This window comes from Ranitomeya imitator, chromosome 5 (assembly GCF_032444005.1).
Source record: "Ranitomeya imitator isolate aRanImi1 chromosome 5, aRanImi1.pri, whole genome shotgun sequence".
NCBI classification, from domain to species: domain Eukaryota; kingdom Metazoa; phylum Chordata; class Amphibia; order Anura; family Dendrobatidae; genus Ranitomeya; species Ranitomeya imitator.
The window spans coordinates 346396081-346468169 of record NC_091286.1 but is presented as its reverse complement, the minus strand read 5'-3'; positions in this window follow the sequence as shown (position 1 = coordinate 346468169).

Here is a 72089-nt window from a genome sequence, read left to right as displayed (position 1 = left end):
AAGTGCTGGAATTGGCGCATCTTAGAGATGCGCCATTTCTGGAGCGGCTGTGGATTGGTATTTGTAGCCGGGGGGGGGAAGGGAGGGGCAATATCCATGGCCCCCCTCTAGGCTATGAATATCAGCCCGCAGCTGTCTGCGTAGGCTTTCTGGCTATAAAATATAGGGGGACCCCACGTCATTTTTTGGGGGGTCCCCCTATTTTAATAGCCAGTAAAGGCTACGCAGACAGCTGCCGTCTGATATTCATAGCAGGCTACAAATATTGGCCCTCGGGCCTTCGGCTTTCCCCCTCTGGTGCAGAAAACTGCGCAGGAGCCCACGCCGTTTTTTCCAATTTTTTTTGTTTTTTTTAAAATTCAACGCTCATTAGAAACATCGGCCTTTCTGTTATATATCTATGGATATATCTATGCATAGATAAATTTATGGATAGATATATCTATAGATACATAGATGTATCTATCCATATATCTTGCTGCTTTCACACATCAGGTTTTTGCCGTCAGGCACAAACCGGCAAGTTTTGAAAAAAAACAGATTCGGCGGAAAAAACGGATCCTGCGGAAAAAATCGGATCCAGTGGAAAAAACGGATCCGGCAGAAAAAAACTGATCCGGCGTAAAAAAAACAGATCCAGCGGAAAAAACGGATCCGGTGGAAAAATGGATCTGGCACAAAAAAAAGGATCCTGCGGAAAAAAACGGATCCTGCAGAAAAAAACTGAACTGGCGGAAGAAAACGGATCCGGTGGAAAAAACGGATCCAGTGCAAAAAAAGGATCCTGCGGAAAACAACCTGATCCGGTGGAAAAAAACGGATCTGGCAGAAAAAAAACTGATCCGGTGGAAAAAACGGATCTGGCAGAAAAAACGGATGCTGCGGAAAAAAACTGAACGGGTGGAAAAATGGATCCGGCGGAAAAAACGGATCCGGTGGAAAAAACGGATCTGACCGGAAAAAACGGATTCTGTGAAAAAAAACTGATCCGGCGGAAATAAACGGATTCGGCAGAAAAAACGTATACTGCAGAAAAAAATGACCCGGCGGTAAAAAACAGTTCCTGCGGAAAAAAAACGGATCCGGCGGAAAAAACGAATCCAGAGGAAAAAAATTAATCCTACGGAAAAAAAGGATCTGGTGGAAAAAAACGGATCTGGCGGAAAAAAACTGATCCGGCGTAAAAAAAACTGATCCGGTGGAAAAAACGGATCCTGCGGAAAAAAACAGAAAAAAATGCATCCGGCAGAAAAAAACTTATCCGGCAGAAAAAAATGGATCCTTTTTTTCAAAACTCGCCGGATTGTGCCTGACGGCCAAAACCTGATGTGTCAAAGCAGCCAGATATATGGATAGATACATCTATGTATCTATAGATATATCTATCTATAAATACATCTATGGATAGATATATCCATAGATATATAATAGAAAGGCCGGTGTTTCTAAGGCTACTTTCACACTTGAGCTTTTAACAATCCATCGCAATCCTTTGTTTTGGGAAAAAAACGGATCCTGCAAATGTGCTCGCAGAATGCGTTTTTTACCCATAAACTTGAATTAGCGACGGATCGCGACGGATGGTCACACGTCGCGTCCGTCGTGCAACGGATCCGTCGTGTTTTGGCGGACCGTCGGCAAAACGTTCAAGTGAAGGTTTTTTTGTCCATCGCGTCCACCATTTTCTACCGCCCATGTGCGGCTGAAACTCCGCCCCCTCCTCCCTGGACTTCAGAATGGGAAGCGGATGCGTTGAAAAACTGCATCTACTGCCCATGTCGTGCACAAATTTCACAACATGCGTCGGTACGTCAGTCCGACGCATAGTGACGGACCTGTACCGATGCAAGTGTGATAGAGGCCTTAATGAGCGTTGAATTTTTTAAAAAAAGCGGAAAAAAACGGCATGTGCTCCCGCGCAATTTTCTGCGCCAGAGGGGAAAAGCCGACGGCCGGGGGCCAATATTTGTAGCCTGCTATGAATATCAGCCCGCAGTTGTCTACGTAGCCTTTACTGGCTATTAAAATAGGGGGACCAAAAAAAAATGACGTGGGGTCCCCCTATATTTTATAGCCAGAAAGCCTACGCAGACAGATGCGGGCTGATATTCATAGCCTAGAGAGGGGCCATGGATATTGCCCCCCCCCCCCCCCGGCTACAAGTACCAGTCCGCAGCCACCCCAGAAATGGCGCATCTGTAAGATGCGCCATTTCCAGCACTTAGCCCCTCTCTTCCCACTCCCGTGTAGCGGTGGGATATGGGGTAATAAGGGGTTAATGTCACCTTGCTTTCGTTAGGTGACATTAAGCCGGGTTAATAACGGAGAGGTGTCAATAAGACACCTATCCATTATTAATCCAATAGTAATAAAGGGTTAATAAAACACACACATTAGGAAAAAAGTATTTTAATATTCTTCATTTAACCATACTTATCATACTTCAGCGCCTGCAAAAAACATAAAATAATAAACCGTATACTACCTGTCCGCCATAGTCCAATTAATAACGAGTGTCCCACGACGATCTCCCCTATAGAACAGTGACATCGGGTGATGTCACTGCTTTATAGGACCCTCAGTGACACACTGACAGGAGGCAATGGCTCCTGCAGTGCATCACTGAGAGGTTACCTTAGGACAAGGTCTCACTTTATGGCAATTGCTGCCTGGGAAAATTTCTCATACAGCAATGCCAAAAGTGAGACTAGGGATTATTTTTTTTACAGCTGCGGAGGAATACAGTGCGGAAGGATACCTTCCCCCCGTCATTGTGTTCCTGGAGCCCCTAGAGAGTGGTCGCATTATCTGATGCTGCTGCTCTCCACGGGAGATCGTCGTGGGACAGTCGTGGATTTCTGCGGACAAAGAGTATATTGGTTGTTTGTTATTTTCATTTTTTTTTTACAGATGACACTGGCTTCGGGGAACAAAGTGACAAGTAATGGTGAGTATGAACTCTATGTTTAATGTACTGTATGTCTATATGTATGTATTGTATGTACAGTAATGTATGAATGTACTGTATGTAGTATGTATGTAGTATGTATGTTTTTTTATTTTCATTCAACACATTAGCCAGATGATGGGACTACTACTGTCCCATCATTGGCTAATGCGTCAATTACTGTCACTGTAGTAGGCATCGTCCAATGGGACTTGTATTTATCTCTATAGCATTCACTGCAAGTTGGCAATCATTTTTAGGCGTAGGTTTTTGAAGTGTTTTGACTGACTTCATTGAAGTCAATGGGTGAAAGACTCAATGAATTGACATACATTATTTTAAGCACCAAGTCTGAAGTTAAAAATAAGCAACATGTGCATGAGACTTCAGGATTTTCATTCATTTCGCTGGCATCAGTATTCCTTTGTGGTTTTTGTGACAAATCCACAGGGAAAATATGGGGCAAAAATGCAGCGTGTGCACATGGCCTAAATCTGCAGGTAAAAACACACATGCATTTGCATTATGGAAATGCACTAAAACACATGTAATCTCAACATGACTGTATCAATAAAGTTTTGTAATAGCCAAATAACAAAAAGTGTGAAAAACAAAGCAGGTTTAGCTAAAGTATGATATTCCAAGAATAGACAAAACTGCAGTCTTAAAAATGTATTAAAATGCATAAAAAAATAGACTCAAAAACACAATGAAAATATGCAAGTAATGTTATTTAGGTAATACGCATAGAAATGCTACAGAAAATAAAAAAGTCACCTAAAGCTCATCATGGGAACATAGTCTTAAAGTATATCATCTCTGAAACATTGAGGCGTTTCAGAGAAATATATACTTGGCTGCCCCTTGACAAAAGCTTCAGCCGAAACGCGTGTCGGGGTGGGCGCACAGACATCCTCTGATCCCCGTGTCCCATATGGCTACATTAATTAAGGTAATTTTGGCATTCATTATTACTTCACCCATATTTTGGGATTTCTGCTTACATTATCTGCTTACATTATATGGATATCCATGTAGGCCACATGGAATGTTGCAATAATTGTATAATAGCAGTGTTTCTATAACCGCATAGATTGCGTCTGCAGTAACGTGCGTTAATATTAACATGTAATCCCTGTATGTGCACCCAGTGTTTGTATATTACAGTAATACCTGGGATGTTGGTTTGTTTCTCTTCCTTTAAGGCTATGTGCACACTTTGCGGATTTTGTTGTGGATCCGCAGCATTTTTGGACATGCAGAATTTCACCAAATCCACAACGTAGTGCAGCTGTAGTGCTGTAAAGTGAGAGCACGAACTCCAGTGAACTACACTGTGAGAGTATTATCTTCGGTCAGTGTATCATCAAAGGCCCCTGTAGAGTGGTCACATCTCCCGATGTGACAGCTCTACACGGGAGATCGGCGTGGGACAGTCGTTATTAAATGGATTATATCGGAACAGGGAGTATTTGTGTTGGTTTATTATTTTTTTTTTTTGCAAGAGAATGAGGGCATCTTAGGAATTAAGCGTATAATAAATATGGGAAACTGTGTTGTGTTTTATTTCTTAAAATACTTTACTCTGGCTGTGTCTTTATTTAACATGTAACAACTATAGGATTAGTAATGGATAGGAGTCTTATTGACGCTTCTCCATTACTAAGCCATGGGCTTGATGTTACCTTATAATACAAAGGTGACATCAACCCCACAAAAATTACCCCACTTGCCACGGCTACAGGGCAAGTGGGAAGAGAGAGGCTAAGTGCCGGAATTGGCATATCTTACAGATGCGCCATTTCCGACATCATTTTTGGGGGGTCCCCTATTTTAATAGCCAGTAAAGGCTAAGTATACAGCTGTGAGCTGATATTAATAGCCTGGGAAGCTCCATAGGTATTATCCCCTTCCCAGGCCCCAGTCGCTAGTTTTCCCTCTCTGGTTTGGAAAATTGTGTGGGAGCCCACGCCATTAAACAGATATTGTGTTTAAGGCCGAGGTCGTACTTGCGAGAAACTAGCTCGAGTCTCACACCTCAATACCCGGTACTGCCGCCGGCACTCAGGACCGGAGTGGGCGGCTGCATGTATTTCTATGCAGCTGAATGTTCCGGTCAGAGTGCTGGGTATTGAGGTGCGAGACTCGTGCGAGTTTCTCACATGTGTTATCCCGGCCTAATGCAGATTTTGTGTGTATGTGTGTGTGTCTTTATTTAACTGTTTATGTACCATTTTATTATGTTTATTACTAAACATCAGGCCTGGTATTATTTATCTATCTATATATAGATATATCTATCTATCGATATATCTATCTATCTACAGTTGTGGCCAAAAGTATTGACACCCCTGCAATTCTGTCAGATAATGCTCAGTTTCTTCCTGAAAATGATTGCAAACACAAATTCTGTTATTATTATCTTCATTTAATTTGTCTTAAATGAAAAAAAAACACAAAAAGAATTGTCCTAAAGCCAAATTGGATATTATTCTACACCTAACATAAAAAAGGGGGTGGACAAAAGTATTGGCACTGTTCGAAAAATCATGTGATGCTTCTCTAATTTGTGTAATTAACAGCACCTGTAACTTACCTGTGGCACCTAACAGGTGTTGGCAATAACTAAATCACACTTGCAGCCAGTTGACATGGATTAAAATTAACTCAACCTCTGTCCTGTGTCATTGTGTGTACCACATTGAGCATGGAGAAAAGAAAGAAGACCAAAGAACTGTCTGAGGACTTGAGTAACCAAATTGTGAGGAAGCATGAGCAATCTCAAGGCTACAAGTCCATCTCCAAAGACCTGAATGTTCCTGTGTCTACCGTGCGCAGTGTCATCAAGAAGTTTAAAGCCCATGGCACTGTGGCTAACCTCCCTAGATGTGGACGGAAAAGAAACATTGACTAGACATTTCAATGCAAGATTGTGCGGATGTTGGATAAGGAACCTCGACTAACATCCAAACAAGTTCAAGCTGCCCTGCAGTCCGAGGGTACAACAGTGTCAACCCGTACTATCCGTCGGCGTCTGAATGAAAAGAGACTGTATGGTAGGAGACCCAGGAAGACCCCACTTCTTACCCCGAGACATAAAAAAGCCAGGCTGGAGTTTGCCAAAACTTACCTAGAAAAGCCTAAAATGTTTTGGAAGAATGTTCTCTGGTCAGATGAGACAAAAGTAGAGCTTTTTGGGCAAAGGCATCAACATAGAGTTTACAGGAGAAAAAAAGAGGCATTCAAAGAAAAGAACACGGTCCCTACAGTCAATCATGGCGGAGGTTCCCTGATGTTTTGGGGTTGCTTTGCTGCCTCTGGCACTGGACTATTTGACCGTGTGCATGGCATTATGAAGTCTGAAGACTACCAACAAATTTTGCAGCATAATGTAGGGCCCAGTGTGAGAAAGCTGGGTCTCCCTCAGAGGTCATGGGTTTTCCAGCAGGACAATGACCCAAAACACACTTCAAAAAGCACTAGAAAATGGTTTGAGAGAAAGCACTGGAGAGTTCTAAGGTGGCCAGCAATGAGTCCAGACCTGAATCCCATAGAACACCTGTGGAGAGATCTAAAAATGGCAGTTTGGAGAAGGCACCCTTCAAATATAAGGGACCTGGAGCATTTTGCCAAAGAAGAATGGTCTAAAATTCCAGTAGAGCATTGTAAGAAACTCACTGATGGTTACCGGAAGCGGTTGGTCGCAGCTATTTTGGCTAATGATTGTGCAACCAAGTATTAGGCTGATGGTGCAAATACTTTTGTCTGGCCCAATTTTTGGAGTTTTGTGTGAAATTATCAATGCTTTGCTTTTTGCTTCATTCTCTTTTGTGTTTTTTCATTTAAGACACATTAAATGAAGATAATAATACCAAATAATTTGTGTTTGCAATCATTTTCAGGAAGAAAATGAGTATTATCTGACAGAATTGCAAGGGTGTCAATACTTTTGGCCACCACTGCATATATCTATCTATCTATCTATCTATCTATCTATCTATCTATCTATCTATCTATCTATTGATATATCTATCTGTCTGTCTGTCTGTCTATCTATCTATCTATCTATCTATCTATCTATGTGTGTAAACATTATTCTTCAATGGAGTATGTAAAAGAAGAAGTTGGACAAGGAAATTACATCACAATTCTTTTTTTTGTTGTTAAATAATATATCTTTATTTAGCCTACAAAAACGCATACAAATCCATGCAGATTTTCAACTGAGTTTTCTGCCAAGAGAGAGGAAGAATCCACGCAGAAAATTCCACATGCAAATCCGCCACGTGTGCACATACCATTATTGTTCCTGTAATCATGCAGCATGGCTCAGATTCATGCTGCCCACGGTTTGGGCAGCATGAATCATATGACAGGCTCCCTTTAAGCAAAATATCATCAGCTCCTCACAAGATAAGTAGTAAATCTCCTTTACTTTGTTATTTGGTGTTGATAATATCCATGTCTTGTTGAATAGGACTAAACCATGGCAGTTGTATAGTTTGGAAGTATGCCCAGGCTGTCATCCACATTGTCTTCTGAGGATTGGGGCTTGAACTTGGCACTGCAACTAAATACAACCTTAGTCAAAACTCTGCTATGCGAAAAGCATAATTTGTCTGTTATTCATTTGTGGTAACCTTAGATGAACACTCAAATAGCTTTGATGAGACTCAGTATCTGAACCAGTGGTGAGCCCCGATCAAGGTTTCTTCAAGAGACTGTGTTATGGAAAGTGAAGTCATATAATACTTGACATGAAACCACAGCTAGCAAGTACTTTAGATACTATTGCAGGTTAAAATGATGTCTTGGAACCATATGATACTTACAGTCAGGTTTTTGGCTATATATAAGCATTAATAGGTAATTGACACCAAGGCACTCTGGTAAAATAAATAAATAAAAAAGCTTTTAGCAAATAGAAATAAATTATATTTTAAATATGTTTTTAAGCCGTGAGCCAAGACTTGGTTAAAATAATAAAAAGAGCTGTGATGCACCCTCCCCAAGCCCAGCACTGCCTCTACGCCGCGGCTCCAGTTATTGTTTACAGCCTGCATTGAGCCTGGAAAGTGTAAAATCTATTTTTATTATTTTAACGAATTACCGTTGTTTGTGTAAAAAACACTATTCCTGGAAAACTTAAATGACAATGTCACCTAATTTGAGAGCAAATATAATGCAGAGACAGAGACCCTGATTCTAGTGATGTATCACTTATTGGGCTGCCGTCTGTAGTTTGTAGTTTTGATGAAATCGCTGCTTTATCACCAGAAGATTATCAATAGAAGACTAGTAAACTTGGTGCCTAGTAGTCCTCCAAATTCATGAGCTCTGTATAACCCCACACCAACTATTGATTGATTTCTGTCTATGCACAGTGTACACAGAAAGTATTCAACCAGTGGTATGGGTAGTTTATACAGAGATCAGCATTCAGAGAAGTGCTAGATCTGCAGCAAATAAAACTGTGACTTTATAAAAAATATAATACACAGTCTAGTGACTGATATATCACTGGGATCAAGTTCTCTGCTTTCAGACTGGGTAGCAAAACCTGGTGACTTCCTTCAAGTTCTGATCAGATATGTTCTTAAAGCCGTTTTTGGTACAATTGTGATGTAGCTTTGAAACTTGTTTTTTAATTGCAGCCTTTTCATTTCAAAATTGTAACATTCAAAAAGCGTCTGCAGCAAGGAAGTGGATGTTACTACTTTAATCTACCGTATATTAAGGTTTTCAAAACCTTGCCAACAAAAAACTTGTTCAGCAATGAAGATTTGCGATTGAACTCAACTGGAAGTGTATTTGAAATTTTTTTTAGCAGCTCCCCATCATAATCCACATAAACTACATGTGACCGAACACAAAGGCTTCCTTCACAGTCATAATGCTGCAAAAAAAAGCCTAAAACAGTCTGATTTTAAAACCTCATAAAAAACAACATAGATTTTTTATGTGGATTTCTGTTGAAAATCATGTTGCATTTGTCATACCAAAAATACTCATAAAGGCTAGTGATGAGCGAATATACTCATTACTCGAGATTTCTCGAGCATGCTCGGGAGTCCTCCGAGTATTTCTTAGTGCTCGGAGTTTCAGTTTTTCTTGCCGCAGCTGAATGATTTACATCTGTTAGCCAGCATAAGTACATGTGGGGATTCCCTAGCAACCAGGCAACCCCCACATGTACTTATACTGGCCTGCAGACGTAAATTATTCAGCTGCGGCAAGAAAAACTAAAACTCCGAGCACTAAAAAATACTCGGAGGACCCCCGAGCGTGCTCGAGAAATCTTGAGTAACGAGTATATTCGCTCATCACTAATAAAGACTCATGTGGTTTTTAAAGTGCTGGCCACTTTTTAGAAACCCTTCTCAATCCCTATGATTCCCACTGGTGAAATAACAATAATTATACTCACCTCCAGAACCGGTGCCAATCCGCAGAGTCGGCACTGGCTCTTCTCAGGATCACAAATCATTAGCCAGGCACTAGCCAGGTTCAATTTAGGAGACAGTCTGGGATTAGGCACATGATGGCTGTGGGAGAAAGGACCTGCATACGGCGTTACTGAAGCTTAGGGACAGGCACAGGTTGCAGTCAGGAGGAGTCTTATCTCTCACTCCCTTCCTGAAGGGCTTTTCTCTTCTTTATTCATCCCATCATATTTATATGCTGTGCCGTTCATCGGCCTTACCTGTGCCCAATCATGACATTATAACCGACCTGCACCATTTTCCAGAGACCCTATGGCTCAAGGTGAAGTTTTTCTGCTCCTGATTAAGACCCTATCGGATGAGGTTACTGAGTTGGGGTCACAGGTGTGTGAGCAGTTTCAGCAGATGTCTGGGTTCTTGGTCTCAGCTCATGTCCAGGCTCAACTGGAACCCAATATATCTCCCCCTGTCAAGTTCTCTGGAGGGAGTGATAAATTTATGGTTTTTAAGCACGCTTGTAAATTATATTTCAGGCTCCGCTCTCGTTCCTCAGGAAGTGAGGAACAACAAGTGGGGATTGTAGTCTCCCTTCTTAAGGGTGATCTCCAATCCTATTCCTTTTCCCTGCCAAGAAACTCTCCATCTTTGCGCTAGTGTATGGTAATCCTGATGGCATCTCCCTGGCCTAAACTGCATAAGATCAAGCAGGGCCCAGTCTCGCTGAGATGTACTGCTCGGAGATAAGGAGATGGGCCACTGACGCTCAGTGGAATAACCCTGTCCATAGGAGTCTTTTTTGTCAGGGTGTGTTAACTAGGCTTCAGGGTGTGTACATTTCCTTCACTTTTACGTCTCCATTTTCCATTTCGCCTGAAATAGTGATTCTGAGACTATTCCGGTTCTTGTGGATAGCGGAGCTGGAGTCAGTTTGGTGGACTCTCACTTTGCTCAGACCCATGGTCTAATCGGTAGGACGCTAGCAAGATCCATTCCTATTCATGCTATTGCTTCTGCTCCTTTCAGCCAGAAGAATTTGACCCAAGTTGTACATAATGTGAACTTGCGGATAGGAACACTTCATTAAGAGTACCTGTCATGCTACGTCTTGGAGGGTATGTCTTCTCCCATCATCTTAGGCCTTCCCTGTCTGAAGAAACACAATCCGGTCTTTGATTGGTGGTCAGTTGGGGCAACTTTTTGTAAAAACAGTGTCTGCTACTATTTCTGCCATCTTTGTTAATTCTACCTCTTCTTCTCCGGTGTATGTAGCTAAGGTGCTACCAGAGAATAGGGGAAAGACTCAGACCCACACTTCAGTTTAACTCCGAATCTGGATGTCCTCCCAGGAAGACTGGTCAGGGGAGGGTGGTGGTTCCCTCGTAGTATCCTGAGGATAAGAGTTTGGTGACACGGGCAGAAGCCTCTGTTGTCTGTCCACGGAGAATACAATTGTGTGCCAAATATACATGTGGTAATAAATATTCAGGTCCGGACCTGTGTATGAATGAGTACATATGGTTGTCCACTAAAAACATCAGGTGGAAGTACGCATCTGGGACTTGGAGTTTTAGAGAGATCGGGCTGTATAGGGTGGTGACCATTCTCAATCATGGGACCTTCCAGTTGGAGTTACCCCCAATGATGCATGTACATAATGTCTTCCACAGGTCATCGCTCTGGAGATTTGTTGTGCCACTGGAGCCTACATTATTACCATCACCATCAGGCTGTGTTTGCTATGATCTTGAAAACCAGGTGACTACATAGGTGAATACTAGTGGTTTGATGCACCCTTGCCATACATAATTTCCAGTCAATTCCAGTCTTAATGGTCCAGAGCCCCCTCGCAGAAAGGGAGGTACTGTCACAAATCATTAAGGGATTTGTTTTTTCCTTTTTGTCCAGCAAGAGTTAATGTCAGTCTCTTGGTGGCAGTTCTTTTAGGCTGGTTAGCTGATGTTGGTTGGTAACCACTCCCACTTTCCTTAAATTAGTCACATGATCCATCTGCTGATCGTGGGTTTCAGAGTTTTTTTCTGTGCGGACCAGCGCGGGGTATGACGTTGGTGTTGCTGCTGTGGGAGTTCTGCTATCCTGGTGCCATTTTTTCAACTTCTGTGGAGCTTAGCAGCAGAGCCTGAGCTGAGTATTTTTTACACTAGCCAGGATCAATAGAGGTGACAGTCAGGTATTAGGCATGTGACAATGGTGGGGGGAAAGACCCACATAGGGCGCTAGGGGAGCTTAGGGACAGGCACAGGTTGCAGACAGTAGGTGTACTCCTTTCCTTTTTCCATCCCATCATATTTATATGCTGTGTCGCTTGCCAGACTTACTCAACGCAGAGCGTGACACCCTGTGGCCAACCAGCCTTCAGACGAAACACACACATCCAGAGGAATGGAGGGAACAGCAGCTCTCACTTCCTCCACATGTATGTGATTTGTCTGTAAGAGAAGAGACTGAAGCCAGCAATGATTAGCCACGGAGATCACATGACATAACAATGTCACGAGATCCCCGACAGCCAGTGCTAACATCACTGGAACAGCGCTGGTACTGGAGGCTAGCATAAGTGTTATTATTTTACAAGAGGACAACATAGAGATTGAGAATGGGTTTTCTGAGTAGATGACAACTCATTTAATAAGGTTTTTAGAGTTGACACTGTTGTGAAGAGATTTTAGAAGTATTTTTCATGGTTTTTTTTTATAGTGATACTCCATTTCACTTTTCTTTGCAGAGAGGTTTTTGAAACCTTGTTGTGTAAAAATCTCATAAAAAAATAAGCCCCATGGGACTAGCTGGGCACTGCGGCATTCCTGAGTTGTTCAGCTCCCAGGCTCTAACTGAACTCCCAAACTGGAAGACACTATATTTATCAAAGACAGCCCCTCCTACCAAACTAAGTACAAAGTGGAGCCCCATCTAGTGTCTTACGATAGGCTCTACACTTGCCCTACATTATACAATATTATATAGCAGCATAACACATTTACATTTAAAGGAGTTTTCTCATTTAAAGGGTTAGAAATGATCCACCTTCTACATTCCCCCTTCCTTTAACAACGGTCATCCCAGACCATTCACTAAAACTTGAATATTACAATAATTACTCCGCGCAGTGAGATACGTAAAACGAGGTAGAGTAAAATGGTGCAGAAACAGCGCGTGAGAGTCTGGTCTCTGAAGAGGTGCCTGAAAAACAGTCCTTCCATTGCAACGCTGATGACACGAGAACCAACATATAAGCAAGCATATGAGGTCAACAGTTTCATGAGCTCAACAGTTCTTTAAGGGAGGCGGCCCCATCCCTTTGTGCATGGCACTGTCCTGTGTGCCAAATGTGCGCTGCCTGGCCATAGAGCACAGTCTGTTGCTGCAGTCGCACCCGGTCGATTAGTCCAAGGACCCCCTTTTTTTTCTGGAGGTAGAGTTCCTGCTAACCAGCAGAAAGGGCGCAACAGGAGCAACAAAACTTTAATCAACAACAGATCCTCACTGACCGTACCGGCCACATTACTCTCGCTTCTGGGAGTTCTATCAGGGCTCACTCGCCCGCAGGGAAGCAGAACAGTCTCATGAGTTCCTTAGGTGCAACAAGCACAACTTTTTTTTTCTAGCAACCAAGTTCTCGTCTTCCAATGGTACTGATCCCATGCAGCTCAATCAGGGTGGTCCCATGCCCTCATTCAGTCGGAAAGGGACTCTGCAGCCGCAAAGTCCAAGGCTGCCAGGATGCAGCTGAAGCAGAGCTGGACTGGGAGGTGGACGGCATAGTCCTTGGTCATCATCCTCAGTACAGAGGGTCACTGCTACCACATAATAACCCATGGGGCAGTCCACTTTTATAAAATAGACCCATTCTCGCAAATTTATTTGAGGTGGCATTCACATAGATTTTGTCCTCAGTTACCGACTCACGAATTAAACTTAACCCCTGTCCCACCTTTGTATATACGAGATGGCTGCGAGTACAGCGACAGGCCATCGTACTTTCTCCATGTCGATGCAATTCGGCCCATATTTGTCTCTCTCGGTGTTTCCTTTTTTCAATGACCTCAGCAATCCAGGTGGACTGCCGGGGAGAGGGGACTGTGTTGTGAGTTCTGTTTTTGGGCTCCCTCTGGTGGTTACTGATGGTACTGGGTGACTTGTGTTCTCTGCGGTCTCTGGTGTCCACCTGTTCCATCAGGTTATGGGAGTTTCCTATTTAACCTGGCTTTTTTGTCATTTCCTCGCCGGCTATCAATGTAATCAGCGTGTCTTTTTACCTCTGCTCCCTGCGTCTGTTATCTTCAGGATAAGCTAAGTTTTGATTTTCCTGTTCCACGTTTTGCTTTATTTTTGTCTTAGTCCAGCTTGCAGATATGTGATTCCTTGCTGCTGGTTGCTCTAGTGGGCTGAAATTACTCCTCATGTTCCATGAGTTGGCACATGAGTTCAAGTAATTTCAGGATGGTTTTTTGAAGGGTTTTTCGCTGACCGCGCAGTTCACTTTTGTATCCTCTGCTATCTAGTTTTAGCGGGCCTCATTTTTGCTGATTCTATTTTCATAACTACGTATGTGCTTTCCTCTCATTTCACCGTTATTACATGTGGGGGGCTGCTATTTCTGTGGGGTGTTTCTCTGGAGGCAAGTGAGGTCTGTGTTTCTTCCGATAGGGGAAGTTAATCCTTCGGCTGGCGCGAGACGTCTAGGAATCATCGTAGGCACGTTCCCCGGCTACTGCTAGTTGTGTGTTTAGGTTCAGGATCGCGGTCAGCTCAGGTTCCATCACCCTAGAGCTTGTTTTGTTTTTGTGCTTGTCCTTTTGTGATCCCCTGCCATTGGGATCATGACAGTATAGCCGGCCTAAAAAAAAAATTGGTCATGGTTTTGGCTGAAGTAGGAGGAAAAGTAGTCTGAGGAAGTTTTTTTTTTTTTTTTTCCCCTCCTCAGTGTTTGCTGCCTAGCCTTAATTGCAGCTTGGCTGCTTCTTTCCTCCTCTTAATCTTTGAATGGCTCTGACCTCAGTTGTTTATCATGGACGTCCAGAGTTTGGCTTCCAGCCTGAATAATCTTGCTGCTAAGGTTCAAAATATACAAGATTTTGTTGTACATACGCCTATGTCTGAACCTAGAATTCCTATCCCAGAGTTTTTTTCTGGAGATAGATTTAGTTTTCTGAATTTTAGGAACAATTGCAAGTTGTTTCTTTCCTTGAAATCTCGCTCCTCTGGAGACCCTGCTCAGCAGGTCAAGATTGTTATATCTTTCCTGCGGGGTGACCCTCAGAATTGGGCATTTGCATTGGCACCAGGGGATCCTGCGTTGCTCAATGTGGATGCGTTTTTTCTGGCATTGGGTTTGCTCTATGAGGAACCTAACCTAGAGATTCAGACTGAAAAAGCTTTATTGGCTCTCTCTCAGGGGCAAGATGAAGCAGAAATATATTGTCAGAAATTTCGGAAATGGTCGGTGCTTACTCAGTGGAATGAGTGCGCTCTGGCTGCAAAATTCAGAGATGGCCTTTCTGAGGCCATTAAAGATGTTATGGTGGGGTTCCCGGCGCCTACAGGTCTGAATGAGTCCATGACTATGGCTATTCAGATTGATCGGCGTTTACGGGAGCGCAAACCTGTGCACCATTTGGCGGTGTCTTGAACCTGAGATAATGCAATGTGATAGAATTCAGTCCAGAACTGAACGGCAAAATTATAGGCGGAAAAATGGATTGTGTTTTTATTGTGGTGATTCAGCTCATGTTATATCAGCATGCTCTAAACGCACTAAAAAGGTTGATAAGTCGGTTGCCATTGGTACTTTACAGTCTAAGTTCATTCTGTCTGTGACGCTGATTTGTTCATTATCATCCATTTCCGTTGATGCCTATGTGAATTCAGGCGCTGCCCTGAGTCTTATGGATTGGTCATTTGCCAATCGCTGTGGGTTTAGTCTGGAACCTCTGGAAGTTCCTATTCCTTTGAAAGGAATTGACTCTACACCTTTGGCTATGAACAAACCTCAGTACTGGACACAAGTGACCATGCGTATGACTCCCGTTCATCAGGAGGTGATTCGCTTCCTGGTACTGTATAATTTACATGATGTCTTAGTGCTTGGTCTGCCATGGTTACAAACTCATAACCCAGTCCTGGACTGGAAAACAATGTCTGTGTTAAGCTGGGGATGTCAGGGGGTTCATGATGATGCATCTCCGATTTCTATCGCTTCATCTACTCCTTCTGAGGTTCTGGTATTTCTGTCTGATTATCGGGAGGTTTTTGAGGAGCCTAAGCTCAGTTCGCTTCCTCCTCACAGGGATTGCGATTGTGCTATAGATTTGATTCCTGGCAGTAAATTCCCTAAAGGTCGTTTGTTCAATCTGTCAGTGCCAGAGCATACTGCTATGCGGAATTATGTTAAGGAGTCCTTGGAAAAGGGACATATCCGTCCATCTTCGTCCCCTTTGGGAGCAGGTTTTTTTTTTGTGGCCAAAAAAGATGGTTCCTTGAGGCCTTGCATAGATTATCGTCTTTTGAATAAGATTACAGTCAAATATCAGTATCCTTTGCCATTGTTGACTGATTTGTTCGCTCGCATTAAGGGGGCTACATGGTTCACTAAGATTGATCTTCGGGGTGCGTATAATCTTGTGCGGATAAGGCAGGGTGATGAGTGGAAAACCGCATTTAATACGCCTGAGGGCCATTTCGAGTATTTGGTGATGCCTTTTGGACTTTCTAATGCTCCTTCTGTCTTCCAGTCTTTTATGCACGATATTTTCCGTGAATATCTGGATAAATTTATTATCGTGTATTTGGATGATGTTTTGGTTTTTTCTGATGACTGGGAGTCTCATGTTCAGCAGGTCAGGAAGGTGTTTCAGGTCCTGCGGGCCAATTCTTTGTTTGTAAAAGGTTCTAAATGTCTCTTTGGAGTCCAGAAGATTTCTTTTTTGGGGTATATTTTTTCCCCTTCTACTATTGAGATGGATCCTGTCAAGGTTCAGGCTATTTGTGACTGGACGCAGCCTACATCTCTTAAGAGTCTACAGAAGTTCTTAGGCTTTGCTAATTTTTATCGTCGCTTCATAACTAATTTTTCTAGTGTTGTTAAGCCTTTGACGGATTTGACTAAAAAGGGTGCTGATGTTACTGATTGGTCTCCTGCGGCTGTGGAGGCCTTTCAGGAACTTAAGCGCCGGTTTTCTTCTGCTCCTGTGTTGCGTCAGCCAGATACGTCGCTTCCTTTTCAGGTTGAGGTTGATGCTTCCAAGATCGGAGCGGGGGCAGTTTTGTCACAGAGAAGCTCCGATGGCTCAGTGATGAAGCCATGTGCGTTCTTTTCTAGAAAATTTTCGCCCGCTGAACGGAATTATGATGTTGGTAATCGGGAGCTTTTGGCCATGAAGTGGGCATTTGAGGAGTGGAGTCATTGGCTTGAGGGTGCTAGACATCGTGTGGTGGTCTTGACTGATCACAAAAATCTGATGTACCTTGAGTCTGCCAAGCGTCTGAATCCTAGACAGGCTCGTTGGTCACTGTTTTTCTCCCGTTTCAATTTTGTGGTTTCATAAAGAAACCGCCTTCACAAAGAATGTGAAGGCGGATGCTCTTTCTAGGAGTTTTGTGCCTGACTCCCCTGGAAATTCTGAGCCCACTGGTATCCTTAGGGATGGGGTGATTTTGTCGGCTGTCTCCCCAGACTTGCGACGTGCTTTGCAGGAGTTTCAGGCGGATAAACCTGATCGTTGTCCGCCGGAAAGACTGTTTGTTCCGGATAATTGGACCAGTAGAGTGATCTCCGAGGTCCATTCTTCTGTGTTGGCAGGTCATCCTGGAATATTTGGTACTAGAAACTTGGTGGCCGGTCTTTTTGGTGGCCTTCCTTGTCGAGGGATGTGCGTTCTTTCGTGCAGTCTTGTGGAGTTTGCGCTCGGGCTAAGCCTTGCTGTTCTCGGGCCAGTGGATTGTTGTCACCTTTGCCTATCCCGAAGAGGCCTTGGACGCACATTTCCATGGACTTTATTTCGGATCTCCCTGTCTCTCAAAAAATGTCCGTCATATGGGTTGTGTGTGACCGCTTTTCTAAGATGGTTCATCTGGTACCCTTGCCTAAGTTACCTTCTTCCTCTGAGTTGGTCCCTCTGTTTTTTCAAAACGTGGTCCGTTTGCATGGCATTCCGGAGAACATCGTTTCTGACAGGGGATCCCAGTTTGTGTCTAGATTTTGGCGGACGTTCTGTGCTAAGATGGGCATTGATTTGTCCTTTTCGTCTGCATTCCATCCCCAGACGAATGGCCAGACGGAACGAACTAATCAGACTTATTTAAGGTGTTTTGTTTCTGCTGATCAAGATGACTGGGTTTCCTTTTTGCCGCTTGCCGAGTTTGCCCTTAATAATCGGGCTAGTTCTGCTACCTTGGTTTCTCCTTTCTTTTGTAATTCGGGGTTTCATCCTCGTTTTTCCTCTGGTCAGGTGGAGCCTTCTGATTGTCCTGGAGTGGACATGGTGGTGGATAGGTTGCATTGGATTTGGAGTCATGTGGTGGACAATTTGAAGTTGTCCCAGGAGAGGGCTCAGCAGTTTGCTAATCGCCGTCGCCGTGTGGGTCCTCGACTTCTTGTTGGGGACTTGGTGTGGTTGTCTTCTCGTTTTGTTCCTATGAAGGTCTCTTCTCCTAAGTTCAAGCCTCGGTTCATCGGTCCCTATAGGATCTTGGAAATTCTTAACCCTGTGTCGTTTCGTTTGGATCTCCCGGCATCGTTTGCTATTCATAATGTGTTCCATCGGTCGTTGTTGCGGAAGTATGAGGTACCTGTTGTTCCTTCGCTTGAGCCTCCTGCTCCGGTGCTGGTGGAGGGTGAATTGGAGTATGTTGTGGAGAAGATCTTGGATTCTCGTGTTTCCAGACGGAAACTCCAGTATTTGGTCAAGTGGAAGGGTTATGGTCAGGAGGATAATTCTTGGGTGATTGCCTCTGATGTTCATGCTGCCGATTTGGTCCGTGCTTTTCATAGGGCTCATCCTGGTCGCCCTGGTGGTTCTCGTGAGGGTTCGGTGACCCCTCCTCAAGGGGGGGGTACTGTTGTGAGTTCTGTTTTTGGGCTCCCTCTGGTGGTTACTGATGGTACTGGGTGACTTGTGTTCTCTGCGGTCTCTGGTGTCCACCTGTTCCATCAGGTTATGGGAGTTTCCTATTTAACCTGGCTTTTTTGTCATTTCCTCGCCGGCTATCAATGTAATCAGCATGTCTTTTTACCTCTGCTCTCTGCGTCTGTTATCTTCAGGATAAGCTAAGTTTTGATTTTCCTGTTCCACGTTTTGCTTTATTTTTGTCTTAGTCCAGCTTGCAGATATGTGATTCCTTGCTGCTGGTTGCTCTAGTGGGCTGAAATTACTTCTCATGTTCCATGAGTTGGCACATGAGTTCAAGTAATTTCAGGATGGTTTTTTGAAGGGTTTTTCGCTGACCGCGCAGTTCACTTTTGTATCCTCTGCTATCTAGTTTTAGTGGGCCTCATTTTTGCTGATTCTATTTTCATAACTACGTATGTGCTTTCCTCTCATTTCACCGTTATTACATGTGGGGGGCTGCTATTTCTGTGGGGTGTTTCTCTGGAGGCAAGTGAGGTCTGTGTTTCTTCCGATAGGGGAAGTTAATCCTTCGGCTGGCGCGAGACGTCTAGGAATCATCGTAGGCACGTTCCCCGGCTACTGCTAGTTGTGTGTTTAGGTTCAGGATCGCGGTCAGCTCAGGTTCCATCACCCTAGAGCTTGTTTTGTTTTTGTGCTTGTCCTTTTGTGATCCCCTGCCATTGGGATCATGACAGGACTGGTCCTGTTGCGGCCTGACAAGAAGGACCCAGCACTGCACTTGTGTCGGACATGGGCTAAGTCTCCCGCTCTGGACAGCTGCGAGACGGACAAATGAGCTCTGGACAGTCCGGCCTGGTGATGTCAAGGGTTGAGGTGCACTCACTGCTGTGGACTACAGTGATCCAGCTGTGCCTATCCTGCGAATCGTTCATCCGTCCGCGGACACTGCAGTGCACTCTGGCTCCGGCTGATGAAGTCCCAGCTGGGCTTTCATTTCTGGTACCGGCTCCTCCAGGGCTGTTGTTGATCCTGGTCCCCGCTGCAGTGGTGGGAAGCATTCCTGATGAGATGTTTCTGGTCTCTGCTGCTATCCCTACTCCTGAAGGCAGGCCCCCGCTCAGGAAGATAACGAGGCTCCGAATCCGCGCAATGTGGCTTGGGCTCCCATGGCTGATGCTCTGACTCAGGCAGCCGCCGGAGCCTCTCTTCCACAGGTATCAGGGATGTTTCCAAGGCATCATCTCTTGGTTCCCTGGGTCGGGCCCTCTCTTCCTCCTGCCGCCATTTCCACTCAATGCGGCCTACACCCCTGCTGTGACAAGCGCAGGAGTGGTGCATTGCAGCCGGTGCCGTGTCTCAAAATGACACCGTGCAGCTGCACCCAGGGTTCTCCTGTGGACCCCACCCATTCCAGTGTGGAGTCAACTCCAGCCTCTCCACTCATTTCCACGTAGCATGTGCAAGGGGGCAAGTCCTCCTTCTGCGATACACCCACCATGGGCGAGGCAAGGGACGTGGTGGGACAGATCTTTGTGCCCTTTCTAGGGAGTCACACCCACGAAGGGTGCTGTCATTCTCCCTGTTGTCACCAAACTCCGCCATCTTTACAGCAGCCATCTTTTCCACCACCACGTCAGTCACATCTTGTGTATTAGACAAGTGCATAAAATCAGTCTCATCCAGTATTTCAGTAGCAAAATCAGTCTCATCCAGTATTTCAGCAGTATTCATAATTTCTTCCTCTTGATTTCTTTTGGTCGCTTCAATAACATCTTCAGCGACATTCCCACCCTGCACAGTTGTGGGATCCTGCCGCACTAAGACAAGTGTAAGATGAAGGGCCAAAGCCGTAGTCAGAGATTCACACAAGATCTGGCCCCCCATTACATGTAAACACTGTCCCTTCTACAGCATACGTTTTGCTTCACCCTCAGCAACATCTGGGTCCCATCAGGCTGGCTGTAGTCCTGCTGCTTCCCTTGAACAACAAGAGACAGAGTCCTTTGCCAACTTAAAACATAGAACTTTGCTATTAGATTTTCTCAGCACATTCCAGTCAGTTACAGTATTAGCATCATGTTCCACACAGTTCACAGTCTTCGATTTCCCTACACTTTTCTCTACGTCCTGCAGTACATTACGGGGACCTACCACCTCTTCCATTAATGCAGCGTCCTCCCTGAGCAAGCTCAATACACCTGAGCATTCCTCCTTCCGTTTCGCACCGGTACGAAAGGCATCAGCCCAAGCAATGAGTGGCCACATGGTGAGCGACCTGTGTCCCTGTACTGATTTAGGACCACTTCTTGACTCCTGTTCTGAAATGTGGAAAGTGCTGCAGTCTCAGCTGTACCCTCTGTCCATCTGGACCGTGTATGGCTGGGCACTTCACTAAAAGTTACTGGGCTGTCCCTGTGGATTCCCGGGCATTAAGCCACACGGGACTACCTGGGCACTACGGCCCTCTTGAGCTGTTCAGCTCCCAGGCTCTAACTGAACTCCAAAACTGGAAGACACTATATTTATCAAAGACAGCCCCTCCTACCATACTAAGTACAAAGTGGAGCCCCATTTAGTGTCCTACGATAGGTTCTACACTTGCCCTACATTACACAACATTATATAGCAGCATAACACATTTACATTTAAAGGGGTTTACTCATTTAAAGGGATAGAAATGCTACACCTCCTACACATTTTTTCCCTATAGGCTTCTATGGGTGGCCTAAAAAAATGCTTGTAAAACGCACAGTTGCATTTTTAAGTTCAGAATAAAAGGTGTTCTAAAAAATGTAGTAAAAAACACTATTTTAAATCTGCCCAAGATTGTGAGGCTATGTTTCCACGTGGCGTATTGGCAGCGCTTTGTATGCAGCGGATCCCTGCCCCGTCAAAGCACTGCCGGCATTTGTACGCGCGGTGATTACGCATGTGTTCAATGAACACATGCGGAATCAGCGCATCTCCGCAAGATAAATAGACATGCTGTGGTCTATAAAGATGTGCAGCATGTGCGTAAACGCAGGTCTACCACCTGCGTTTTTGTATGCATAGCTGATATGGAATTCCATAAAATCCCCTCCACTATGCTGTAATATCCAGACGCTGCAGCTGTACGCAGCGTCCAATCCGCAACACATACGCCACATGGAAACATACCCTTACTGCGTATTTTGGTGTTGCAGAAAACATGTAGATAACAACAGTAGAAAAATAACAGCATTTACATTACGTGTAAACAAGGCCAAAAAGTATTTGAAGTATTTATTGGGGATGTGCACATAAAGTCATTTTCAGGGTAGGTACGCTCCTGAAAAAGCTCTAAATAAAGGCTAAAAATAATAATGTTATGTTGTTTTTACAAATAAATTTATACATGATGGATTTCTTGAGTTTCTTTTAAACACTTCAAGTTTCCAAAAACGCGAAGCGGTTAAAAGAAATAAGCTGACCATTCTGCAGGCAGATGCTGCTTTAAAGCTGCTTACTAGTTAAAAAAATACCAGAGGCCAAAGAAGATACAAAAAGTGAAAAGAAAATTATTGAAATACACAAAAAAGATGCTTCAGGGCATCTAAAGCATCTTCCTTGTGAAAAACTAAAAGACATCGTGTGCACAGACCCTTTAAATGAAATTTAAAGCAGATTCACCTTTAAGGCCGGCGTCACACACAGCGTAAAACAATACGGTCCGTATATTACGGCCGTAATACGCTGAAAAGTCCCGAAAATAGTGGTCCGTAGCTCCTCCGTAGGCAGGGTGTGTCAGCGTTTTTTGCGCATGGCATCCTCCGTATGTAATCCGTATGGCATCCGTACTGCGTGGTTTTCTCGCAGGCTTGCAAAACCAACATACCGCTATAGAAATGATCCATGTGTCCCAAAAAGAAAAAACTATATATATATACTGTCTATATATATATATATATATATATATATAATGTCATTAGACACATATATGTATATATATTAATATTTTTTCCAGCGCTATACAGCTTGAAAGCCGTTAATTCAATTATCGGCTTTTTCTTTCTCCTTCCTAAAACCCAACATGATTTGAGACATGGTTTACATACAGTAAACCATGTCTTCTCTCCATTTTTTTGCAGATTCCACACTACTAATGTCAGTAGTGTGTATCTGCAAAATTTGGCCGTTCTAGCTCTTAAAATAAAGGGTTAAATGGCGGAAAAAATTGGCGTGGGCTCCCGCGCAATTTTCTCCGCCAGAGTAGTAAAGCCAGTGACTGAGGGCAGATATTAATAGCCTGGAGAGGGTCCATGGTTATTGGCCCCCCCCTGGCTAAAAATATCTGCCCCCAGCCACCCCAGAAAAGGCACATCTGGAAGATGCGCCTATTCTGGCACTTGGCCACTCTCTTCCCATTCCCGTGTAGCGGTGGGATATGGGGTAATGAAGGGTTAATGCCACCTTGCTATTGTAAGGTGACATTAAGCCTAATTAATAATGGAGAGGCGTCAATTATGACACCTATCGATTATTAATCCAATTGTAGTAAAGGGTTAAATAAAACACAAACACATTATTTAAAATTATTTTAATGAAATAAAAACAATGGTTGTTGGAGTATTTTATTCTACGCCCAATCCAGTCACTGAAGACCCTCGTTCTGTGAAATGAAGCTAAATATAGCTCATTGATCTATATTTAGCCTCATTCCCCGGGGTTTTGCAGCGAGGAGCAGCCTGCATTAGCAAAGCTCCTTGCTGCAAAATGTTTTAACCCCTTCAGAAGGATTTACATCGTTGGACGTTACAGATCTGCGGAGGGTAAGTATATTGTTCATTTATTATGTTCTTTCTTTCACAGAACGAGGGTCTTCAGTGACTGGATTGGGCGTAGAATAAAATACTCCAACAACCATTGTTTTTATTTCATTAAAATAATTTTAAATAATGTGTTTGTGTTTTATTTAACCCTTTACTACAATTGGATTAATAATGGATAGGTGTCATAATTGACGCCTCTCCATTATTAATTAGGCTTAATGTCACCTTACAATAGCAAGGTGGCATTAACCCTTCATTACCCCATATCCCACCGCTACACGGGAATGGGAAGAGAGTGGCCAAGTGCCAGAATAGGCGCATCTTCCAGAAGTGCCTTTTCTGGGGTGGCTGGGGGCAGATATTTTTAGCCAGGGGGGGGCCAATAACCATGGACCCTCTCCAGGCTATTAATATCTGCCCTCAGTCACTGGCTTTACTACTCTGGCGGAGAAAATTGCGCGGGAGCCCACGCCAATTTTTTCCGCCATTTAACCCTTTATTTTAAGAGCTAGAACGGCCAAATTTTGCAGATACACACTACTGACATTAGTAGTGTGGAATCTGCAAAAAAAATGGAGAGAAGACATGGTTTACTGTATGTAAACCATGTCTCAAATCATGTCGGGTTTTAGGAAGGAGAAAGAAAAAGCCGGTAATTGAATTACCGGCTTTCAAGCTGTATAGCGCTGGAATAAATAATAATATATATACATATATGTGTCTCACTGACATATATATATATATATATACCTATTCTATGTGTACACATTTATTCTACCTATTCTACTGTAAGCTGTCAGTGTGATTTTACTGTACACCGCACTGAATTACCGGCTTTTCTCTCTAACAGCGCTGCGTATTTCTCGCAAGTCACACTGCTTGTCCGTGTGTAATCCGTATTTTTCACGCTTCCATAGACTTTCATTGGCGTATTTCTTGCGCAGTACGGTGACAAACGCAGCATGCTGCGATTTTGTACGGCCGTAGAAAGCCGTATAATACTGATCAGTAAAATACGGCAGATAGGAGCAGGGGCATAGAGAATAATTGTGCCGTATTTTTTGCGAGTTTTACGGACGTAGTTTCTGCGCTCTTACGTCTGTAAAACTCGCAAGTGTGACGCCGGCCTAACACTCATGCAAATAAAATCTGTGTGACCACAGCTTTAGAGTTATGCTGTTAAATAGTTCTAATGGTTTGGAGCAAAACCAGACCAGCAGAATTGTTAAAGTGGTTATGTCTGTTTGTCAAAAAAAATGACATGAAATAAACTAGTTGTAGAACCAAAGCCATCCACAACCTGTCCCCTTCCTATATCTCTGAACTAATCCCCTACTATCTTCCCACACGTAATCTTCGATCCTCCCAAGACCTCCTACTCTACTCCACACTTATTCGTTCCTCACACAACCGCCTCCAATATTTCTCTCGAATATCCCCCATCCTCTGGAATTCCACGATTCAACATGTACGATTATCCACCACCCTTGGATCCATTAGATGGAATATGAAAACCCATCCCTTCAGGAAAGCCTACAGCCTGCAATAACCACCCGAGCTGCCGCCTCACCAACAACCCAAGGTGCCACCTCACCAACCACCCGAGCTGCCGCCTCACCAACCAACCGAGCTGCTGCCACGTCACCAACCACCCGAGCTGCAGCGTCGCCACCGCCAGAGCTGCCGCCTCACCAACCACCCGAGCTGCCACCTCACCACCACCAGAGCTGCCGTCTCATCACCACTAGGGTTGAGCGAAACGGATCGGACAATTTAAAAAATCGCCGACTTTTGGCAAAGTCGGGTTTCAGGAAACCCGACCCGATCCCACTGTGGGATCGGCCATGAGGTCGGTGATCTTCGCGCCAAAGTCGCGTTTCGTATGACGCTTTAAGCGCCATTTCTCACCCAATGAAGGTGGACGCAGAGTGTGGGCATCGTGATGACAAAGGTCTTGGTCCCCACCATCTTAGAGAAGGGCATGGCAGTGATTGGCTTGCTTTATGCGGTGTCACAGGGGCTATAAAGGGGCGTGCAGGCCGACCACCATCTTACTTCTGCCATTCTTAGCATAGGGAGAGGTTGCTGCAGCTTCATCAGAAGAAGGGATATAGTTAGGGAGGGAAGATTAACCCCCAAACTGCTTGTGCTGTAGCGATTTCCACTGTCCAACACCACCTTTTCTTTGTAGAGACAGTGGAGTTTTTTTTTGGTGCATCAGCTCTGTAGCTTATTAGGCTGCATTCTAAGGCTCCCTGATAGCTGCATTGCTGTTTGTACGCCGCTGTGCAAACCAACTGCTTTTTTAAAAGCAAAAATCCTGTTGCTCCTTTCTGCACAGTTCTCTTGTTTCTTTGACCACACTCTTTTGTGTGCAGCAGTCCTTTTTATTGCTGCCATACTTGTCCTTTGATCATTGTAGGGAGATTGAAATTGTACTACAGCCCTTGTATTTTTTGATATATCTGCCAGCCACGTTCTGCCACTTACATTGTGTAGTGTAATACACAGGGCCTGTTTTTTTGCTGCATTCCCCCCCCCCCAAAAAAAAAATGGAGTTTTAAATTGCCAAAAAGTTTCCATATGTCAGTTCTGTTGGCCGTATATCTGCCAGCCACGTTCTGACACTTACATTGTGTAGTGTAATACGCTGGGCCTGTTTTTTGCTGCAGTCTCCCCACCAAAAAAGGGAGATTTAAATTGGCAGCAAGTTTCTATACGTCAGTTCTGTTTGTCGTATATCTGGCAGCCACGTTCTGCCACTGACATTGTGTAGTGTAATACACTGGGCCTGTTTTTTGCTACATTCTCCCCCCCAAAAAAGGGAGATTTAAATTGCCCACAAGTTACTATACGTCAGTTCTGTTTGTCGTATATCTGACAGCCACGTTCTGCCACTGACATTGTGTAGCGTAATACACTGGGCCTGTTTTTTGCTGCATTCTCTCCCCCAAAAAAGGGAGATTTAAATTGCCAACAAGTTTCTATACGTCAGTTCTGTTGGTCGTATATCTGGCAGCCACGTTCTGCCACTTACATTGCGTAGTGTAATACACTGGGCCTGTTTTTTGCTTTAGTCTCCCCCCAAAAAATTGAGATATAAATTGGCAACTAGTTTCTATACGTCAGTTCTGTTTGTGGTATATCTGCCAGCCACGTTCTGCCACTTACATTGTGTAGCGTAATACACTGGGCCTGTTTTTTGTCTCATTCTCCCCCCAAAAAAAGGAAGATTTAAATTGCCCACAAGTTTCTATACGTCAGTTCTGTTGGTCGTATATCTGGCAGCCACGTTCTGCCACTTACATTGTGTAGTGTAATACACTGGGCCTGTTTTTTGCTGCAGTCTTCCCGCCAAAAAAAGGAGATATAAATTCTCCAAAAGTTAATAGACACCTTCTACCTTGTTTAACAGTACCATATAACGGTTATTTTGGTAACATTTCCCCAAAAATGAGGAAGTCTGGTGGAAGAGGCCGTGGGCGGTCGTTGCCAGCTGGTACTGATGGTGGTGGTGGTACTGGAGCATCTGGTGGTACTGGGAAAAGCAAGATAGCACCAAAGGCTCGAGGTGTTGAGCCAGCATCATCGTCTGGCTACACAAGGCCTCGAAGGCTCCTTTATCTTGGAGTTGGAAAACAGCTTTTAAAGCCGGAGCAGCAGGAACAAGTTTTGGCTTTCCTTGCTGACTCAGCCTCTAGCTCTTTCGCCTCCTCTTCAGAAGGTTCAAAATCTAAAAGCGAGTCGTCAGTGGCTGCTCCTGGTCCGGAAAAAGTAGCTTCCTTGTGTCCTTCACCCAAAACAAAAGTGAAGGATGCGGCAGGCAACACTACACTTTACTCCATGGAGCTCTTTACACATACCGTGCCTGGGATAGAGAGAGAAATTGTTAAAAGCCCATTACAAGATGAATCGGACATGGAGTGCACAGATGCACAGCCACAGCTAGATTATTATGCTGTTCCATTGACTCAGATCACTACATTGCCCTCGCAGTGTACTGAGCCAGAATCTGACCCTGATGAGACTATGGTGCCCAGTCCCGAACGCTATAGCACCTGACACGGTGACACAGAGGACAGTGCACATGACATTGAAGAGGAGGTGATAGATGACCCAGTTGTTGACCCAGATTGGCAGCCATTGGGGGAAGAGGGTGCCGCTGCCTGTAGCTCAGAAGCGGAGGAGGATGATCTGCAGCAGCCATCTACATCGCAAAAGCTGTCATCTGGGAGGCCCGTATCAGGCCAAAAACGTGTGTCAAAAACCACAACAGGTGTAGGACAGCGTGGCCATTCGGTGACAGTAGCACAGCGTGCAAAGCCTGAAAAGGTATTCCATAGTAGGACGAGTGCAGTGTGGCAATTTTTAACCAAGATTCGAATGATCAGTCAAAAGTTATCTGTAAGAAATGCTCCAAGACCTTTAGCAGAGGGAAGAATGTTTAAAATTTAAATACAACGTGCATGCGTAGACATTTAACCAGCAGACACTTGGAAGCATGGACTAACTACCAAACGTCCTGTACCGTTGGTGCATCTGCTCATATTAAAGCTAGTCAGCAATGCAACATTGCTTCCCTCACTGGAAGCCCACCGGTTATGACACCACCAGTAGCAAATGTGGAGGTATTGTCGCAAGGCCAAAGCAGTCAGGGAATCACAAGGTTCTTGGTTGGAAACACTGTCGGTAGGCCCACATCAAGAATACCATCACCAAGCCTCTCTCAATCTGCCATGTCCACCACCACCCCCGCTAGTTCAACCATATGCAGCTCTCCAGTCCAGCTGAGCCTACAAGAGACTCTCGAAAAGAAAGTACTCTTCCTCTCATCCGCATACACAGGGTTTGAACGGCTACATTGCTCTACTAATCTCGTTAGAGATGATGTTCTACCGGTTGGTTGAAAGCAAAGCTTTCAAAGCCCTGATGGCCTACGCAGTACCACGCTATGACCTACCCAGTCGACATTTCTTTGTGAGAAAAGCCATCCCAGCACTCCACCAACATGTCAAAGAACGCATTGTCCATGCACTGAGGCAATCGGTCAGTAGAAAGGCGAACCTCACAACAGATGCATGGACCAGTAGGCATGGCCAGAGACATAACGTGTCCATCACAGCACACTTGGTTAATGTGGTGGATGCAGGCTCCACAGGGGACAGCCATAGTGGCACAGTTCTGCCTAGCCCACGGTCTAGGAAACAGTTGGCTGTAGGCGTTCGCCCCTCCTCCTCCTCTGTTGTGAATTCTGCTTTTGGGCTCCCTCCGGTGGTTGTATGGGGTAATGCAGTTGTGTCTGGATTGCAGGAGTGGACATGTGTTTCAACTAATTGCAGGACGGACTGGGGTATATAGCTTTGCAGGATCCTTTAATCAGTGCCAGTTGTCCATTGTTCTTGAAGGATTCACTTCCCTGCTGGTCTCTCCAGTTTGCTGTGTTTTTCTACAAAGATAAGTCCGGGCTTTGTTTTTTCTGTCCACCTGCAGTGGACCTTATAGTTCTGTGCATTTTCATGTTTTTGTCTTATCCAGCTTGGTCTGTGAAGGATTTTTTGCAGCCTAGCTATTTCTCTGGAGATGCAGATATACCCCCCATGTCTTTAGTCAGATGTGGTGATCTGTATTTTCTGCGGTGGATATTTTTTAGTGTTTTTGTACTGACCGCATAGTACTCTGTTCTATTCTTTCTTTTTAGCTAGTATGGCCTCCTGTGCTAAAATCTGATTTCATATCTGCGTGTGTTTTTTCCCTCTCCTCTCACAGTCAATATTTGTGGGGGGCTATCTATCCTTTGGGGATTTTCTCTGAGGAAAGATAGGTTTCCTGTTTCTGTCTTTAGGGGTAGTTAGATCTTAGGCTGTGCCGAAGGGTCTAGGGAGAGTTAGGTACCCCCCACGGCTGCTTTTAGTTGCGCTGCTAGGTTCAGGGTTTGCGGTCAGTACAGGGACCACCTTCTCCAGAGTATGTCTCATGCTGCTCCAAGGCCACCAGATCATAACAGGACAACTGGCCAACAATGAATTAATTGCATCTCAGAAGAAGGGTGGAAAGATTTTGAGCCATTTTTTTTTCCTCAGCTTGCTTGGTCTGTTCCTCCCTCTTTACCTCTGGGTGGCTACGGAGTCTAGTATTAACATGAATCTTCAGGAGTTAGTTTCTCGGGTGGATCAGCTTGCTGCTAGGGTACAGGGGATTTCAGATTTCATTGTTCAGACTCCTGCCTTAGAACCTAAGATTCCCACTACTGATTTATTCTTTGGTGACAGATCCAAATTTTTGAGTTTCAAAAATAGCTGTAAACTGTTTTTTGCATTAAGACCCCGGACTTCTGGTGATCCTATTCAGCAGGTTAAAATCATCATATCTCTGCTGCGTGGTGACCCACAGGATTGGGCATTTTCCCTGGAATCTGGCAATCCTGCTTTGCTTAATGTTGATTCATTCTTTCAGGCATTGGGGTTGTTGTATGATGAGCCTAATTCTGTGGATCAGGCTGAGAAAATTTTGTTAGCCCTGTGTCAAGGTCAAGAAGCGGCAGAATCGTATTGCCAGAAATTTAGAAAATGGTCTGTACTGACTAAATGGAATGAGGATGCCTTGGCGGCAATTTTAAGAAAGGGTCTTTCTGAATCCGTTAAAGACGTTATGGTGGGGTTTCCCACGCCTGCTGGTCTGAGTGATTCTATGTCTCTGGCCATTCAGATTGATCGGCGCTTGCGCGAGCGCAGAATTGTGCACACTGTGGCGTTGCCCTCTGAGCGGAGCCCTGAGCCTATGCAGTGTGACAGGATTTTGTCTAGAGCTGAACATCAAACATTCCGGCGTCAGAATAGGTTGTATTTTTACTGCGGCGATTCTGCTCATGTTATTTCTGATTGCCCTAAGCATACTAAGAGAATCGCTAGTTCTGTTGCCATCAGTACTGTACAACCAAAATTTCTGTTATCTGTGACCTTGATCTGCTCATTATCATCATTTTCTGTCATGGCATTTGTGGATTCAGGCACCGCTCTGAACTTAATGGACTTAGAATTTGCCAGACGTTGTGGTTTTCCCTTGCAGCCTTTGCAGAACCCTATTCCTTTGAGGGGCATTGATGCTACACCGTTGGCTAAAAATAGACCTCAGTTTTGGACACAGCTGACCATGCGCATGGCGCCAGCCCATCAGGAAGATTGTCGTTTTCTGGTGTTGCATAATTTGCATGATGATATTGTGCTGGGTTTTCCATGGTTACAGCTACATAATCCGGTGTTAGACTGGAAATCCATGTCTGTGACTAGTTGGGGTTGTCAGGGGGTTCATGATCAGGTTCCTTTGATGTCAATTTCCTCTTCCCCCTCTTCTGAAGTTCCTGAGTTTTTGTCAGACTTTCAGGATGTATTCGATGAGCCCAAGTCCAGTTCCCTTTCACCGCATAGGGACTGTGATTGTGCTATTGACTTGATTCCAGGTTGTAAGTTCCCTAAGGGCCGACTTTTCAACCTGTCTGTGCCTGAACATACCGCCATGCGGAGCTATATTAAGGAATCTTTGGAGAAAGGGCATATTCGGCCATCTTCTTCACCGTTGGGAGCGGGGTTCTTTTTTGTTGCCAAGAAGGATGGATCCTTGAGACGCTGTATTGATTATCGCCTCTTGAATAAGATCACGGTTAAATTTCAATATCCCTTGCCTTTGCTTACTGATTTGTTTGCTAGGATTACGGGATCTAGCTGGTTTACTAAGATTGACCTTCGAGGGGCATATAATCTTATTCGTATCAAGCAGGGTGACGAATGGAAAACTGCATTTAATACGCCCGAAGGCCATTTTGAATACCTTGTGATGCCATTCGGACTCTCTAATGCCCCATCTGTGTTCCAATCCTTCATGCATGATATCTTTCGGAGTTACCGTATCTTGATAAATTCATGGTTGTATATTTGGATGATATTTTGATTTTTTCCAATGATTGGGAGTCTCATGTGAAACAGGTCAGGATGGTATTTCAGATCCTCCGTAATAATGCATTGTTTATGAAGGGGTCAAAGTGCCTCTTTGGAGTGCAGAAGGTTTCTTTTTTGGGTTTCATTTTTTCTCCCTCATTTATAGAAATGGATCCGGTTAAGGTTCAGGCCATTCATGATTGGATTCAGCCCACATCTGTGAAGAGCCTTCAGAAATTCTTGGGCTTTGCTTACTTTTATCGTCGTTTCATTGCCAACTTCTCCAGTGTGGTTAAACCTCTAACCGATTTGACCAAGAAAGGCGCTGATGTGACGAATTGGTCCTCCGCGGCTGTTTCTGCCTTTCAGGAGCTTAAACGCCTATTTACTTCTGCCCCTGTGTTGCGTCAGCCAGATGTTTCTCTTCCATTTCAGGTTGAGGTTGACGCGTCTGAGATTGGGGCAGGGGCCGTTTTGTCTCAGAGGAATTCTGATGGTTCCTTGATGAAACCGTGTGCCTTCTTTTCTCGGAAGTTTTCGCCTGCGGAACGCAATTATGATGTCGGCAATCGGGAGTTGTTGGCTATGAAGTGGGCATTTGAGGAGTGGCGACATTGGCTTGAGGGGGCCAAGCACCATATTGTGGTCCTGACCGATCATAAGAATCTGATTTACCTCGAGTCTGCCAAACGGCTGAATCCTAGACAGGCTCGATGGTCCCTGTTTTTCTCCCATTTTGATTTTGTGGTCTCGTACATTCCTGGTACTAAGAATGTTAAGGCGGATGCCCTCTCTAGGAGTTTTTTTCCTGATTCCCCTGGGGTTCTTGAGCCGGTCGGCATTTTGAAGGAAGGGGTGATTCTTTCTGCCATCTCCCCTGATTTGCGACGGGTTCTTCAGGAATTTCAGGCTGATAAGCCTGACCGCTGTCCTGTGGGGAAACTGTTTGTTCCTGATAGATGGACTACTAAAGTGATTTCTAAGGTTCATTGTTCTGTGTTGGCTGGCCATCATGGGATTTTTGGTACCAGAGATTTGGTTAGTAGGTCCTTTTGGTGGCCTTCTTTGTCACAGGATGTGCGTTCTTTTGTGCAGTCCTGTGGGATTTGTGCGCGGGCTAAGCCTTGCTGTTCCCGCGCTAGTGGGTTGCTTTTGCCATTACCTGTCCCCGCGAGGCCCTGGACACATATTTCTATAGATTTTATTTCCGATCTTCCTGTTTCCCAAAGAATGTCGGTTATCTGGGTTGTCTGTGACCGATTTTCTAAGATGGTTCATTTGGTGCCTTTGCCTAAATTGCCTTCTTCTTCTGATTTGGTTCCATTGTTTTTTCAGCATGTGGTGCGTTTGCATGGTATTCCGGAGAATATTGTGTCCGACAGAGGTTCCCAGTTTGTTTCTAGGTTTTGGCGGGCCTTTTGTGCCAAGCTGGGCATTGATTTGTCTTTTTCTTCTGCATTTCATCCTCAGACAAATGGCCAGACTTAGCGAACTAATCAGACCTTGGAGACCTATTTGAGATGCTTTGTGTCTGCTGATCAGGATGATTGGGTGGCTTTTTTGCCATTGGCCGAGTTTGCCCTTAATAATCGGGCTAGTTCGGCTACTTTGGTTTCGCCTTTTTTTTGTAATTTTGGTTTTCATCCTCGTTTTTCTTCTGGGCAGGTTGAGCCTTCTGATTGTCCTGGTGTGGATTCTGTGGTCGACAGGTTGCAGCAGATTTGGGCTTATGTGGTGGACAATTTGGTGCTGTCTCAGGAGGAGGCTCAACGTTTTGCTAATCGTCGTCGGTGTGTTGGTTCCCGGCTTCGGATTGGGGATCTGGTTTGGTTATCTTCCCGTCATGTTCCTATGAAGGTTTCTTCCCCTAAGTTTAAGCCTCGATTTATTGGTCCTTATAGGATTTCTGAGATTATTAATCCGGTGTCCTTTCGCCTGGCGCTTCCGGCCTCTTTTGCTATTCATAACGTCTTCCATAAATCTTTGTTGCGGAAATATGTGGAGCCCGTTGTTCCCTCTGTTGATCCTCCGGCCCCTGTATTGGTCGATGGGGAGTTGGAATATGTTGTTGAGAAGATTTTGGATTCTCATTTTTCGAGGCGGAAGCTTCAGTACCTTGTCAAGAGGAAGGGTTATGGCCAGGAGGATAATTCTTGGGTTTCTGCCTCTGATGTCCATGCCGTTGATTTGGTTCGTACCTTTCATCGGGCTCATCCTGATCGGCCTGGGGGCTCTGGTGAGGGTTCGGTGACCCCTCCTCAAGGGGGGGGGGTACTGTTGTGAATTCAGCTTTTGGGCTCCCTCCGGTGGTTGTAGAGGGTAATGCAGTTGTGTCTGGATTGCAGGAGTGGACATGTGTTTCAACTAATTGCAGGACGGACAGGGGTATATAACTTTGCTGGATCCTTTAATCAGTGCCAGTTGTCCATTGTTCTTGAAGGATTCACTTCCCTTCTGGTCTCTCCAGTTTGCTGTGTTTTTCTACAAAGATAAGTCCTGGCTTTGTTTTTTCTGTCCACCTGCAGTGGACCTTATAGTTCTGTGCATTTTCATGTTTTTGTCTTGTCCAGCTTGGTCTGTGAAGGATTTTTTGCAGCCTAGCTATTTCTCTGGAGATGCAGATATACCCCCATGTCTTTAGTCAGATGTGGTGATCCGTATTTTCTGCGGTGGATATTTTTTAGTGTTTTTGTACTGACCGCATAGTACTCTGTTCTATTCTTTCTTTTTAGCTAGTATGGCCTCCTATGCTAAAATCTGATTTCATATCTGCGTGTGTTCTTTCCCTCTCCTCTCACAGTCAATATTTGTGGGGGGCTATCTATCCTTTGGGGATTTTCTCTGAGGCAAGATAGGTTTCCTGTTTCTGTCTTTAGGGGTAGTTAGATCTTAGGCTGTGCCGAGGGGTCTAGGGAGAGTTAGGTACCCCCCACGGCTGCTTTTAGTTGCGCTGCTAGGTTCAGGGTTTGCGGTCAGTACAGGGACCACCTTCTCCAGAGTACGTCTCATGCTGCTCCAAGGCCACCAGATCATAACACTCCTCCTCCAGAAGCGAAAGCTCGTCCACAGAGCGCAGTCGCACGACCACTCCATCCGCTGCTGCCAGTCTTGCACTTGAGGTGTCCCATTATCAAACAGCTTGTGGTAAGCGTCAGCAGGCAGTGCTGCAAATGAAGTGTTTGGGCGACAACAGACACACCGCAGAAGTACTGGCTGAATACTTGCAGCAAGAAACTGAGTCATGGCTGGGCAGTGCACATCTTGAGGCAGGCTGCCAAAACCCTTTCAGAACTGAAACACATACCTTGCCTGGCTCACACCTTGAACCTGGTGGTGCAGTGCTTCCTCAAAAATTACCCTGATTTACCAGCCTTGCTCCTGAAGGTGCGCAGACTTTGCTCGCACATCCGCCGGTTGCCCGTACACTCAAGCCGTATGCTGAACCATCAGCGATCGCTGAATCTTCCCCAGCACTGCCTAATAATCGACGTTGCAACAAGGTGGAACTCCACACTGCACATGCTTCAGAGGCTGTGCGAACAGAGGCGGGCTGTCATGTATTTGTGGGAGGGTACACATACACGGGCAGGCAGTTGGATGGCAGACATGGAGTTGTCTGGTGTGCAGTGGTCAAAGCTCCAAGACCTGGAGCTCCACGGCTGGTCAGTGCAGACGACGCCATTATAAGCATGAGCATCCCTCCAATGCGTCTGCTGATGCAAACTTGACGCACATCAAGTAGCAGGTGTCTGCGGCCGAGGAGGAGGGAAGCCTTGATGACAGACAGCCATTGTCTGATCAGGGATGTCTCCGGGACGAGGTGGCGGATGAAGAGGAGGAGGAGGATGATGGGGATGAATATTTATGGGAGGATGCTTCTCAGGGGGCAATAGAAACTGGTGGCATTGCAAGGTCAGGTACAGGGTTTTTGCAGGCCACAAGTGATGTAGATTTTCAAGAAAGTGCTCCTCAACCCAGCACAAGCAGTGAATTGACACCTGGAACTTTGGCCCACATGGCAGAGTATGCCTTGCGTATCCTAAAACGGGACCCCTGCATTATCAAAATGATGACCGATGACGATTACTGGTTGGCCTGCCTCCTGGATCCACGATACAAAGGAAAATTACAAAATATCATGCCACATATTAGGAGTCGAGTTCCCGCAGCTGCACAGGGGGAATCTCGAACCATGTCTGCTGTGGTCTCCCATTCTGCATCGGCCGCAGTGGAGCCTGCTCAGCGGAGACGTCGGTCCCAGTGTCTCACTGAATCTGATATTGTGCAAAGGGTTTCTGCTGACTCTCCAGGCTTTACTATTGTACCCTGCACTGGTCTGCGACGAGCAGGCTTTTCTGGGACTAAGTCCTGCTTTGCACACACTGAGCATGCCCAGGGCAAGATCTCTCAGTGGAGATCAAGGGTCACATGCTCAGGTACTGCAGCAACTTCCATTGGTTCTCCAGGAAGGCCCTGTACCTGATCAAGTTCTGTGGCAGCCTTCCATTGGTCCTTCTTGGAAGGTCCTGTAGGTGCTACAACTATAAAGGGTTCTCTTGACCGCACGGCCATGCTCTAGTGTCAATTTATATATGAGCTCAGCGCCAGTGTGGTCATGTTTTGTATGCAGTCAGGGACCCGGCTGAAATAAGCCCCTAGAATGCTGGCACCTCCGGCGAGGAGTTTTGTGTGTGTGTACTCAGGGACCCGGCTGAAATAAGCCCCTAGAATGCTGGCACCTCCGGCGAGGGGTTTCATGTTTGTATTTGACTGCATGACCACCATCTGCTCTATTAAGTAGCTGTGTGCCTCTCTGAGCCAAACAGGGCACAGCGTTATATTTGCTGTTGTGAATTCTGTGGCAGAGCTCCCTCCTGTGGTCACAAGTGGTACTTCGGCTGATTCTCTCTGTGAGCTTCTGTTGGTGGAGGGAAGTGGTACTGAGTTTCCTCCCTCAGGTGATCTGGTGAGGTCGTTAGGTGCTTCTCTACTTAACTCCACCTAATGCTTTGATCCTGGCTTCCTGTCAATGTTCCAGTGTTGGACTTGCTTTTCCCTGGATCATTCCTGTGGCCTGCTGCTCTGCATAGCTAAGTTCTTCTTTGCTATTTGTTTGCTATTTTTTCTGTCCAGCTTGTCTAATTTGTTGCTGGAAGCTCTGGGACGCAAAGGGTGTACCTCCGTGCCGTTAGTTCGGTACGGAGGGTCTTTTTGCCCCCTTTGCGTGGTTTTCTTTAGGGTTTTGTGTAGACCGCAAAGTTACCTTTTCTATCCTCGATCTGTTAAGAAAGTCGGGCCTCACTTTGCTGAATCTATTTCATCTCTACGTTTGTCTTTTCATCTTAACTCACAGTCATTATATGTGGGGGGCTGCCTTTTCCTTTGGGGTATTTGTCTGAGGCAAGGTAGGCTTATTTTCTATCTTCAGGCTAGTTAGTTTCTCAGGCTGTGCCGAGTTGCATAGGCAGAGTTAGGCGCAATCCACGGCTGCCTCTAGTGTTGTTTGGAGAGGATTAGGGATTGCGGTCTGCAGAGTTCCCACGTCTCAGAGCTCATTCTATGATTTTGGGTTATTGTCAGATCACTGTATGTGCTCTGACCACTATGTCCATTGTAGTACTGAATTGCCTTTCATAACAGTACAGGAAGCCAAAAGTACTAATGATTCTCAATAGAGGGAAAAAAGAAGTTCTGAGACCATTTTTTTTTCTTTGCACTGTGTTTTGCCTTTTTTTTCCCCTAGACATTTGGGTGGTTCAGTACACAGGTGTAGCGATGGACATTAGAAGTCTGTCTTCATTTGTGGATCAGCTCTCGGCAAGTGTACAAAAGATTCAAGACACTATTGATCAGAAATCTATGTTAGAACCAAGAATTCCTATTCCTGATTTGTTTTTTGGAGATAGAACTAAGTTTCTGAGTTTCAAAAATAATTGTAAATTATTTCTGGCCTTGAAACCTCGCTCCTCTGGTGATCCAGTTCAACAGGTTTTGATTGTTATTTTTTTTTTGCGCGGCGACCCTCAGGACTGGGCGTTTTCTCTTGCGCCAGGAGATCCTGCATTGAGTAATATCGATGCGTTTTTCCTGGCGCTCGGATTGCTGTATGATGAACCTAATTCAGTGGATCAGGCAGAGAAAAATTTGCTGGCTTTTTGTCAGGGTCAGGATGAGATAGAGGTATATTGTCAGAAATTTAGAAAGTGGTCCGTGCTCACTCAATGGAATGAATCTGCGCTGGCAGCTATGTTCAGAAAGGGTCTCTCTGAAGCCCTTAAGGATGTCATGGTGGGATTTCCTATGCCTGCTGGTTTGAATGAGTCTATGTCTTTGGCCATTCAGATCGGTCGACGCTTGCGTGAGCGTAAATCTGTGCACGATTTGGCGGTATTACCTGAGCTTAAACCTGAGCCTATGCAGTGCGATAGGACTTTGACCAGAGTTGAATGGCAAGAACACAGACGTCTGAATGGGCTGTGTTTCTACTGTGGTGATTCCACTCATGCTATCTCTGATTGTCCTAAGCGCTCTAAGCGGTTCGCTAGGTCTGCCACCATTGGTACGGTACAGTCAAAATTCCTTCTGTCCGTTACCTTGATCTGTTCTTTGTCATCGTATTCTGTCATGGCATTTGTGGATTCAGGCGCTGCCCTGAATTTGATGGACTTGGAGTATGCTAAGCGTTGTGGGTTTCTCTTAGAGCCCTTGCAGTGTCCTATTCCATTGAGAGGAATTGATGCCACGCCTTTGGCCAAGAATAAGCCTCAATACTGGACCCAGCTGACCATGTGCATGGCTCCTGCACATCAGGAGGTTATTCGCTTTCTGGTGTTGCATAATCTGCATGATGTGGTCGTGTTGGGGTTGCCATGGCTACAAGCCCATAATCCAGTATTAGATTGGAAATCCATGTCGGTGTCCAGCTGGGGTTGTCAGGGGGTACATGGTGATGTTCCATTTCTGTCAATTTCGTCATCCACCCCTTCTGAGGTTCCAGAGTTCTTGTCTGATTACCGGGATGTATTTGATGAGCCCAAGTCCGATGCCCTACCTCCGCATAGGGATTGTGATTGTGCTATCAATTTGATTCCTGGTAGTAAATTCCCAAAAGGTCGACTGTTTAATTTATCCGTGCCTGAGCACGCCGCTATGCGCAGTTATGTGAAGGAATCCCTGGAGAAGGGGCATATTCGCCCGTCATCGTCACCATTAGGAGCAGGGTTCTTTTTTGTAGCCAAGAAGGATGGTTCGCTGAGACCTTGTATAGATTACCGCCTTCTAAATAAGATCACGGTTAAATTTCAGTACCCCTTGCCATTGTTATCTGATTTGTTTGCTCGGATTAAGGGGGCTAGTTGGTTCACCAAGATAGATCTTCGTGGTGCGTATAATCTGGTGCGTATCAGGCGAGGAGATGAATGGAAAACTGCATTTAATACGCCCGAGGGTCATTTTGAGTATCTAGTGATGCCATTCGGACTTGCCAATGCTCCATCAGTGTTTCAGTCCTTTATGCATGACATCTTCCGAGAGTACATGGATAAATTCCTGATTGTGTACTTGGATGACATTTTGATCTTCTCGGATGATTGGGAGTCTCATGTGAAGCAGGTCAGAACAGTTTTTCAGGTCCTGCGTGCTAATTCTTTGTTTGTGAAGGGATCAAAGTGTCTCTTTGGTGTGCAGAAGGTTTCATTTTTGGGGTTCATCTTTTCCCCTTCTACTATCGAGATGGATCCTGTTAAGGTCCAAGCCATCCATGATTGGACTCAGCCGACATCTCTGAAAAGTCTGCAAAAGTTCCTGGGCTTTGCTAATTTTTATCGTCGCTTCATCTGCAATTTTTCTAGTATTGCCAAACCATAGACCGATTTGACCAAGAAGGGTGCTGATTTGGTCAATTGGTCTTCTGCTGCTGTGGAAGCTTTTCAAGAGTTGAAGCGTCGTTTTTCTTCTGCCCCTGTGTTGTGTCAACCAGATGTTTCTCTTCCGTTCCAGGTCGAGGTTGATGCTTCTGAGATTGGAGCAGGGGCTGTTTTGTCGCAGAGAGCTTCTGATTGCTCAGTGATGAAACCATGCGCCTTTTTTTCCAGGAAGTTTTCGCCTGCTGAGCGAAATTATGATGTGGGCAACCGAGAGTTGCTGGCCATGAAGTGGGCATTCGAGGAGTGGCGTCATTGGCTTGAAGGAGCTAAGCATCGCGTGGTGGTATTGACTGATCATAAGAACTTGACTTATCTTGAGTCTGCTAAGCGGTTGAATCCTAGACAGGCTCGTTGGTCGCTGTTTTTTGCCCGTTTTGACTTTGTGGTTTCGTACCTTCCGGGCTCTAAAAATGTGAAGGCGGATGCTCTGTCTAGGAGTTTTGTGGCCGACTCTCCGGGTTTGTCTGAGCCGGCGGGTATCCTCAAGGAAGGAGTAATTGTGTCTGCCATCTCCCCTGATTTGCGGCGGGTGCTGCAAAAATTTCAGGCTAATAAACCTGATCGTTGTCCAGCGGAGAGACTGTTTGTCCCTGATAGGTGGACCAATAAAGTTATCTCTGAGGTTCATTGTTCGGTGTTGGCTGGTCATCCTGGAATCTTTGGTACCACAGAGTTAGTGGCTAGATCCTTTTGGTGGCCGTCTCTGTCGCGGGATGTGCATGCTTTTGTGCAGTCCTGTGGGATTTGTGCTCGGGCTAAGCCCTGCTGTTCTCGTGCCAGTGGGTTGCTTTTGCCCTTGCCGGTCCCGAAGAGGCCTTGGACACATATCTCTATGGATTTTATTTCTGATCTTCCCGTTTCTCAAAAGATGTCAGTCATTTGGGTGGTCTGTGATCGCTTTTCTAAGATGGTCCATCTGGTACCCTTGTCTAAATTGCCTTCCTCCTCTGATTTGGTGCCATTGTTCTTCCAGCATGTGGTTCGTTTACATGGCATTCCAGAGAATATCGTTTCTGACAGAGGTTCCCAGTTTGTTTCAAGGTTTTGGCGAGCCTTTTGTGGTAGGATGGGCATTGACTTGTCTTTTTCCTCGGCTTTCCATCCTCAGACTAATGGCCAGACCGAACGAACCAATCAGACCTTGGAAACATATCTGAGATGCTTTGTTTCTGCCGATCAGGATGACTGGGTGTCCTTTTTGCCTTTGGCTGAGTTCGCCCTTAATAATCGGGCCAGCTCGGCTACCTTGGTTTCGCCATTTTTCTGCAATTCTGGGTTCCATCCTCGTTTCTCTTCAGGACAGGTTGAGTCTTCGGACTGTCCTGGTGTGGATACTGTGGTGGACAGGTTGCAGCAGATTTGGACTCATGTAGTGGACAATTTGACCTTGTCCCAGGAGAAGGCTCAACGTTTCGCTAATCGCAGACGCCGTGTGGGTCTCCGACTTCGTGTTGGGGATCTGGTTTGGTTATCTTCTCGTCATATTCCTATGAAGGTTTCCTCTCCTAAGTTTAAACCTCGTTTCATTGGTCCGTATAGGATTTCTGAGGTTCTTAATCCTGTGTCTTTCGTCTGACCCTTCCAGATTCTTTTTCCATACATAACGTATTCCATAGGTCATTGTTGCGGAGATACGTGGCACCTATGGTTCCATCTGTTGATCCTCCTGCCCCGGTTTTGGTGGAGGGGGAATTGGAGTATATTGTGGAGAAGATTTTGGATTCTCGTGTTTCTAGACGGAAACTCCAGTATCTGGTTAAATGGAAGGGTTATGCTCAGGAAGATAATTCCTGGGTTTTTGCCTCTGATGTCCATGCTCCCAATCTTGTTCGTGCCTTTCATGTGGCTCATCCTGGTCGGCCTGGGGGCTCTGGTGAGGGTTCGGTGACCCCTCCTCAAGGGGGGGTACTGTTGTGAATTCTGTGGCAGAGCTCCCTCCTGTGGTCACAAGTGGTACTTCGGCTGATTCTCTCTGTGAGCTTCTGTTGGTGGAGGGAAGTGGTACTGCGGCTTCTGAGTTTCCTCCCTCAGGTGATCTGGTGAGGTCGTTAGGTGCTTCTCTACTTAACTCCACCTAATGCTTTGATCCTGGCTTCCTGTCAATGTTCCAGTGTTGGACTTGCTTTTCCCTGGATCATTCCTGTGGCCTGCTGCTCTGCATAGCTAAGTTCTTCTTTGCTATTTGTTTGCTATTTTTTCTGTCCAGCTTGTCTAATTTGTTGCTGGAAGCTCTGGGACGCAAAGGGTGTACCTCCGTGCCGTTAGTTCGGTACGGAGGGTCTTTTTGCCCCCTTTGCGTGGTTTTCTTTAGGGTTTTGTGTAGACCGCAAAGTTACCTTTTCTATCCTCGATCTGTTAAGAAAGTCGGGCCTCACTTTGCTGAATCTATTTCATCTCTACGTTTGTCTTTTCATCTTAACTCACAGTCATTATATGTGGGGGGCTGCCTTTTCCTTTGGGGTATTTGTCTGAGGCAAGGTAGGCTTATTTTCTATCTTCAGGCTAGTTAGTTTCTCAGGCTGTGCCGAGTTGCATAGGCAGAGTTAGGCGCAATCCACGGCTGCCTCTAGTGTTGTTTGGAGAGGATTAGGGATTGCGGTCTGCAGAGTTCCCACGTCTCAGAGCTCGTTCTATGATTTTGGGTTATTGTCAGATCACTGTATGTGCTCTGACCGCTATGTCCATTGTAGTACTGAATTGCCTTTCATAACAATTTGCTAACAGACTCTGTGAAGTAACAGAGTCTGTTTATACCACTATATAGTACTGCCATATCTAGCTGCAGGTTTTTTTTCTGCACGATGGATCCCGGGTTGCGAACGCACCAACTTCCTCTAATAAATATATATTCGGTGCATTCCGCCAACCCTAACAGTACACTAGTGCCAGGATCTGGCTAAGTTATGGCGGATGAACAGCGATTGCAGTGGTACATCCAGCTGCTGGAGGGCCAGTTGGCGTCTCTTGAGCGTGCAACCTCGGCGGTGGATGTTACCGCAATAGCTGTTCAGGCTGCTAGCGTGGCTGCAGCAGCTTTACCCACTGCCACCTCTGTTCCGACTCTATCTCACCTCCCATTGCCTGAGAAATACTTTGGGGACAGTAAGTCCTGAAGGGGTTTCGTGAGCCAGTGTGGTATACACCTCGAGCTCCTGGCTGCACGTTTTCCCACAGAGCGGGCAAAGGTGGGATTCATAATCTCTCTTCTGTCGGACAGAGCTTTGGAGTGGGCTACGCCGCTGTGGGAGCGCAACGATCATATGGTGCGGAGTGTTCCTCAGTTTCTGGACACTCTGAAACAGGTCTTTGTAGGACTTCAAGTCACCCATGATACAGTGCTCCAACTGCTGGCTTTGACTCAGGGTTCAACCATGGTCAGCCATTTTGCCGTCCACTTTTGGACATTAGCGTCTGAGTTGGAATGGCCAGATAAAACCCTCATTCCTGTTTTTTGGAGGGGGCTGGCTGACCATGTGAAGGACGCTTTGGCCACTAGGGAGATTCCCGCCACACTGGAGAAGCTCATAGCTGTATCAACTCACATAGACCTTCGTTTTCACGAGCGAAGGTTGGAGCGAGCCCAGTGTAGGCAGAGGTTTCGGCTGGCTCCCACCTTCGGCAGACCTTTGGAATCTCCAGTCCAGGCATCCGAGTCACATGAGGCCATAGAGGTGACACGAGCGGGATCCAAGTCCCAGTCCGCTCGTGCACTTAAGGTCTGTCATGTTTGCCGGCAGTCAGGACATCTTGCCTCCAAGTGTCCTCAGCGGAAACGTCAGCGTCTAGTGGCAGTTGGAGGAGGTACACTAGACACGACGACGTTTGCCTCTAAATTGTCCTTCAAGGGGACAATTACCATAGGCCCATCCACTCTTATGGTAGAGCTATGCGTGGACTCTGGGGCGGAGGGTAATTTTATGTCATCCGCTTTCGCCCAGCGTCACGCAATACCCCTGGTGATGCTCACCAAACCAGTAACCGTTCGAGTGGTAAATGGGTCGACACTACCCTCACAGATTACCCACCAAACCATTCCTTTCATTCTATCTGTGTCTCCATCACATCAGGAGATTATCTCTCTATTAGTCATTCCTGAAGGAATTGATGAGGTCATGTTGGGGATACCATGGCTACGCTATCATTCTCCTCATATAGAGTGGTCCTCAGGGAGAATTTTGGGATGGAGTAAATCCTGTGAGGGTAGATGTCAGAGGGAGTGCGTTCAGGTTGCTACAACAGAGGTACCTGCAGATCTTTCCTCTCTCCCCAAGCACTATTGTACCTATGCGGACGTGTTTTCCAAAAGGGCTGCGGAGACCCTTCCGCCTCACCGCCCCTATGACTGTCCTATTGACCTCTTGCCTGGTGCTGAGCCTCCCCGGGGTCGAGTCTATCCGTTATGTCTCCCGGAGACGGAGGCAATGTCTCAGTACATCCAAGAGAATCTGGCAAGAGAATTCATTAGGAAGTCAGTGTCACCTGCAGGGGCTGGGTTCTTCTTCGTGCAGAAGAAGAGTGGAGACTTATGGATCGCCCCCACGTAAGGGCAATGGGGTACTCGGTACCGGGTCCTTCAGTTCCCTCAGCTGGGATGTCACGGTGGCCTGACCCGGACCGTGGCCCTATGAGAGGCGCCCAATAAAAAGGAATAGTTTGTAGATAACGGTAGTGTTCGTGACGCCACCTGTGGTATTCGGTCAGGGTGACCGACGCTGCTTAGGGGTCCGCTGGGGTGATGGAATGGCAGCTAGATGGTATACCTTCCCACAGGTGAAGTATATCCCCAGGGCTTCCCAGAAGTGTAGATGGTGATGGTGGGTGGTGCAAGGCGCGGTGAATAACGAGAACACAATGGGTGCAGTCTCTTTACCTTTACTGAAGGCTTCAGCATCCACAGTTCAGGGTGCCGGATGACATGGTAGGCAGAGTCTGGCCGGTCTGATGGCAATTCCAGAGTCCCCTTATCCAGGTGGAAATCAGTAGCCTACCGCTTACGCACAGTAATGTAGTAGGTCCCTACTTGCATTAGCTACCATAGGGTCCTCACTCTTGTTACTTCTCTCTCTGTCCCCCAGATGGATAGGAAAAACCCGTATGACGGTGGTAGCCTGAGGCTATTTTATAGGGACCCTAGAGACGCCCCTCCTCCGCATTGCCATCTTGTCTGCTTAGGTTCTTAGGTCGGACAGCCACCTTGGAATCGACTGCCCTGCCGGTCTCTGAAGTAAAGCGTAGAGTCTATTACTCCCTTGGTTTTCCAGCCACTGGATCTGTGCTCAGTGGGAGGCAGCCTGCTTCTAGCTGGTCTCCCACTGGTGTTTCACTCCTGTTGCTACGACTTCTGTGCTCATGAAGCGATGGCCGGGGGACCACCACGGTGCAGGAAGACTATTGTACACAAGATGAGGATAGATTTATTGGGAGACAGGGAATGGAAGGGACAAGGAAGATGCAAACAGGGGTTTACAATAACAAAAGATAATGCACATGAGTTATCTTGTCTGTAAAATAGCACCGTGCTTCAACAATTACAAACTCAGAGTCTGTCTCAAAAGCAACTTTACACAACAAAACAAATATAAATGCTACTCTGCATATAACCTCCCTGGCCTTTACTACGCAGGCCACACGGCTACCCTGCTCTAACTACTGAAGCCTGCACTAGGCCCTCACTGGTGCACCATACAGGAACAAACTCATGGTGATGTTGGGGACACAGGTCCAGTCCCCGGGGGCCCCCGAAGTCCAAAATGGTGGTGCGCACGGATTCCTGTCAGCTCTGCAAAGCGTGGTCTTCTCCTTGCTCCTGGAAACTGTAAGTCCCCTTCTCCGTATCTTCGTGGCTTCACAAACCAGCACAGAACAGCCACCCTTAGCTGTAATCGGGAAAGTCTATTTAGCAAACGCAGTTCGTCTCAAGCTGTGTAATCTTTCTTGCAGCCAAAGTTCCTTCTTCCGGCCAGAACAGCACAAAGTTCTCTCAGTCCTCTCTAGAAACTTCCTCTCTCCACGCTGCTTCAGCTCCCTGCACACAGCACCGACCAGCTCATAACACCCATAAGAGTAGGGGAGAAAAGCAGAACATACCATCACACCAGACAAGGGGATGCAGCCTCTTAAAATGATAGCGTGTTTCTTATTGTCCATAACAGCACCACCCTCTTACATGCCTCCCTTCTTAATGATGGTCGTCCTCGGCCATCACAGCATCAGGGTAAAAGTGTAATGGAGGAGGCAACAAAGGTGTAAAAACAGACAGAGCACACTGTTCTACATATCGGACTGGTGGAACCCCTGCATTAGACCTTTGGGATCTCCGAAGCTCTTGGCTGTCAGGCAAGGCTTGACTATCTTCCAGAGGAACACTTGTTGCAGGGGACGGTGTGAGCTCTGGTCTGGTCTCCTCCTTGCATGGCGGTACTGGTACATCCATGGGATTACCGTCTCTGGGCGGCTGAGGATCCCCTACTGTGTCAGGGACGGTCCACCACTCATCATCGATTTGGTCATCAGGCATGACAGATTCCGGAAGTGGAGTGGCGCCTTCAGGCGACAATGGCATAGAACAGACCTCAGACCGGCAAGGCCGCAGCATATTTCTGTGAAGTACTCTAGGGGCAGATGCCCCATCTTCAATCTGTACCTTGTAGACAGGGCCGAGTGTCCCACGAGGAGATAGTCGATCATCAAGACTTCCAACAGTTCCTTAGTTTGTATGGTCTGGATGGGTGCCCTCTGTTCAGTACTCTTAATGAGGTCACATACTCGACACTGCCGGCAAACCTCTTCCACCACAAGCTCCAACCGGGGGCAATACACATACCGCTGCAACCATTGGTAGGTCTTTGTAGGGCCGAAGTGCGCTCCGAGTTCGTGGGCTTCTTTAGCTATTTCTTGAGCCATTCTTCCTGGGATAACCACTTGCCACCTTACTTCCATATCTTTTGGCTGTTGCCTCTTACGATATAATACTGACTCTAACACTTCCAGTCTATCCCACTGGTGCAACACACTCCTCATTTCAGAGTCCAGATTATCTCTCTCTTGTTTGCCAGGCTTCCGCTTTTGCGTTACCCACCATTTCATCTGTCTCAGCCCTTCGTCTTCATCCTGAACGTGTCCCCATTCCTCATTGGTTCTCCCCAGGGACCGGGGTAATGCGCAGGCCTCCCTTCTTGACTGGGCCACAACCATTGGGGGCTTGAACTTATTGAAGTCTGGGGTTTCCTCCTCTTTGAGTTGCTCATCAAGATCCCCCACTGGAATCTCCACAGGCACTCTTGACAGCCCATCCGCATTTGCGTTTTCGGTAGCAGAGCGATAACGGATGGTAAAGTCGAACTTGGCCAGGCGAGCCATCCACCGTTGTTCTAAGGCCCCCAGTTTAGCATTCTCAAGGTGGGCCAGGGGATTATTGTCTGTTCGAACTTGAATTTTGGTACCTGTCAGGAAGCCTGCAAACTTTTCTGTCATGGCCCACACCAGGGCAAGGAGCTCTAACCGGAAGGAGCTGTAATTGTGAGGGTTTCTTTCGCTGTCTCGCAGGGACCTGCTAGCATACCCGATAACTCTCTCATGTAAATCCTGTATCTGAGAGAGTACTGCACCGAGTCCATGATGGCTACCATCGGTGTACAACAGGAACGGTTGATCGAAGTCTGCGTAGGCCAAAATCGGGGCCGAAGTAAGGGCATTCTTTATAGCCTGGAAGGCCTCGTGTTGTCCCTGTGAACAGGGGATGCGCTGGGTCTTCGGCACTCCAGCGGTCCCCCTCAGCAACTCATTTAGAGGACCAGCCACCTTCGCGAAGTCTTTAACAAACCGGCAGTAGTACCCCGCGAGTCCCAGGAAGGCCTGGGTTCTCTCACTGTTTGAGGGACTGGCCACTTCTGGATAGCAGCCACTTTTTCTGGCGAGGGTAGAACTCCATCTTGTGACACCATGTGGCCTAGGTACTCGATCTCCCTCTTGAAGAGGTGGCATTTTTTTGGCTTCAACTTCAGGTTATGAGCCCGCAGTCTTCCGAGTACCTGTCCAAGCCGGGCAAGGTGGTCTTCGAATGAGGATGAAAACACAATGATGTCATCCAGATAGATCAGGGTAGCCTCGAAATTTAAATCTCCCAAACACTTTTCCATCAGCCGTTGAAAGGTGCCTGGAGCATTGGAGAGCCCGAAGGGCATCCGGTTAAACTCGAACAGTCCCATAGGGAGGATGAAGGCGGTTTTCTCTCTGTCTTTCTCTGCCACGGCTACTTGCCAGTATCCACTTGCTAGGTCCAGGGTGGAGAAGTACTTGGCTTTCCCCAACGCTGTCAAGGATTCCTCGATGCGGGGCAACGGATACAAGTCTCGAACAGTGCAGGCATTGAGTTTCCTGTAATCTACACAGAACCGGATGGTCCCATCCTTTTTCTTGACGAGCACCACCTGGGCTGCCCAAGGGCTCTGACTACTCTGCACCACTCCTGAATCCAGCATCTGCCTCAGTAATGTTTTCACCTCTTGGTACATCTTGGGCGGGATCTGCCGGTATCGTTCTCGAATTGGACGAGCTTCCCCAGTCGGGATCTCATGCGGGATGGCTTCAGTACAGCCGAAATCTTCGGCGTGACGGGCAAATGCGGCCTGATTTTCCCACAGCATAGTTTCTATTGCTTGCACACGCTCAGGGTCCATAGCCTTCACATCCACTTCCATTTGCTCAAGGATGACCCGTCCACTCCACTCCGGGGATGGTGTCTCTTCGTCTCCCGCAACAACTGCTAGGGTCCACCCCACGCCTTCTTTCGGTGATAAATACATCTCCATCTGACTCACCACTTCACCCTTATGTAGGTACACCAGGGCCAGATCTGTCCCTCGTGGCAAGGTGACCTCCCTGGGGCTCACATTCAAAGCTCTTATGGGGACATGTCCTCGCTGGACCACAGCTATCGTACAAGCTATCATGACTTCTTGATCCACTCATCCACCTACCACAGGCTGAACAACCACTTCCAACCCATCAAGGTTGCGGTGAGTCCCCACTGGAATGTATACTACAGTTTCTCGCTCGGGAGGTAGGATTACAGGTTCTTTACCAGGAGCCCGGATGACCCCTACCGTCTGATAAGATGGCACACTCTTCTGCGTCCCACAGACGCGGATCAGTCGTTGAAGGGCTTCTTGAGTAGGCTTATGTGGAGTAGCCTTCCTCCAATATCCAGGTCCCCGTTTGGTAAACATAATCTGATCGAGTTCACGTAGGATATTCATTCCCAGTACTACAGGCACATCTTTCTTGACAAGCTCAGGGACTAGCAGGATCCCTTTGCTTCTGGAAATGCTGCTTGAAGTACGCTTCTGACATCGTTGTCACTTGTGACCCGGTATCTACCAGGCAATCCACCAGAACTCCTTCAAATTCAGCACGTAGGATGGGGCTCCCAGCGATCAAGTGTTCGTTATGAAACGGAGCGGCCTCTCTTCTCGCCTCCCCCGCAGAGTGCCACACTACTGTGGGGGTTGGTAGTTTAACGGCGGCTTCCACTGGCCTTGAGTATAGTTCCGACAGTCTCTGGCAAGGTGCCCCCGTCCTCCACACTCCCAGCATTGAATGCCTCCTCCTCGCCGAGGGGTACTTCGAGCCTGTCCTCGTGCCGCCGATGCCTGACGGGAGGGGGCTTGTTCCCACTGATCCCTTGTTGATCGGGCTGAAGAATGGTTGCATGAGTATGGTGGGTCAGTCTCTTGTAGTTCCCCCACTCTTCGCTCCATCCGGGTCAGTTTCTCTTGCACGTTAACAAGGGACCGCTGCAAGTCTTGCACTACCTGGACCAGCACCTCTTGATGGTTTGGGTCCCCTCTGGAATTGGCGCCCTGGACACGCATCACTCCAGACGCATAGCTTTCTTCTTTACTTCGGGCCACTGTTTCCGCCAGAACTTGGCGAAACGTAAGGGCTGGATCTGCCCGGACCCGTTCTGACAGTGCTCGCCTCAAGGATGTGCTGTGTAGTCCCAGAATGAATTGCTCCCGGAGATTCTGGTCTTTAGAGCCCATGCCGCCAAATCCATCTGCCTCCTTTCTCTGCACCTCTTCAAACACTTCTTGCAGTGCTGTTGCATACTGAGAAATTCCTTCATCTTCCCGCTGCAGCCTAGAGAAAAATTTGGCGCGAAGATGTCCCGCGCTAGCAGTCTCGCCGTAGATCTCTTCCAGGAACTTCATTAGCTCCTTCAGGGTACTGCGGGTGAGTTCTGGTTGTAGGCAGACGTTTCTGCGGGCTTCCCCCTCTAGGGCAGTTAAAGCAATGTCCTCTTCAAGGTCTGGGCTGATGTTATAAATCTTCAGGGTGCATTGCAGCCAGGACACCCAGTCGGACAGTGGCATATTCTTGCCGTCAAACTTTGGGAGCACACTAAATATGGTGCCCATAGGGAGTGTCCTTGCAGGGGTTCCACCAATGCCCACAGCATCCCCATTAATGTTAGCATTCCCGCCATTGCTGTCTGCTGCCTCCATCTTGGTGACAGTACCCTGCTCGCAGCGCCACTTGAAGCGATGGCCGGGGGACCACCACGGTGCAGGAAGACTACTGTACACAAGATGAGGTGCAAACAACAAAGGATAGATTTATTGGGAGACAGGGAATGGAAGGGACAAGGAAGATGCAAACAGGGGTTTACAATAACAAAAGATAATGCAAATCAGTTATCTTGTCTGTAAAATAGCACCGTGCTTCAACAATTACAAACTCAGAGTCTGTCTCAAAAGCAACTTTACACAACAAAACAAATATAAATGTTACTCTGCATATAACCTCCCTGGCCTTTACTACGCAGGCCACACGGCTACCGTGCTCTAACTACTGAAGCCTGCACTAGGCCCTCACTGGTGCACCATACAGGAACAAACTCACGGTGATGTTGGGGACACAGGTCCAGTCCCAGGGGGCCCCCGAAGTCCAAAACGATGGTGCGCACGGATTCCTGTCAGCTCTGCAAAGCGTGGTCTTCTCCTTGCTCCTGGAAACTGTAAGTCCCCTTCTCAGTATCTTCATGGCTTCACAAACCAGCACAGAACAGCCACCCTTTGCTGTAACCGGGAAAGTCTATTTAGCAAACGCAGTTCGTCTCAAGCTGTGTAATCTTTCTTGCAGCCAAAGTTCCTTCTTCCGGCCAGAACAGCACAAAGTTCTCTCAGTCCTCTCTAGAAACTTCCTCTCTCCACGCTGCTTCAGCTCCCTGCACACAGCACCGACCAGCTCATAACACCCATAAGAGTAGGGGAGAAAAGCAGAACATACCATCACACCAGACAAGGGGATGCAGCCTCTTAAAGTGATAGCGTGTTTCTTATTGTCCATAACAGCACCACCCTCTTACACTCACTCACTACGGCACACTTCCTCTCGGGTCCTTTCTTAGGAGACTGCCTCATGGGTTGCAGGCGCAGCTCCGTGTCCCTTTCCTTTTCCTGGGCCGAGCCCCGTCTGCTCCTCTCCTCTCCTCCTCCTGGCTCCAACTCTTTCTCCTTACTCCAACTGACTGCCTCACTTCCTAACCAACCCCCAGTTTTACCCAAGTGTGAGGAGTGGCCTAATAGATAGAACCTTTTGCTCCCCCTGGTGGCCGGCGTGTGAAGTGTGTCTGTGGCTGTGATACCTGGCAGGGTGAGCTCCTTTGGTGCCATCAGACGTAACATCGCTCCCTCTGGTGGAAGAACGACATTACTGCAATGACCAGGACTCTGGAGCGCTGCACTTATGTCCATGCATAGACTACAGGGGTCTTAACGCCATTACCGTTAAGAACAAGTACCCATTACCCCTGATATCTGAGCTTTTTGATAGGCTACAGGGAGCAAGGGTATTTACAAAATTAGATCTGCGGGGTGCTTACAACCTGATTCGCATCCATGAGGGGGACGAATGGAAGACGGCTTTTAACACCAGGCATGGGCATTATGAATATCTGGTGATATATCTGTAATGCCCCAGCCGTTTTCCAAGACTTTGGGAATGACATCTTCCAGGATATGCTCACCGCCTCGGTCGTAGTCTATCTGGATGATATTCTCATCTACTCTCCAGATATTGACTCCCATCGGAGAGATGTTCGCAAAGTCTTTGACCTCTTACGGGCAAACTCCCTCATTCCCAAGTTGGAGAAGTGTGTGTTTGAGCAGGAGTCCTTGCCTTTCCTTGGTCTATCATCTCTGCCCAGGGTTTGGCTATAGATCCTGCCAAGCTACAGGCTGTGATGGACTCGCAGGAACCCCATTCACTTAAAGCGGTGCAGCGCTTTATGGGGTTCATTAATTACCATTGTCAGTTCATCCCACACTTCTCAACTTTGGTAGCTCCCTTGGTTGCCCTCACCAAGAAGGGAGCAAATGCCAAGTTGTGGTTGGAGGATGTCTCCAAGGCCTTCCTCTTGGTTAAGTCACACTTCGCTAGCGCTCCCATTCTACATCGCCCCGATGTAGATAAGCGATTTATCATGGAGGTGGATGCCTCATCCGTTGGTGCTGGAGCAGTCCTTTTCCAAAAGGATGCTCAAGGTCGGAAGCATCCTTGCTTCTTCTCCAAGACCTTCACACCGGCGGAGAGGAATTATTCCATCGGGGACAGGGAGTTGCTAGCCATGAAGTAGGCTTTCTCAGAGTGGAGACCCCTCTTGGAGGGAGCTCGCTTTCCCTTCCAGGTTTTCACTGACCACAAGAACTTGGTATATTTACAGATGGCCCAGCAGCTGAATTCTCGCCAGGCTAGATGGTCCCTGTTCTTCTCCCGGTTTCATTTTACTCTTCATTTTCTCTCCGGGGAGAAGAACATTCACGCCGATGCTCTCTCCCGCTCCATAGTGTCATCTGAGTAGGAGGAGGAGGAGCCTCGGCTTATTGTCCCTTCTGAGAGCCTGAGAACTGTAGCTCTGGTTTCGCTAGAGTCTGTGCCCCTGGGCAAGACTTTCGTGCCAGCGAATTTGCGACCAGAGGTTCTCGCTTGGGCTCGCTCGTCCAGAGTGGGTGGGAATTTTGGGACCAAAAGGACATCTGAGCTTTTGGTGAGAACGTACTGGTGGCCGCATATGGCCCGTGATGTCGGGGACTATATTCGGGTGTGCGTTTCCTGCACCCAGAATCGGTGTCCTCGGCAACAGCCTACTGGGTTGCTTTACCCCCTACCGGTTGCAGACAGGCCCTGGGAAATGGTCAGGATGGACTTCGTGGTGGGCTTACCCAAGTCTCGTAGCTGCACCGTTATCTGGGTTGTCACCGATCATTTCTCTAAAATGGTGCACTTGGTGCCGCTTCCACGGTTACCTTCTGCACGGGCCTTGGCAGCGTTGTTCATAAAACATATTTTCTGTCTACATGGAATGCCTGATAAAATTGTCAGCGACCAGGGTCTCCAGTTCGCGTCTCGGTTTTGGAGGGAGCTCTGCCGTTTACTCAGCATAGAGTTGAATCTCTCCTCTGCATACCATCCCGAGACGAATGGGTTGGTAGAGAGAACCAACCAGATTCTGGTGACATACTTGCGGCATTTTGTCTCTGTTAGGCAGGATGACTGGGCATCTTTGCTACCGTGGGCGGAATTTGCCTGGAACAACGCCGTAGCCGATTCCACTGGGCAGACTCCTTTTCTCCTTAATTATGGCCAGCATCCGCATGTTCCTGTGCCCACACCCATGTCATCCACCGATTCTAGGGTGGCAGACTGGGCGGTGGAGGCTCGTGACATTTGGGACCGCACACAGGATGCCATCCGGGCCTCCAAGGAGAGAATGAGGGCTTCTGCTGATAAACACCGGCGCCCCGCTCCGACCTTTGCTCCTGCCCACTTAGTGTCGCTCTCAACCCGTAACATTAGGCTGTGAGTTGAGTCCACTCGCTACATTGGCCCGTTCAAGGTTCTGGAACAGGTCAACCCTGTGGTCTACCATTTGGCTATTCCTCCACGCCTTGGTATCACCGACACATTTCACATTTCCCTCTTAAAGCCTGTTCATATGTCCTGGTTTTCTGAGTCATCTGCCGGGACATTGGGTTCATCCATGTATGAGTTTGAGGTGAATGCTATCGTGGGGTGCAAGGTGGTACATGGTAAGAAATTTTATTTGGTGGACTGGAAGGGTCACGGTCCAGAAGATAGAACCTGGAAACCTGTGGAGCACATTCTGGCTCCGCTGCTCATTGCAGCTTTTGAGCATAGCAAGGCTCGAGGAGGGGGGCTCTAGGAGGGGGGTATTGTTAGGAGTCGAGTTCCCGCCGCTGCACAGGGGGAATCTCAAACCATGTCTGCTGCGGTCTCCCATTCTGCATCGGCCGCAGTGGAGCCTGCTCAGCGGAGACATCGGTCCCAGCGTCTCACTGAATCTGATACTGTGCAAAGGGTTACTGCTGCCTCTCAGCACTGTACCTGCACTGGTCTGCGGCGAGCAGGCTTTTCTGGGACTAAGTCCTGCTTTGCACACACTGAGCATGCCCAGGGCAAGATCTCTCAGTGGAGATCAAGGGTCACATGCTCAGGTACTGCAGCAACTTCCATTGGTTCTCCAGGAAGGCCCTGTACCTGATCAAGTTCTGTGGCAGCCTTCCATTGGTCCTTCTTGGAAGGTCCTGTAGGTGCTACAACTATAAAGGGTGCTCATGACCACACGGCCATGCGCTAGTGTCAATTTATATATGAGTTCAGCGCCAGTGTGGTCATGTTTTGCATGCAGTCAGGGACTCGGCTGAAATAAGCCCCTAGAATGCTGGCACCTCCGGCGAGGAGTTTTGTGTGCGTGTATTCAGGGACCCGGCTGAAATAAGCCCCTAGAATGCTGGCACCTCCGGCGAGGGGTTTCATGTTTGTATTTGACTGCATGACCACGATCTGCTCTATTAAGTAGCTGTGTGCCTCTGTGAGCCAAACAGGGCACAGCGTTATATTTGCTAACAGACTCTGTGAAGTAACAGAGTCTGTTTATACCACTATATAGTACGGCCATATCTAGCTGCAGTTGCTTTCCTGCATGGTGGATCCCGGGTTGCGAACGCACCAACTTCCTCTAATAAATATATATTCGGTGCGCTCCGCCAACCCTAACACCACATGAGAAGCTGGAGCAAATATTGGCTACCAAACAAGCAACTCTTGTAGACCGTTTGGTTCAGGCATTCCCAGCACACAGCGGCGGTGATGGTTCTGACTCGAGCTGTAGGGGGCAACATGGCAGAGGTGTTAGAGGTGCACAAAGCCGAAGTGGCGTTGGACAGAGGGGATTTATGACCAGGTTGTGGAGTGATTTCGCAATGACCGCAGACACGACAGGTACTGTTGCATCGATTCAAAGTGACAGGAGACAGCATTTGTCCAGTATGGTTACCAACTATTTTTCCGCCATTATCGATGTTCTCCCTCACAGGTCATTCCCCTTTGATTACTGGACATCTAAACTAGACACCTGGCCCGAATTGGCAGAATATGCATTACAGGAGCTCGCTTGCCCAGCTGCTAGTGTGCTATCAGAAAGAGTCTTCAGTGCTGCTGGTTCAATACTGACCGAAAAAAGGACATGCCTGGCTCCCCGAAATGTTGATGATCTAACCTTCATTAAAATGAACCAATCATGGATTTCAAATTATTTTGCCCCACCTTCCCCTGCTGACACATAGCTTGCCAGAAAAATTTCTTGTTTTTGGCCTCCTCTTACTGACTGCTCCAATTCCGCCATTTGCAGGTACCGAATGTCCACCATAGGCCATTTGTATACCTCCCTAAATGGGCTGACTCCCCCCACAGGGCCGTGGTCACAACTTGGCGCAAGCACCCGTGCGAGTGCCGTTTGCCTGGACAGGTGGGTGTGCCCACTCTGGGGCGATGCCACTGGCACAGGGTCCCTCATAGTACAATGAAGTGTCTCTGACGGTGGTGGTGCACAACCAATGTCAGACACACCATCGTAATATGAGGGACCCTGTGCCAGTACCGCCGCCCACGAGAGAGTGTTCCCCCCCAGCTCGAACTGTGCTCTACCACTTGCAAAACTTACCTCTCCCTGCCCCACCACTGAGTAGTCTGTGCTGTTAAATCCTTAAATGGCACTGCCATTACAAATTTGTTGCAATGAATGATAGATGATAGTAAAAATATACAGGGGCCCTGGCCTCCATTTAGACCCCTTAATACTTTGCGCCAACTACCACTGTCTGCAACTCTGCAGAGGAGCCCACCCCTGTACCTCGCTATGCCACCTGTTTATTTATGAACAATTCCTTGGCAGACATTTAGCCCACTTTAGTATTTTGGCCTACTAACTGTGTCAGCCACTTATAACAGTTGTCCTCCGCTGAACAAAGCTATGCCACCTGTGTACTCCTGTTACCAATTGTGAACTGCATGTAGCCTACTTACTTATTTGTGCCTAGTAACTGTGTCAGCCTCTCATAACAGTTGTCCTCCCACGCTGAACCAAGGTACGCCGCCTGGTTAGTCCTGCTAGCAGTTTTGAACTGCATGCAGCCACCTTTTTTTATGTTAGGCCTCTGTCTGTCTGTCTGTCTGTTTGCGCCACACATTACAACTGTCCCCCGCTGAAAAAAGCTAGGCTGCCTGGTTATTCCTGCTAGCAGTTTTGAACTGCATTTAGCCACCTTTTTTATTTTAGGCCTCTGTCTGTCTGTGCCACACATTACAACTGTCCCCCGCTGAAAAAAGCTAGGCCGCCTGGTTAGTCCTGCTAGTAGTTTTAAACTGTATTTAGCCACCTTTTTTATGTTAGGCCTCTGTCTGTCTGCGCCACACATTACAACTGTCCCCCGCTGAAAAAAGCTAGGCCACCTGGTTATTCCTGCTAGCAGTTTGGAACTGCATGAAGCCACCTTTTTTTATGTTAGGCCTCTGTCTGTCTGTCTGTCTGTCTGTCTGCGCCACACATTACAACTGTCCCCTGCTGAAACAAGCTAGGCCGCCTGGTTAGTCCTGCTAGCAGTTTTGAACTGCATTTAGCCACCTTTTTTATGTTAGGCCTCTGTCTGTCTGTCTGCTGAAACAAGCTAGGCCGCCTGGATAGTCCTGCTAGCAGTTTTGAACTGCATTTAGCCACCTTTTTTATGTTAGGCCTCTGTCTGTGCCACACATTACAACTGTCCCCCCGTGAAACAAGCCAGGCCGCCTGGTTAGTCCTGCTAGCAGTTTTGAACTGCATTTAGCCACCTTTTTTATGTTAGGCCTCTGTCTGTCTGTCTGCGCCACACATTACAACTGTCCCCCGCTGAAAAAAGCTAGGCTGTCTGGTTATTCCTGCTAACAGTTTCGAACTGCATTTAGCCACCTTTTTATTTTAGGCCTCTGTCTGTCTGTCTGTCTGCACCACACATTACAACTGTCCCCTGCTGAAACAAGCTAGGCCGCCTGGTTAGTCCTGCTAGCAGTTTTGAACTGCATTTAGCCACCTTTTTTTATGTTAGGCCTCTGACTGTCTGTCTGCTGAAACAAGCTAGGCCGCCTGGATAGTCCTGCTAGCAGTTTCGAACTGCATTTAGCCACCTTTTTTATGTTAGGCCTCTGTCTGTTTGTCTGCGCTACACATTACAACTGTCCCCCCCAGAAACAAGCCAGGCCACCTGGTTAGCCCTGCTAGCAGTTTTGAACTGCATTTAGCCACCTTTTTTATGTTAGGCCTCTCTCTGTCTGTCTGTCTGCGCCACACATTACAACTGTCCCCCGCTGAAACAGCTAGGCTGCCTGGTTATTCCTGCTAGCAGTTTCGAACTGCATTTAGCCACCTTTTTATTTAAGGCCTCTGTCTGTCTGTCTGTCTGCGCCACACATTACAAGTGTCCTTCGCTGAACAAAGCTATGCCGCCTGTGTATTACTCAAACAAATTTTGAACTGACATTAGCCTACTTTTTATATTTTAGGCCTACTCTGTCTGAGCCACTTATTACAGTTGTCCTCCGCTGAACAAAGCTATGCCGCCTGTGTACTCCACTTACCAATTTTGAACTGCATTTTGCCTACTTACTTATTTGGGCCTACTAACTGTGTCTGCCTCCCATTACAGTTGCCCTCCACTGAATAAAGCTGAGCCTCAATTTTCATCCGGTGTCAGATATTAAACTGCATTTGGCCTTCTTCTTTGGTTGGGCCTACTAATGGTGTGTGCCGCTGCTTGGTGTTCTCCACTGAATAAAGCTGAGCCTCAATTTTAATCCGGTGTCAGATATTAAACTGCATTTGGCCTACTTCTTTGGTGGGGCCTACAAATGGTGTGTGCCACTGCTTGGTGTTCTCCACTGAATAAAGCTGAGCCTCAATTTTCATCCGGTGTCTGATATTACTCTGCATTTGGCCTACTGGTTTGGTTACAACTACTAACGGTGTCTGCCGCTCCTTGCCTTTCTCCTCCACTGAACAAAGCTGAGCTTCAATTTTCATCCTGGTTAGGATATTACACTGCATTTGGCCTACTGGTTTGGTGACGCCTACTAACGGTGTCTGCCGCTCCTTGCCTTTCTCCTCCACTGAACAAAGCTGAGCTTCAATTTTCATCCTGGTTAGGATATTACACTGCATTTGTCCTACTGGTTTGGTTACAACTACTAATGGTGTCTGCCCCTGCTTGCCTTTCTCCTGCACTGAACAAAGCTGAGCTTCAATTTTCATCCTGGTTAGGATATTACACTGCATTTGACCTACTGGTTTGATTACGCCTACTAACATTGTCTGCCACTCCTTGCATTTCTCCTCCACTGAACAAAGCTGAGCCTCAATTTTCATCCTGTTTCGGATGTTAAACTGCATTTGGCCTATTTGTTTGGCTGGGCCTACTAACGGTGTCTGCTGCTGCTTCTTGTTTTCCTCCACTGAACAAAGCAGTGCCGCCTGTTTACTCCTGTTACCAATTTTGAACTGCATTTAGCCTACTTTTTTATTTTAGGCCTACTAACTGTGTCTGCCACTCATTAAAGTTGTCCTCCACTGAACAAAGCAATGCCGCCTCGTTAGTCCTGTTACCAATTTTGAACTGCATTTAGCCTACTTTATTATTTGGGCCTATATCGGTGTTTCCTCCTCATCCTGCCCATTGCCCAGCCACTGCTAGATGAGTTTGCTGGTACATTGACCCAGACCACTACATTCCCCTTGTACTCTACACAGCCAGAATCTGACCCTGCTGAAAGTCAGGTTCCCCTTCCCGCATACTATACCACCTTACACGGGGACAAAGAGGAAGGTGCAGATAAAAGTGCAGGTTCCTTCATCAGGTGGGGGGGGGGGGGGGCATACTCGTTGGCGACGTCACTGGCACAGGGCCCCTCATAGTACGCAAAAGTGTCTCTGCTGGTGGGAGGCGCCCCCGCCGTCAAACACACCGCCGTACTTTGAGGGGCCCTGTGCCAGTACCAATGCAAACAAGTGGCCCCCCCCTGCTTGCTTAGGATCACAGCACTTGCAAAGTGACGTGGTCCGCATTTCTTGGGCCCACAAAAAACTTGAACCAGCCCTACCCCCCACAACTTTAGCCAAATGACCCCCAATTTTCAATGACTAACTATTATTATAAGGTAAATTAAAATTGACAAGCTTAAGTAACAAGAATTGATGTTTTTGACATTAAAATGGGCACTGTAGGTGTTTTCCTGTCCTCCACTCACTGCCGACTTTGATTCCCCATTGACTTACATTGGGTTTCGTGTTTCGGTCGATCCCCGACTTTTCGCAATAATCGGCCGATTTCACCCAAAAAGTCGGGTTTCGCGAAACCCGACTCGATCCGAAAAAAGGAAAAGTCGCTCAACCCTAACCACCACCAGTGCTGCAGCACACCGACCTCCTGTCTCTTCCCCATTATCCCGAAGAATGTAAGTCTGCAAGGACGGGGTCCTCTCCCCTCTGTACCAGTCTGTCAATGTAAAATGTTAACGATATCTACAACCCTGTAAGTACCCCCTTTTCACATGTACAGCACCATGGAATTAATGGTGCTATATAAATAAATAATAATAATAATAACCAGTAAGACTGAATATCGGAGTCGTTACTTAACTTTGTACATAGATTTACCCCAGGAAATAAGGAATATTATGAATAAATTTCTATCACGTTTGTTCCACTAGAGGGGAGTAACGTAAAGGAAAATGTCACTGAACAAAATGCAGGAACAAGATAGGACACTAGTGTCTGCTACCCAAATTCTAGAGGTTTGGGGATTTTTTATAAAGAAGACTTAGTATTTTCCTCCCACTCCAGTCTGAGTCTTATGACAGAATTCATGTCCTCCTTGGAAAGGGATCAAACACTTCGATAAAATTACCTGCAGACAGGTTTAGGATTATGAAAAGGTGGATGGATAGGAAGAGAACCGTCTAAAACAAAGTGAGTAAAATCTGGAAATTATGTGATGGAAAAATGCATTTTATTACATGGCTAAGATCATTAGGAATTTCTTATTCACTGAGAAATGTGCTGTTTATTCAGTGAAAGGATTTCTTAGATAGGAACTAGTGATGAGCGAACGTGCTCGGATAAGGAGTTATCAGAGCATGCTCAGATCCTAACTGAGTGTCTTCAGTGTGCTTGAAAAATATGTTCAAGTCCCCGCGGCTGCATGTCTCGTGGCTCTTCGACAGGCAATCCCTGCATGTGTTACGGATGTCAAACAGTCTCTTTAGCCTAAGGCCGGCGTCACACTGGCGAATTTTACGGACGTATGAGCGCAGAAAATACATCCGTAAAATACGCATAACACACGGCCCAATGATTCTCTATGCCCCTGCTCCTATCAGCCGTATTTAACGGATCTGTATTATACAGTCTTCTACGGCCGTAGAAAATCGCAGCATGCTGCGTTTGTCACCGTATTGCGCAAAAAATACGCCAATGAAATGGCTATGGGGGCGAGAAAAATATGGATTACACACGGACCAGCAGTGTGACTTGCGAGAAATACACAGCGGTGTTAGAGAGAAAAGCCGGCAATTCAGTGCGGTGCACAGTAAAATCACACTGACAGCTTACAATAGAATAGGTAGAATAAATGTCTACACATAGAATAGGTATATATATATATATATGTATATATATATATGTCATTGAGACACATATATGTATATATATTAATATTTCATACAGCGCTAGATAGCTTTAAAGCCGGTAATTCAATTGCCGACTTTTGCTATCTCCTTCCTGAACCCGACATGATATGAGACATGGTTTACATACAGTAAACCATCTCATATCCCCATTTTTGTTTTGCATATTCCACACTATTAATGTTAGTAGTGTGTATGTGCAAAATTTGAGCGCTCTAGCTATTAAATTAAAGGGTTAAATGGCGGAAAAAATTGGTGTGGGCTCCCGCGCAATTTTCTCCGCCAGAGTAGTAAAGCCAGTGACTGAGGGCAGATATTAATAGCCTGGAGAGGGTCCATGGTTATTGCCCCCCCCCCCCTGGCTAAAAACATCTGCCCCCAGCCACCTCAGAAAAGGCACATCTGGAAGATGCGCCTATTCTGGCACTTGGCCACTCTCTTCCCATTCCCGTGTAGCAGTGGGATATGGGGTAATGAAGGGTTAATGTCACCTTGCTATTGTAAGGTGACATTAAGCCAGATTAATAATGGAGAGGCGTCAAATATGACACCTATCCATTATTAATCCAATTGTCTGGAATGATTAAAAAACACACACACACACATTATTACAAAGTCTTTTAATGAAATAAAGACACAGGTTGTTGTAATATTTTATTAAGGTACCTTCACACATAACGATATTGTTAACGATATCGTTGCTTTTTGTGACGTAGCAACGATATCGTTAATAAAATCGTTATGTGTGACAGCGACCAACGATCAGGCCCCTGCTGGGAGATCGTTGGTCGCTGAACAAAGTCCAGAACTTTATTTCGTCGCTGGATCTCCCGTGGACATCGCTGGATCGGCGTGTGTGACACCGATCCAGCGATGTCTTCACTGGTAACCAGGGTAAACATTGGGTAACTAAGCGCAGGGCCGCGCTTAGTAACCCGATGTTTACCCTGGTTACCTTCCTAAAAGTAAAAAAAACAAACACTACATAATTACCTAATGCTGTCTGTCCTCCAGCGCTGTGCTCTGCACTCCTCCTGTACTGGCTGTCAGCGTCGGTCAGCCGGAAAGCAGAGCGGTGACGTCACCGCTCTGCTTTCCGGCCGCTGTGCTCACACAGCCAGTACAGGAGGAGTGCAGAGCACAGCGCTGGAGGACAGACAGCATTAGGTAAGTATGTACTGTTTGTTTTTTTTACTTTTAGGAAGGTAACCAGGGTAAACATCGGGTTACTAAGCGCGGCCCTGCGCTTAGTTACCCGATGTTTACCCTGGTTACCGGCATCGTTGGTCGCTGGAGAGCGGTCTGTGTGACAGCTTTCCAGCGACCAAACAGCGACGCTGCAGCGATCCGGATTGTTGTCGGTATCGCTGCAGTGTCGCTTAATGTGAAGGGGCCTTTAGACTCTTAATCCACCTGAAGACCCTCGCTCTGCAACAAAGGAAAAATAAAAAAACAACAATATCTCATACCTTCCGATGATCTGTCACGTCCCACGATGTAAATCCATCTGAAGGGGTTAAATTATTTTACACCCTGGAGCTCTGCTAATGCAGCTGTGCTCGTGGCTGTAAAACCACAGTGAATGAATGGAAAGTAGGTCAATGACCTGTAGTTACCTTCATTCACAGTGATGCGCCCTCTGCTGGATGTCCTCATATGACCTCGAGCGTGGGAACTTTTCAGAATATTTTCCCAGCCTCGAGGTCATATGAGGACAACCAGCAGAGGGCGCATCACCGCAAATGAAGGTAACTACAGGCCATTGAGTAGTCACAGAGCTTATTTTTACTGGTGCATCATGCGGCATTAATCTTCTTAAAGGGCCATGGTTAGTACGGCGGACGGACACCGCGTTAGACACGCCATCTCCTAACTTCACTCGGATGGGCTCCATTAATCTACTTGTGACCTCACCAACAGGTTACCGTTTCTGGATACGCCACAGGGTATACTCCCACTTACCTCCTCTTGGAAACATCCACACCAAGTCATTCATATTAGTTCTTCCTTCTATTAATATTTTGAAGACTTCCATCTTTTGATCTTACTGGACACAAAATTCCATCTGGGAGACTATTCTCTCTCTACAGAGTGAGCCCCTGTATACACGTTTTGCCTTGATTGGGGTACAATGACACCCATCTAGTCACAACACAAAATCAGTCGGTTTACTGAAGAAGGTCGTGCTTAGACCGAAACGTTTATTTATTTTGGACTGCAATAAATATATTACTTTCTAAGAAACAAATACCCATAAGTTGAGTGCCAATTTATTATATTACATATGCATCCCATTAGGCCTTGGAACCCACATAGTGGATGGGCCCATGAAAATCCACTTCACAATATGCATTTTATACTCCCGTACTCCTTTGTTTTACACATTTGCAGGAAGGCGAGTCCTGCTGCATTGTCAGTCATATGCACCCCATTAGGCCTTGGAACCCACATAGTGGATGAGCCTATGAAAATCCACATCACAATATGCATTTTGTACTCCAGTAGTCCTTGGTTTTACACATTGCCAGCACCCCATTAGGAACCCACATACTGGATGTGCCCATGAAAATCCACTTCACAATATGCATTTTGTACTCCGATACGCCTTTATTTTACGCATTGGCAGGAAGGCGAGTCCTGCTGCATAGTCAGTCGTATGCACCCCATTAGGCCTTGGAACCCACATAGTGGATGAGCCTATAAAAATCCACATCACAATATGCATTTTGTACTCCAGTAGTCCTTGGTTTTACACATTGCCAGCACCCCATTAGGAACCCACATACTGGATGTGCCCATGAAAATCCACTTCACAATATGCATTTTGTACTCCGATACGCCTTTATTTTACACATTGGCAGGAAGGCGAGTCCTGCTGCATAGTCAGTCATATGCACCCCATTAGGCCTTGGAACCCACATAGTGGATGAGCCTATGAAAATCCACATCACAATATGCATTCTGTACTCCAGTAGTCCTTGGTTTTACACATTACCAGCAAGGCCTGCCCTTCTGCAAAGTCAGTCATATGCACCCCATTAGGCTTTGGAACCCACATAGTGGATGGGCCCATGAAAATACACTTCATAATATGCATTTTATACTCTCATACTCCTTTGTTTTACACATTGGCAGGAAGGCAAGCCCTGCTGCATTGTCAGTCATATGCACCCCATTAGGAACCCACATACTGGATGTGCCCATGAAAATCCACTTCGCAATATGCATTTTGTACTCCGATACTCCTTTATTTTACACATTGGCTGGAAGGCGAGCCCTGCTGCATAGTCAGTCATATGCACCCCATTAGGCCTTGGGACCCACATAGTGGATGGGCCCATGAAAATACACTTCATAATATGCATTTTGTACTCCTGTACTCCTTGGTTTTACACATTGGCGGCAAGGCCAGCCCTGCTGCTTAGTCATATGCACCCCATTAGGCCTTGGAACCCATATAGTGGATGTTCCCATGAAAATCCACTTCACAATGTGCATTTTGTACTTCCGTACTCCTTTGTTTTACACATTGGTGGCAAGGCCAGCCCTGCTGCATAGTCATATGCACCCCATTATGCCTTGGAACCCACATACTGGATGGGCCCATGAAAATCCACTTCTCAATATGCATTTTGTGCTCCAGTACTCCTTGGTTTTACACATTGCCAGCAAGGCCAGCCCTGCTGCATAGTCAGTCATATGCACCCCATTAGGCCTTGGAACCCACATAGTGGATGGGCCCATGAAAATCCACTTCACAATATGCAATTTGTACTCCCGTACTCCTTGGTTTTACACATCGCCAGCAAGGCCAGTCCTGCTGCATAGTTATATGCACCCCATTAGGCCTTGGAACCCACATAGTAGATGAGCCCATGAAAATCCACTTCACAATATGCATTTTGTACTCCTGTACTCCTTGGTTTTACACATTGGTGGCAAGGCCAGCCCTGCTGCATAGTCATATGCACCGCATTAGGCCTTGGAACACACATAGTAGATGTGCCCATCAAAATTCACTTCACAATATGAATTTTGTACTCCCATACTCCTTTGTTTTACACATTGGCAGGAAGGCCAGCCCTGCTGCATAGTCAGTCATATGCCCCCAATTAGGCCTTGGAACCCACATAGTGGATGGGCCCATGAAAATCCACTTCACAATATGCATTTTGTACTCCCGTACTCCTTGGTTTTAGATATTGGCGGCAAGGCCAGCCTTGCTGCATATTCATATGCACCCCATTAGGCCTTGGAACCCACATAGTGGATGAGCCCATGAAAATCCACTTCACACTAGTATTTTGTAATGGTATGATGGTTCCCTCTTTGCACAATTATTTACAGGAGAATTTGGCAATTTTATTTGCCATGTTAACACTAAGGTTCAGATATGGCTTTGTGTTGATTTCAGAGATGGAGGATGAAGAGGAGGAGGAGGAGGTGCAGGAGCTGTAGACTGTGGGGGCAACCCAGATTGACGTAGGGCCAGCAATTGTTGGCATGGGGAGGATGTGTTCCATCCCAAGATCCAACTGGGTCCCGTCTTCCATTATGTTAACCCAGTGTGCCGTAATTAAGATGTACCATCTCTACCCACAAGCACTTGTCCACGTGTCCGTGGTTAGGTGGACATTGTTGAGGGCACGGGTAATGTTGTGGGACACATGCTGGTGTAATGCCGGTATGGCACACCGGGAGAAATAGTGGCGACTGGGGACCGAGTACCTTGGGACGGCCGCCGTCATCAGGTTGCGGAAAGCTTCTGTCTCAACTAGCCTAAAAAGCCGCATTTCTAGCGCAAGCAGAAGAGAAATATTATAATTGAGGACTGTGGCCTGTGGGGCGTTGGCTGGGTATTTCCGTTTCCATTCCAAAGACTGGGTTATAGACAACTGAACGCTATACTGGGACAAGGACGTGGACACACTTGCTGATGGTATTGCTTGACTGTGGGCCACAACAGGTGCAGGGGTAGAGGCATTTTCACATGTACGGTGTACTGGGAATTGGCTTCTACGCAAAACAGTGGAAGAAGCAGTGGTGTGACCAGCATGCAGTGGTCCTGGAGCCTGGGGTTAGGCCCACAAAGTCAGGAGCTTGGCTTGCATGTGCCTGATCATGCTGGTGGTGGTCAGGCTGATTGTTTTGCTACCCCTGCTGATGCGGGCATGGCAGGTGCTGCAAATGGCTTGTTTGGGGTTATTGGCAGAGTCTTTAAAAAAAATAGCCAGACTCGGGAAGATCTCACAGATGGAATGGCAACTTCACTCATGTTGGTGTTACGGGGAACGGATGCACGCCTTCTGTATGTGGCCACCACACTGCTTCTTCCTGCCTTTTGGGGGGATATGCCTCCTTCCCCATTTGTGCTGCTGTCCTCGCTATGCATGTCCTCCTGCCAGGTTGAGTCAGTCACTATGTCATCCACCACCTCGTCTTCCACATCCGCACCCTGCTCCTCCTCCTGACTTTCTGGCAATTGTGTCTCATCATCGTCCACCTCTTTTGACACTTTCCCACCATCGCCTTTGTGTGATCGGGGCTGGTCAAAGCTTTGGGCAGCTCTACATGCGATCTCATCTTTCCCCACTTCAAGTTCAAGAGATTTCTGAATCTTGAAATGGAAAACTGAACAGCTCTTCAGAGTGTCCAAGTGTGGAATCAGTTGTCTCAGGGCACTCGGCATGATGGGAGGAAGGAGGCTCAGGGTGAGGAATATCCTGGCCACACTCACGGCTACTCAGACTTGACCGTGTGGAAGACAAGTGGTGGTGGTGGTGGTGACTAAGTGACTAGAAGCATTATCCGCTATCCAACCAACAACCGTTTCACACTGCTCTGGCTTCAATAGTGGTGTGCTGCGGTCCCCTAGAAACTGGGACAGGAAAGTCGAGCGAGAAGATGTGGGTCTTTGTTGTTGCCCAATTTCACCTTGCCCACGGCCTTGTCCTCTGGATGCACCATTAGCATCACACCCACTTTCCCGTCCCTTGCCCCTTGCCTTAACCATTTTAAATGGACTACTGCACTATTTCAAATGCTCAAAACAAATGTCTTTATTAGTAGCGAAATAATATGTGATCAGTATGCCTGTAAATCTATGATTTTTCAAACCCAAACACCAGTCAGGCCTCAGCCTGACTTAACAGACTGTATTTAATATTTGTTTTGGGTTTTTTAAAGTTAATTTATGCGAATAATGCTGTATAGTATTTGAGTATCACACAGCCAAAAAATAAGTACACCGGCCTACAATGTCCAAACCTGGAGCACAGTGATATATGACGGCTGTAACAGAAATACCAAACTGGCAAATCTGTGGCCTTTGAATTTTTTTTATGTGAAATAGTGCTGCACAGAATTTGAGTATCACACAGCCAAAAATAAGTACACCGGCCTACAATGTCAAAACTTGGAGCACAGTGATATATGACGGCTGTAACAGAAATACCACACTGGCAAATCTGTGGCCTTTGAATATTTTTTATTTTTTCCAATGGGAAGAGGGTCATGTGACACATCAAACTTATTGAGAATTTTACATGAAAAACAATGGTGTGCTTGGTTTTAGCGTAACTTTATTCTTTCATTAGTTATTTACAAGTTTATTACCACTTATAAAATGTGTTAAAAATGCTGCCCATTGTGTTGGATTGTCAATGCAACCCTCTTCTCCCAGTCTTGACACACTGATAGCAACACCGCAGAAGAAATGCTAGCACAGGCTTCCAGTATCCGTTGTTTCAGATGCTATACATCTCATATCTTCACAGCATAGACAATTGCCTTCAGATGACCCCTAAGATAAAAGTCTAAAGGTACCGTCACACTCAGCAACTTTACAACGAGAACGACAACGATCCGTGACGTTGCAGCGTCCTGGATAGCGATCTCGTTGTGTTTGACACGCAGCAGCGATCTGGATCCCGCTGTACCATCGCTGGTCGGAGCTAGAAGTCCAGAACTTTATTTGGTCGTCAGGTCGGCATGTATCGTCATGTTTGACATCAAAAGCAACGATGCCAGCAATGTTTTACATGGAGCTAACAACCAGCGAGAACGATAAGTGATTCGCCGTTACGTCACTGGATCGCTCCTGCATCATTCTGGAGTAATTGTGTTTGACGTCTCTACAGCGACCTAAACAGCGACGCTCCAGCGATCGGCTCGTTGTCTATATCGCTGCAGCATTGCTGAGTGTGACAGTACCTTAAGGTGGTCAGATCTGCAGACCTTGGTGATCACTCAACTGGCCCACTTGGTGATCATAAACTTGTAAATAACTCATGAAAGAATAAAATTATGTTAAAACCAAGCACACCATTGTTTTTCTTGTGAAATTCGCAATAGGATTGTTGTGTCACATGATCCTCTTCCCATTGGAAAAAATAAAGTTGGATCCAAAATGGTCAACTCTAAAATGGCTGCCATGGTCACCACCCATCTGGAAAAGTTTTCCCAATGTAATGTGCCGCAAACAGGAAGTTGATATCACAAACCATTCCCATTTTATTTAGGTGTATCCATATATATGGCCCACCCTATAGTTCCTATTATAGGGTGAATATAGGCAAATGAGCGTAAGCCACTGTGGAGCAGGGGTGCCAATTTGATTAATCCTAGAACCCCAAACTCCGCTGCCAGGTAGGGACAGACTCACAGTCTAGAGCAGGGAAAGTATCCCATTATCTACTTGCATATTTATATATGGTGAATAATTCTAATTCACGTGTGTACACATATGGTTTTGGTAAATTTTCACCTTTTATAAATAAAATTTTAACTTTTAAAGGGTATTATGTTTTTGTAAGTCGAGTTTGATATACTCGTATTCCACCAAATTTTTGTTAGTAATTAGTAACACGGCGTTAATGTAGCGACACCTAAAGCCAGGGGGCCATTTCCGACGTCTTCTGTCTCCAGTATATCTAAAGAGAACATTTTGCCAACAGTCTTTACTAAAAGTAAATTGCCAATTTTGTCTACAGTTCCTATGGAGACCTTTGCATCTCCTTGGTAACAAACAACAATATATGTAGAATACGGCAGTCATATTTTTATGCATTTGCCCCTGACCTCTCACTAGCAGGGACACATGGAACAGAGAATAAGACAGCATCTCAGCGATATTGTATTCTACTGTAAAGCAAAAAAATCAGCCTAAACCGTAAGGCCATGTTCACATGTTGCAAACAAATTCCACTAAAGATTTGGTCACAAATCCATGACACCTGCACTGAATCCCCAATAGAATAGACATTTGGTATATTATAGTATTACATAGCCAATGTCCATTTTATGTGACTCATTAAGGACAAAGCAGAACTTGGATACCGTGGATTATTTTGACTTTTTTCTAGGAAAAAAAAATATTATTTCATGACTTTATAAAAGTGACCATTTTTGCATTGGTGCATGCATTATTATATTCAAGGTCAGTGTAAAAATTAGCTTATTTGGTTTTCATAGTCACACACATGCAGACGACAAGGGGCTAGTCATGGCATCTGCAAGAAAGACAAATAGGCCACTAGTAGGTGATCACTTCACAATCACAAAGAACCATTCCATTTTAGTAAACTGTTAACTGTGAAATTCGATCTCTAGTTTATAGAAGCATTTCATTACATTGTACCATTAATTTATCATTGGGTAGAGTCATAGGAGCATTATTTATTAGAATTTACGGTAATTTGAAAAAAGGAAATAGATTATTTTAATGTCCATAATATGCAACTTCGGCCCGTGAATTGGTTTTGTCATGTTGCTCCCCTTGGTCTGCACTTTTCCACCATATCTATAAAAATCCAAATTTGGAGGTTTCCTTTCTGGAACTCAAAATAAAAATGTATTATAGAAATAAAGTAATGGATTTAAATAAGCAATTGCTAGTTAGATTTTAATTTGAAATTACTTTTACCTGTATTTTATATGGAACCTGTGAGAAAGCTATATCCTGGATTTCCCAAGGAGTAGCCATTTCTTTTCTGCAAATTTGAAACATTGTTCTTGGGATTGAAAGGGATCCTAGAGGTCAGATTCGCACAATTAGTCTCATATCCTATTAAACAATAGGCTATCATGGCTTGCAGAGGGAGTCCATCGCTCCTAAAGCAAAACTAAAAGGGAACCTGTCATGTCAGATATATAAAAATGTTTTTAAAAACATGTAAAAGAGGGCTCCCTGGTAAACAAGCGCTGTCCAGGCCTTAACGGGAGTGTGTGCTACTACACCATTAGGCTGCTAGTCCCTCTTCGGTGAGTCGTTTGATGCACATGTTGTGCTGGCTGACTCCATCCCTTGAAAAGCGGCCCCTGTGCACCATACTTCTGCACCTCACTTAGCAGACTTCATGAATGTTTCTCTGTCCCACAGTGTACTTGCTTTTTGTGGTTCTGGTCCTGCTCACTTGATTCCTGCTCCGATCACTTAGCTCCGGTCTCAGTCTCTCGGTTCTTCACTGGATCTGGTCACTCAATCCTTCACTGTGGTCTGGTCACTCAGTTCTTCTCTTTGATCAAGTCACTCGATACTTTATTCAGGTCTAGTCACTTATTTCTTCTCTCGGTTCTGGTTCATGTCTGGTTAGTCTTTGCACACATGATCATTTAGCAGCTGATGGCCAATGCTGACAGGAGAGTGGATGAGAGTGCACCCGCTGTGACAGCATGTTCAGCTCTTGCAGCTGCACTTTGGCCACTGCTGTAAGAGATGCATTGGAGAGACCGGCATTCCCTAAGAGCTTTAAGACAGCATTTCTATCGCTAAAGACATAGGGAAGCCATTTGTTGGAGAGATCGGCATCCCCTAAGAGCTGCAAAACAGCGTTTTTTTGATTATTCAGGACTCACTCTAGCAAGAACCCTTCTACAGTTTCAGGACATACTGGTACCATCTTACATCTGAATATATATGCGCATATATAATAGCCTTATAAAGATCCAATTAGGAGAACAGACCTCTTCTGTAAGAGACACTTCGAAAACTGCTCCTAGTAGGCAATTACTAAAGTACTGCCATAATAATGTCATTTTATTGATTTATGCATAGAAAGGGTTAATTGTGTTGTCTTTTGATTGCATATAACTGTTAATTCTGTTTAAGTGTACCTGTGTATACTCGTAGTCTGTGTTATTGAGAGTAACTGTTGGCAATGTATTTGTTACCTATGCACTGTTTACTACCATACTTTTCTATGATTTATAGACCGGTTAGTAAATATTCATATTATATCGTCTAATTTTTGTGCGTGTCTTCTGATTGTTGCTGTACCCCTCATCCTGTGGCCGTCCCTCGTCCACGTTTCATTCATGTACGTCATTTTTTTTCTAAAGGGTTCATGTAAGTTAATTGACACAGAAATACCATAGAATATCACATTCTAAAATCACCATTGTTTATCCAGGAAGTACAACTGCCATACAGTGCAGTTCTTATGTATGTAGTATATGGAGTTGTTATCCTAGTTTATCTAGGCCACCAGCAACACAATAGAGCTGGCAGTAAAGGGAACCTGTCAGGTTATTAATGCTGCATCAATCACAGGCAGCATGAAACAGGTACAGGCTCCTTTACTGGAAAACCAGTCGGGGACAGACAGAACTGTCAACCTGGCGGCTACCCACAGACTTCTCCCTGGCTGCCCTTTCTCAGCTGGTTTGACAAGTCTGTACATTGTTTACACAACCCATCAATCTAGCTGGGCAGAAAAAAAAGTCAGAGTGTAGCCAAGATGACTGTTCCCCTCATTATTGACTAGTTTTTAAAAAGTTTTCGCTAAAATGCTGCAATATTTCAGAGTTAAACAGTGAGTCTGTCCTTGTTTCTGAATCACCTGCCAGGTTCCTCTAAAAATCTTGTCTGTGTTGACCTGTCCCAGTCTAGTAAACTGCGGAAAACACAAGCTAATTATGTCTTGTAGACAATGTAAAAACTGGAATATCTCAACATTGTGTTTAATATGAATAGCTACAAAATTTAAAAAAAAACACGAAAAATGTTTACAACAATTTATAACGCCACGTTATAAAAAATAGGTCATGTTCTGACGATACATTCGTTTTAACTTTTCACCAAGAAATATCTTTGTACATTTTAAGAAATTTGCTGTTTACTAAGCTTTGATATTTTTTATTTTGCTGACTTTTTATTTTCTTATGACACATTCATTTAATCCTGAAGCAATTTTTCTTTGATACCGCTCCTATAAAAGAATATAGGTCTGCTGTATTAACCATATTTGAGTATGCGTAAAATATATCCAAGGGTTTAAAAGGAAGAAGACAACATATTCATTGTTTATCTAGGTAATCGCGTAATGTTTAGCTTCATGCATAAGATATCTTTGGATTGAATAAATAAATTGTAGCACATCTTTTATGCATTTTTATGTGCTAAGTGCATCAGACTCTCGCTCCATGTTTATTGTTTATTTCGTTATTCATTAGTCACAGGTTGTTTGGTATTTTTAAAGGAACCCCTCCTCATGAACAGCAATATGGAATCAATGATGTTCTAAAAAAAAAATAACAATAATCATTTCAACCAGCTGATATTATTTTTTACTAAGTGTCAGGATTGCTTTCTCATTACTGATAGATTTTAGTGGATGTCATGACTTTCCGTGTCTGATGCACTTTTCTTTCTTCATGTGTTCAATACTTTTTCCCTGTGTGATTTCTCATTATTACACATAACTCAATTTAGGAACATCTATGGTTTGATTTATTTGCCCGTGTGGATTGGATGGGTAGTTACCGACATCTAGTGAGAATTTCACGTCTATAGCACCTTTAGAAATATATTTACTTAGAAAATTGTTGATGTGTTCAATATTTAGTTCACCCACTGTGTGCATCCAAGTACTTTTGAAGCAGGTCTTGTCTAGAAGGGGC